The sequence below is a fragment of the Lycium barbarum genome, chromosome 2 (genome assembly GCF_019175385.1).
Source record: "Lycium barbarum isolate Lr01 chromosome 2, ASM1917538v2, whole genome shotgun sequence".
NCBI classification, from domain to species: domain Eukaryota; kingdom Viridiplantae; phylum Streptophyta; class Magnoliopsida; order Solanales; family Solanaceae; genus Lycium; species Lycium barbarum.
Window position 1 is genome coordinate 153,254,063 of NC_083338.1, and position 65,627 is coordinate 153,319,689.

The 65,627-nt window shown below is 37.1% G+C and overlaps 3 protein-coding genes and 1 long non-coding RNA gene across 8 annotated transcripts; 3 read left to right on the plus strand and 1 right to left on the minus strand.

Moving 5' to 3' along the window:
• The first annotated feature begins 9,686 nt into the window (after window positions 1-9,686).
• LOC132628276 (protein RGF1 INDUCIBLE TRANSCRIPTION FACTOR 1) lies at window positions 9,687-11,825 on the plus strand. 4 transcript variants are annotated; one of them, XM_060344063.1, is made up of 5 exons: window positions 9,687-9,850; window positions 9,921-10,008; window positions 10,227-10,427; window positions 10,505-10,720; window positions 11,175-11,825. In XM_060344063.1, exons 2-5 carry the CDS (start codon window positions 10,003-10,005, stop codon window positions 11,493-11,495), a joined length of 744 nt encoding a protein of 247 aa, XP_060200046.1. In that variant the 5' UTR covers window positions 9,687-9,850; window positions 9,921-10,002; the 3' UTR covers window positions 11,496-11,825. The 4 variants fall into 4 exon arrangements, with proteins under 4 accessions (XP_060200046.1, XP_060200047.1, XP_060200048.1 ...); XM_060344066.1 differs by having other exon boundaries at window positions 9,690-9,850; window positions 9,921-10,043; XM_060344064.1 differs by having other exon boundaries at window positions 9,687-10,043.
• An 8,137-nt stretch (window positions 11,826-19,962) lies between these two features.
• On the plus strand, window positions 19,963-24,745 carry LOC132628277 (uncharacterized). Of its 2 annotated transcripts, XR_009578101.1 has the most exons (3): window positions 19,963-20,288; window positions 20,954-21,472; window positions 23,834-24,745. It is a non-coding gene; the product is annotated as an uncharacterized LOC132628277 (long non-coding RNA). The 2 variants fall into 2 exon arrangements; XR_009578100.1 differs by lacking the exon at window positions 23,834-24,745 and having other exon boundaries at window positions 20,954-21,521.
• Window positions 24,746-46,182: 21,437 nt separating this feature from the next.
• LOC132624096 (uncharacterized) lies at window positions 46,183-47,159 on the plus strand. Its single transcript, XM_060338926.1, has one exon. The coding sequence runs from the start codon at window positions 46,320-46,322 to the stop codon at window positions 46,929-46,931; it is 612 nt and encodes a 203-aa protein (XP_060194909.1). The 5' UTR covers window positions 46,183-46,319; the 3' UTR covers window positions 46,932-47,159.
• A 3,583-nt stretch (window positions 47,160-50,742) lies between these two features.
• On the minus strand, window positions 50,743-51,566 carry LOC132629174 (uncharacterized). The gene is made up of 2 exons (XM_060344901.1): window positions 51,200-51,566; window positions 50,743-51,122 (listed from the first exon to the last, which is right to left on the minus strand). The coding sequence occupies exons 1-2, from the start codon at window positions 51,564-51,566 to the stop codon at window positions 50,743-50,745; spliced, it is 747 nt and encodes a 248-aa protein (XP_060200884.1).
• Window positions 51,567-65,627: the final 14,061 nt, after the last annotated feature.

Below are 65,627 nucleotides of genomic sequence, written 5' to 3' on the forward strand. Positions count from 1 at the left end.
GTGGATAAACTTCTGGTTTATCATGGCATATGATTTCATTACACAGCTATGAATTGATTCTAACATCACATTTGGTGAATTGGCCGTGGTAGAAATACAAGCCATACATTTTGTTGGCTTACTCAAATATATTAGTTAAGATAAATCACTGACACATATGGGTAAGATTGGGATCTTATCAATTGAAGGCAAACAAATAAGAATCAAGGACTCAAACGTCAAGATTTTTTTTGGGGCCCACACGTCAAGATTTTTTTTGGGACATATGACAAAGTATATGAATCACATATGTGAAGTTAAACACAACTCATGAAGGACCCTTGGGCCAAATCAAAGTGGAAGTCCTCCAAACGAATATTTGTAAGAAAACGTTTTCGGGTGACCTGGCTTTGGGGGAAAAAACGGTATTATAAGTTTGGAATTTGGAAATATACCAAGACATAGAAGTTGTAGATAATTGAATTATCTTTCCAACCATAGGTCGTGGGTCCCCAGGTGACGTCGGTACAAGGAGATATGAACGTTTTAAGGCCGACAGGTCAGTGGGCTAGGCCCAACTGGGTTGGCCCAAAAAAATGAAGAGAAAAAAATCAGGCCCAAGTGAGGAGGTGGCCGGCCATGGTCCTTAATAAAGGACCCAAGCCCATTTAAATTAATCCTGTGATTAATAATAAAAAGGGGCTAAGTCTTCATTTTCAACCAAGAACATTCTTGAAGCAAAGAACAAAAGAGAGCAAGAGCAAGAAAACAATGGGGGGTTCGGCCCCCTCCAAAAATAAAAAAATAAAAATTCCAAGTCCATGAAGCTTGATCCAAAATCATAATTTCTAGCAATATTACTAACTCAAGGATGCTCTTCAACATGGTATAATTTTTAAGGCAAGAAAGTACTTTTTTTATCAAGTGGAAGTTTGAAGAAAAAGGTAAGATTTCTATTCTTTTGTGATATGGAATAAGTATATATGTTGTAAGGATTGGAATTAGATGAGAATTATGGAGTTGTGGTGTGTATGTGCCTAGCCGTGTGTGTGTGTGAAGTAGTGTGTGGCCGTGTGCCATGTTGATGAAGAGAGGAGATGAATTAAATTCCATCTAGTTTGTTAGTTGTGTTGTTGTGGTGTTTGTGATGTAAATAAGAGTTTAATGAATCAAGTTGGTATTGAAAATGGTTGTGGGTTGTTATGGGAAATTATGTGAATTTAATGTAGATTTTATATAGTTATGAAAGTAAGATTCTAGAATGTGAATTAATGTTGTTGTTGTTGAATTTGGAAGAAGACAATGCGATTTAGTAGTTTTGTCGCGTTTGTAGGAGTTTAGGATGGAATATGGGATTGGCGGGAATACTTGAATTCATGAATATTGTTTGTAATGTTGTTGGAAATATGTTTGAATAATCTTGGATTAGTTAATGGATATGGAAAATGTTGACATTAGTTTGGTAATGTGAAGTTGGAATGGAAGTTGTTGAACTATGTAGGAAAGAGGACTATTCATGTTATTGTGCGTTTTGTAATAAGTGTTGATGTTGTTGGATTATGGATTGTTGAGACAAAACATGACTTGAAAATGAGGAAAATAAAAAGAGGGCTGCTCTCGGCCAAAGGGCTGTTTTCGGCCAATTGGGAGAAAAATTGTGAATTGTTTAGAATGTCCTAGAATATTGTTGGTAAAGATTCGGGTTGATAATTAAATGTGTAAGCGATATTGTGGCTTGAATGTAAGCCGTTGAATTGAATATTTGGAAAGTTGTCGAATGATGAAAAAGAGAGCTATTAATGTTATTTTGCCTTCCGAATTTATTTATTGATGTTGCTAGGTTGGTTATTGTGGTTGTTGTTGTTGATTTTTAAGCGAGATAAATTCTCGGGATGGCCTATTTACAGGGGAAGTGCTACCGAATTTTCTGTAGAATTTAGAGTTAGTTGGAATAAATAATTGCTTAAGTGCCTATGGTTAATATTGGATATTCATTGGCACATTTTGTAGACCTTGGGGAGCCCGAGGCGTAGATTTGGAGTAGCTTTAGATTGGCTAGATTGGACGTACGTTCGAGGTATGTAAAGCAACCTTCTTTTCTTGGCATGCCTTAGTTTACATAGGTTAGATTAGAGCCTTAAGGAAATTCCAAATCCGAAATCCGAGCATGATATGATCTATATATATTCCTTGGCACTCTTATGTATGATTTGATGAAATATGAACCATTATGTTTTTGAAAGAAGTGATTTCCAAACTTTGTACAAAAAGGTTTCACTTTAATGAATTTCGTAATTTTTGAATGTCATATCTTTCGCATAAAGGCTCGGATTGCTCTGATATCTTCGTAGGAGTTTGCATGGTGTATGATAAGTATGTTTTCCATAGGCGGGCCCGACTCGGGTCAATACCCGTCCGTGGGTCCCGCGACTTTCCTTTATGTAATTCAGACGACTTTTGAAAGAATTTGGTATGATTATCATTTCGAATTTCAGGCATGGTCATTTACTTATATTTGAGTCTATGATAATGATTTTATGCATATGGTTACTCATGACTCTGCTCGTGCGTTCTGTTATATCTTTCGCCGGTTCCCGAGCCGGTTCTGTTATCGTGCGCACTTTGATATACTCCGGTGTTATGCTGTGTTTATGATTCTCCGAGCTACTCGCTAATGAGGGTCGGGTTCCACTTATATTTGGTGTTATGATGTGTATGGCGTTATGCTGTGTTGTGATATGTGACGGAGATACGGAGATTTGAAACTTTCTGGTGTTATGCTGTGTTATGGCGCCATTGACGGGCGGGCGACCATATTCTTCTGTACCTTATGCATGACTTATATTTTGAAAGTAAACATTTTGATATGTTAGATTTTTACTTATGTTCTGTACTACTATTTCGTTTATGCCTTAGATTTGTTTCTGTACATTCTGCTTTGCATACTCAGTACATATTTCGTACTGACCCCCTTTCTTCGGGGGGCTGCGTTTCATGCCCGCAGGTACAGACGCACAGTTTGGTGATCTACCAATTTAGGACACCCTCTTCTACTATTTGGAGTGCTCCTCTCATTTCGGAGCCTACATTTTGGTATATATGTTCGTTCGTCACATATGTATATATTTGTTCAGGGGTACGGCGGGGCCCTGTCCCGCCATATGATTCGTTTGGTCTGTTTAGAGGTCTGTAGACGTATTTCTGGGTGTTTGTGCCTACTCCTGTACGGGTGTGTTTGGTATGATCCCATTCGTTATGGCAGCCTTGTCGGCGTGCATTCGTATATGTGTTTTGGGCCGTTGTGCCATTTGATAGCCTTGTCGGCTTTTGATACATTTGACAGCCTTGCCGGCTTTTTGATATATATATATATATATATATATATATATATATATATATATATGGTTGCGTTTGAAATATGTCTAAGTCAGTTTGATATAATTTGTGGCAGCGTGTGATATTTGTGCCCGTGTACGCTATCTGTATGTGATTCAATTTGGATAAGTGTGTTAGGGTGCCCAACTCCAGCACTAGTCATGGCCTACAGGGTTGGGTCGTGACAGAAGTGGTATCAGAGCGGTTTGTCCTCGGAATGTCTACAGGCCGTGTCTAGTAGAGTCTTGTTTATCGGTGTATTATGCACCACATTTATAAACAGGAGGCTACAGGACATTTAGGGTGTTACCTTTCTTTGGATCTTAGATCGTGCGATAGAGCCCAGCCATAAGAAATGAAATTCCTTTCTACTAACCTTTAATTTCAGCTGGAGAACGGTATCGACATAAGAGACTGGCTGATGATATTGGAAGCTACACAATACACAGGTAAGCAATGGTATGAAATATGTATGTTCGGTAAGGTATTTGAAGTACGATTGAAATGTAAAGTTGAAGATTGAAAGGGAAGGTAAACAGGAAAGTGTAACAGGTGCAGTTTGAGTTGGACATGTGAGGTAAGTCTCGACATCTTTATACTTTTACTTGAAATTGTTAGCCCTGTGTGGCTATGATACAATATGATATATACGTATATATGTTGGCCCTGTGAGGCATTGTTGGCATTTCCTGCGTGCAGGTTTTGGGATAGTAAGAAGTACAGAGGAAACTCTGCCCAAATTTTCCCAGAAATAGAAAAAAAAAGGGAAATATAAGTTCATGATATGTCTTGAAAGTCGATACCGATAGGGTGAATTTATTACGTAGGATTGAAGTTTTAAGAGATACCCTCCATGTCATCCGTAAGAGGCACCATTCTTACTTGGAAAATTTTATTTCAAGAAAGTATATATGACCAGCAAATTCGTGATTCATTTAAACGGACCAGAATACGTTCCAATCACACTTTGCTTTAGAAAAGCCTATGCTGAGGGCAAAAATGTCCAGCGGTTAAGTTTCACCTTATTGGAAAAATACAAGCGTATGACAAGTAGTTGGGAATCTAATGGTTCGCTCACAACTCATATATATATGGAGATAATTATGTGAATTAAGTACTAAGAAGTTCTGCGATGTTTGTCGGACTCCAGTTTCCTCTGCTAGTAGTTGGAGAAGGCCTTACAGTAATATTTTATCGGTTCTCATCGACTAATTGGAGATGACATTTGTGGAATAAAAATTTAAATTGGTGGGCTGTTTAGAATTAAATATATAGACGAAGGCAAATATTGAGGATTTAAAAAGAGTAGACGGGCAAAGCACGAAATTATTTGCAAAAAAGAATTGGAATGTAATGTGAAAGAAAAAGTTATGCGCCAAATACGTGGTTTCGGTTAGAAAGGTTGTGGCCAAACAATAACAGAGAGGAGATGACCTGGGAAGCTGAAGAGGAAATGAAGAAGAAGTACCCTCACATGTTTCCTATGCGTACGGGTAATTTAAATCCCGTAACTGGTTATATTGGTTAATGAATAAGTTATATGTGCTGTCCATATGAGGAACCTTCCCCAAAATGCTTACAAGACCCTATAAGAATAATTTAACATTCGAGGACGAATGTTCTAAAGGTGGGGAGAATGTTATATCCCGTATTTTTGAACGTCGGATTAATTGTAAGCTGAGGTGGGGCCCACACGTCAAGATTTGTTTTGGGACATATGACAAAGTATATGAATCACATATGTGAAGTTAAACACAACTCATGAAGGACCCTTGGGCCAAATCAAAGTGGAAGTCCTCCAAACGAATATTTTTAAGAAAACATTTTCGGGTGACCTGACTTTGGGGGAAAAAAACGGTATTATAAGTTTGGAATTTGGAAAAATACCAAGAAATAGAAGTTGTAGATAATTGAATTATCTTTCCAACCATAGGTCGTGGGTCCCCAGGTGACGTCGGTACAAGGAGATATGGACGTTTTAAGGTCGACAGGACAGTGGGCTAGGCCCAACTCGGGACCAACCGGGTTGGCCCAAAAAAATGAAGAGAAAAAAATCAGGCCCAAGTGAGGAGGTGGCCGGCCATGGTCCTTAATAAAGGACCCAAGCCCGTTTAAATTAGTCATGTGATTAATAATAAAAAGGGGCTAAGTCTTCATTTTCAACTAAGAACATTCTTGAAGCAAAGAACAAAAGAAAGCAAGAGCAAGAAAACAAGGGGGGGTTCGGCCCCCTCCAAAAATAAAAAAATAAAAATTCCAAGTCCATGAAGCTTGATCCAAAATCATAATTTCTAGCAATATTACTAACTCAAGGATGCTCTTCAACATGGTATAATTTTTAAGGCAAGAAAGTACTTTTTTTATCAAGTGGAAGTTTGAAGAAAAAGGTAAGATTTCTATTCTTTTGTGATATGGAATAAGTATATATGTTGTAAGGATTGGAATTAGATGAGAATTATGGAGTTGTGATGTGTATGTGCCTAGCCGTGTGTGTGTGTGAAGTAGTGTGTGGCCGGGTGCCATGTTGATGAAGAGAGGAGATGAAGTAAATTCCATCTAGTTTGTTAGTTGTGTTGTTGTGGTGTTTGTGATGTAAATAAGAGTTTAATGAATCAAGTTGGTATTGAAAATGGTTGTGGGTTGTTATGGGAAATTATGTGAATTTAATGTAGATTTTATATAGTTATGAAAGTAAGATTCTAGAATGTGAATTAATGTTGTTGTTGTTGAATTTGGAAGAAGACAATGCGATTTAGTAGTTTTGTCGCGTTTGTAGGAGTTTCGGATGGAATATGGGATTGGCGGGAATACTTGAATTCATGAATATTGTTTGTAATGTTATTGGAAATATGTTTGAATAATCTTGGATTAGTTAATGGATATGGAAAATGTTGACATTAGTTTGGTAATGTGAAGTTGGAATGGAAGTTGTTGAACTATGTAGGAAAGAGGACTATTCATGTTATTGTGCGTTTTGTAATAAGTGTTGATGTTGTTGGATTGTGGATTGTTGAGACAAAACATGACTTGAAAATGAGGAAAATAAAAAGAGGGCTGCTCTCGGCCAAAGGGTTGTTTTCGGCCAATTGGGAGAAAAATTGTGAATTGTTTAGAATGTCCTAGAATATTGTTGGTAAAGATTCGGGTTGATAATTAAATGTGTAAGCGATATTGTGGCTTGAATGTAAGCCGTTGAATTGAATATTTGGAAAGTTGTCGAATGATGAAAAAGAGAGCTATTAATGTTATTTTGCCTTCCGAATTTATTTATTGATGTTGCTAGGTTGGTTATTGTGGTTGTTGTTGTTGATTTTTAAGAGAGATAAATTCTCGGGATGGCCTATTTACAGGGGAAGTGCTGCTGAATTTTCTGTAGAATTTAGAGTTAGTTGGAATAAATAATTGCTTAAGTGCCTATGGTTAATATTGGATATTCATTGGCACATTTTGTAAACCTTGGGGAGCCCGAGGCGTAGATTTGGAGTAGCTTTAGATTGGCTAGCTTGGAAGTACGTTCGAGGTATGTAAAGCAACCTTCTTTTCTTGGCATGCCTTAGTTTACATAGGCTAGATTAGAGCCTTAAGGAAATTCCAAATCCGAAATCCGAGCATGATATGATCTATATATATTCCTTGGCACTCTTATGTATGATTTGATGAAATATGAACCATTATGTTTTTGAAAGAAGTGATTTCCAAACTTTGTACAAAAAGGTTTCACTTTAATGAATTTCGTAATTTTTGAATGCCATATCTTTCGCATAAAGGCTCGGATTGCTCTGATATCTTCGTAGGAGTTTGCATGGCGTATGATAAGTATGTTTTCCATAGGCGGGCCCGACTCGGGTCAATACCCGTCCGTGGGTCCCGCGACTTTCCTTTATGTAATTCAGACGACTTTTGAAAGAATTTGGTATGATTATCATTTCGAATTTCAGGCATGGTCATTTACTTATATTTGAGTCTATGATAATGATTTTATGCATATGGTTACTCATGACTCTGCTCGTGCGTTCTGTTATATCTTTTGCCGGTTCCCGGGCCGGTTCTGTTATCGTGCGCACTTTGATATACTCCGGTGTTATGCTGTGTTTATGATTCTCCGAGCTACTCGCTAATGAGGGTCGGGTTCCACTTATATTTGGTGTTATGATGTGTATGGCGTTATGCTGTGTTGTGATATGTGACGGGGATACGGAGATTTGAAACTTTCTGGTGTTATGCTGTGTTATGGCGCCATTGACGGGCGGGCGACCATATTCTTCTGTACCTTATGCATGACTTATATTTTGAAAGTAAACATTTTGATATGTTGGATTTTTACTTATGTTCTGTACTACTATTTCGTTTATGCCTTAGATTTGTTTCTGTACATTCTGCTTTGCATACTCAGTACATATTTCGTACTGACCCCCTTTCTTCGGGGGGCTGCGTTTCATGCCCGCAGGTATAGACGCACAGTTTGGTGATCTACCAGTTTAGGACACCCTCTTCTGCTATTTGGAGTGCTTCTCTCATTTCGGAGCCTACATTTTGGTATATATGTTCGTTCGTCACATATGTATATATTTGTTCAGGGGTACGGCGGGGCCCTGTCCCGCCATATGATTCGTTTGGTCTCTTTAGAGGTCTGTAGACGTATTTGTGGGTGTGTGTGCCTACTCCTGTACGGGTGTGTTTGGTATGATCCCATTCGTTATGGCAGCCTTGTCGGCGTGCATTCGTATATGTGTTTTGGGCCGTTGTGCCATTTGATAGCCTTGTCGGCTTTTGATACATTTGACAGCCTTGCCGGCTTTTTGATATATATATATATATATATATATATATATATATATATATATATATATATATGGTTGCGTTTGAAATATGTCTAAGTCAGTTTGATATGATTTGTGGCAGCGTGTGATATTTGTGCCCGTGTACGCTATCTGTATGTGATTCAATTTGGATAAGTGTGTTAGGATGCCCAACTCGAGCACTAGTCACGGCCTACGGGGTTGGGTCGTGACATAAAGTTCAAAACCTTATTATTTTGAGAGTAAAGTTCAAAATCTAATTACTTCAAGAATAATTTTTAACGTTTTACTACGACAGGAGTAAATTTTAAAGTTCTATTACTTCGGAAGTAAATTTAAGTATTTTTTTACTACTTCATGAGTAAATTTCAAATGTTTACTGCTTCAGGATTAAAAAATACAATATTCAGATATTTCTTCTCAATTATTCTACCTCTTCTGGAGGTGAGACATGATATTCTCACTACTTAGAGCACGTCTGTATTTATAGTCTTTACTAAATATTGTCACATTCTCTTCAGGGAATGTATTTGTATTTGTGATATCTATCAAGAGCATATCTGAACGTGTCTTAAGCATATCAAATAATGATAGCTTAGTACCCTTTTACGATATTGCTACTTCAGGAGCAAATCGAAACACATATATAACGTAGAGAATTTTTTTAACATATTCTCCATTATAGTCACAGTAAGCCTCCAAAATATTTATCACTGCTGATGGTCATATATATATATATATATTTATAAACTCTACCAAAATTTCAGTACTTCTTTTAATATTTCATGTCATGTATGGTGCACGTACATATGATTAAACGATACAGAGTAAACGGACTAATAAAGAATCCAATCAAGTCCAGAAGGGATTGGTTAGCCTATTAGTTTAAGGCATCACTTACCTCAGCACCTCATGAAAAATTGTAAGCATGCTTGACTGCGTTCACTATGAATCGTTCACTTTATTTCCAGTACCGTCAAGCTCTCAAACCCGGTAATTGTAATATGAATTAAACTCCAATAAAAAATTAGAGTCTCGTGCTGATAACGTGTTATAAAATGAAGCTAAAAGAGTCACAATATTAAAGGATGAAAACCATAGAAATAGAATGACAAAAGATGAGAGATTTTTACTATTCTTCCAAAATGTGTTACAAGTGTATTTCATATGAAAACTTATGCCTCTATTTATAGTGCTACATATGCATTCAATATATGAGAAAATGGAGGAACCATTAAGATGGTGGAGGAAAATAGAGGAACCATTAAGATGGTGGAGGAGAAGCATTATATTTGTGTATTGGACATCCATAATATATTTCATAACAGTTCATTTATTATGGGAGAAATATACACAGATGATGCTATGATATCACTATCCTTTTTTCTTTTTCTTTTTTTTGTATGACGCGATCATTATCCTTTTCATTTTTTAATTTCAGTTTAAAATAATAGTGCTGAATATTACTTGGTGATTAATAAAAGGGAATAGTGGCCGAAAAGAATAATAAGCAATTAGTAACCGCCTTAGAAATGTCTTTCAGTCGCTTTCGTTCTAGTCTTTCCCTCTTCCCTCACCGTCTCTACCTTTCATTTCGTTATTACACAAACTGACGCATCAAAACTACTTCTTCTTCTTCTCCTTGAGACGTTTTTGTTCATCCTTTTTCTTATGGTCTTATCCATCTGCTGCTCAAGGTTTTTCCCTACCCCTCTGTTTACCCTTTTTCTTTCTACTTCTTCTAATTTCACATTTTCTTGGAACTAGCTTTATTCTGATACATACATTCTTCCTTCGATTAATTGGAGCTTGGAGAATCACCACTATATAGGATTATTAGTATCGAATTATGATGGTAATCTTCATTTTCAACCGCCGCTGGTTTAAACGGTGTGTGCATATGCAGCGCTTATTGTGTGCTGTGCTCTGTAATCCTCTGTATTTATTTGATTTCTTAGTTGAGTACTACTGATAATGGGTGCATTTGGGTTCTCTAGTCTCAAATTGGTTCCCACTCTTTCTATTTTCAAGATTCACTACTTACTTGTAATTGTTTTGGTGTCCAATTAATAGGTGAGTCAAGTGGTTCGAATGAGGGGCGATGAATTTGGACCGGCATGGTTGGAGCCGATGCTCAAGGCTAACTACTTCAATACTTGCGAAGTTCATGGGGATTCAAACAAGAGCGAATGCAACATGTATTGCTTGGACTGCATGGGAAGTGCTCTCTGCTCTTACTGCTTGGCCAATCACAAAGACCATCGTCTTGTTCAAGTCAGTAGTTACTGTTAAGTTGTAAGTACAATCTTTAATGTGGCAGTAGTTGTAATTAACCCTCTATTCTTGTGTAGATACGAAGATCGTCCTACCATAATGTGGTGAGGGTGAATGAAATTCAGAGATACATCGACATATCTTGCATTCAGACATACATTATAAATAGCGCAAAGATTGTATTTCTGAATGAGCGGCCGCAGCCCAGACCTGGAAAGAGTGTTACCAATACTTGTGAAATCTGTGGCCGCAGCCTACTTGACTCTTTCAGATTCTGCTCCCTCGGCTGCAAGGTCTAATCTTTTCCTCAATCTACTGCTTTTTTATTTTTATTTTTATTTTGGTAAGGAGGATAAAGCATTCTCATAGATAGATGTTAACAAAAATATGGACAATATTACTTGCTCATTCAATCTGACATTTATCAGGAATCTGGAACGTTTAATGTGAAGCAATCGTGGTTTCTGTTTTCCCTGTTTCATATTACCTCATCCTAGACTTTTGGTGCTTCACTAACTTTGTTTTCCAAGTACAGTTTCTTTTTCACAGGTATGTCGAGATAATTCTATATTCAGTTTTTACCCTAATTTGGTCGAGCATTTTGGTTCAATTAAGAACGTTATTTTAGTCTCTTTCCTGTTATCGATCTGAGTGGGGGTAATTATTTTTGCTTGGTTAGACTTAGAATGTTTCAATTACAAATGGTGATGCCTAACTGATTAATGTGATATTGGATGGGGCATGCAGCTGAATGGTATAAAGCGAGGCGATGAAGAGTTGACATTTACAGTGAAGGTGAAGAGTAATCAAGGCTTAGAATATTCGGATGAATCATCTACCCCTAAGAAGAAGCAACGCAGAGACAGAGTAATGTTTGGGTTTCGTCATCTGAATATTGATCCAGGACATGCATGCTCCGATGAGAAATCGTGGGGCTCTAATAATTCTGCTGGAGATGAAGAAGGTCATTTGCAGATGATATACAGTATGTCTCCAGATACGCCTCCTATCTACAACCACAGGAATTCAAGCAGGAGGAAGGGCATTCCCCACCGTGCCCCTTTTTGATACGCACAGTAAAACAGAGCTCCGTCACATATACATAGTTCCTAATTATACATACAAGCATGTGCATTAATAGGTATACAGGACAAACTAGGAGTATGATGCCACTAGCTAGCTATTTATGTTATGCATGTATATATAGGATGTTTTACTGAATCCTTTTATATATGGTAGTAATTTACTTGCAGCTGTACGTAATTAAAGAATACAGGAACAAAGGAGGAAAAAAAATGATATACCTAGTTGGAAATTTAGTGATGTATATATTGTGGTTGAGAAGGATATTTGTACATTTCTAGTTTTACCTCTTAATTCTATATTTGCCCTTATGGATATTATGGGTCTTGGTACAATTCAGTAGCTAGAATTTGGGGCAATGTTATTGATGAATTATTGAACTAAGGTGTCCTCAATGGCATAAATAGTCTTTTTGAAGGTATTGAATGATGAGGTATTGAGCGAGTGAAGAAAGAGACACGTCCGTGTGGCGGCAAACGGCTTTGGCATGAAGCGAAAAAAAAAAAAAAAAAAAAAAAAGCAAGCCTGGATGCGCACGTGCTACTTAACCGTTTGACCGCCTCGACAGTGGATGCGCAGGCGCAACTTAGAAAAGGAAGTCTAGATTACAAGACATGGTAAGAGTTCGGTTAATTATTGCGCTCGTAATTAACAAGCAGCTCACCCGCTGGATTACTCGTTTAATATTGTATCATCAGAAATACAGACCAGTAATAGTGGTAGTTTTGAGATATAACCAAACCTCTCTGGCAGCATTTGTTCGGAAATCTTATGACTGATATAGTGAAGCGTTATTATGTATGTATATTGACATTTCATGGTGAGATTTTATTTAGCTGTTATAAACAAAAATATGCAAAAGTTATTTTTCTATACTCTTTATGTTATAAACAAAAACAAATACTACTTGTTAATTCTAAAATCTCAATTGATTTTCATATTTATTAATAAAAATTGAAAATACTAATAAATTATTCATAAATTCATAACTAGTTGTATTGTACCGATAAGAAATTAAAATCTAAGGAACATATGTATTTAAAATTAATTAATTAATATTTCAACTTTGACGGAAAATTATATAATTGTAGATTATTTAGAAACTTTTAGTCTCTTAGTGATAATGTAACGCTTGAATTGAAGAAGATTGTTTTTCAACCTTTCACTAAAAGAGAATTTAATAGCTTTCCCTTAAGGGTTAGCTGTCTAAAAGCTTTTTTTAAATCAAGCAATAATATTACTAACGTATCTCCAAATCTAATTCAATCAGCTCTTTAAAGAGCCAAAGTGAGATTTTTCTGAGGGCGGAAATAGAAATATACATATAGCATCAGTTTCTGTCTAAGAACTTAACATACGACTCTTCTATTTCATCCCAAGTAGCATTAGGTTGAGGATTTTCATCATCATTTTTGCTGTCACCTTCTGCATTCGATGTCTCTTGTTCTTTTACTCTAATGACTTGTGCAATAATCTCTCCATCAGTGTAAGTTTCAAGGATTGAACGTGTTGTATCAAACTCCATATAAGCGGTAGCATCCTATGCTTTTTTCTTTTTTTTTTTTTTTTTTTGGCAAAAGACAGATCCTATGCTTGATTGGTGTTATGAGATGGAATTTGTGCTATAATTTTTTTTTTTAATTTAGATATTTGTACTTAAAATTTATCATGTGTAAAATTTACCATGTGTGCATGACATTAATAATGATTAATATAAATATTTTAATACTTTACATAAGCGAATTCAGAATTTAAATTCTAGGAGTTCAACCTTAAGATTTTTATATTGAACCCATTATATCTTTAAAGTTATGAGTTCATATCTACTATTTATTAGAATTTTCATAATTTCTTATACATAAATTTATACTCCGCATCGAAAGTTAGGGGTTCAATTGAACCCCCATTTATTATGCTAGATACACCTCTGATATTTTGTATATATTATATATTTTCTATAAAATATGACTGTTATAGAAAGGTAATTTTACAAAAAGTGTATCGCTATAATGAGTGTCATTGTTGTTATAGGTAGAATGTTGTTATAGAAAAGTAAAATATAACATGAAAAATTAATGTCGAAAAAAATCAGACCGTTATAGTAAAATATTGTTATAATAATGACAATTACATAAAGGTTTGAGTGTATATATATTTGTCCAACCATTGTTATACAAGTGTCCATTATTAATTAGGAATTGATAGAAATACAAATGCGTAGGCAAAGACGTGTAAGGTATTAAGGTGGTAATGACACTGAATGTAAGGCAAGAAAGTAGTAGAAGCTAGTGGGGCCTAACTTTGCATTCATGTCAAATTGAGAGAAGCTTGGGGGACACGTAACAGCAGTGTTAAGGCACCGAGGTGGAGTGGTGGACTGTGGACAGGGACTTAATTGGCGCTTTGTCCTCAACTCCTCATCCGCATCCCTCCATCTAAGCTCTCTCTCCCGCCGTAGATAATTCATGCTATATTCTGGCTAATTCTATTACAAAAAACAAGCTACATGATCAGAATCTTTACATATATATAGTTTATTAAAGTGGACACAAGGACCGTGAGGAATCTGCTATCTCTTTTCTTTCTTTAGAATTGCAAGGACCGTGAGGAATCTGCTATCTCTGCAATTAAAGCAGCAATACGTATTTTTCAATTGCTAGTCGCTCTCCGGATGACGAAGCGTAGAAGTTTTGGATAAAATTAGGATGAGCCAAACATAGCTTATTCAATATTTGTAGCTCCGTCACGCCTTTGGTCACAGGCAGAGGAGGATCTAGGATTCGCTAATTAGTCGTGCGATTCTTAAAAAACTTATCATTATAATAGCAAAGTACAAACTTCAATATTATCAAATATAATTAATTTGATACAAATATAACAAAAGTATATCATCAACTCATATTTGAACTCGACGCGTTTACATTTGAAAAACAAACCTGACTTTTCAAGACCTTACAAAATCCCAAATTTAAAAATGTTATAAGATTATACTAAAATTTTAGAAATTCTTTTAAAATATATGATAATTTTTCAAAATATATAAATATATGTATATAAAAATTTTGTCGAAATTACATGAGCACGTGTCCCCTCACTCATGAAGGTGAGTCCGCGCCTGGTCACAGGGCTCTTGCTATAAACATCTCCCCATCACTGGAGCCCACGTTCGTTCATTCTTGGACTGTTCAATTTTCAGTTTCAATTAAGCCACGATAGTTGTTATCTCCTTTCTTTCTTTCTTTCAATTTTTAATGCACTAATCGTAATTTTTAACTTTATAAAATACTTTTGCATTAATTTTAAATTATTCAATTACTAGTTGTATTTATGAAAATTCACACCTCATGTCTGCATCGCTATCTCCAGGAGGTTTATGCTTTTATTCTTTCTAGAACTAGAATATTGAAAGATCTTAATTAAATTTTGACTTTATTTAATTAAAATTTTAAAAATACATATTAAATTTTTTAATTAATATAATACATATATGAATCAAAAAAATATATTAAACATTTCTATAATATCAACACGAAGATTTAAATATACTAAAAATCTACAACCAAAATAAAATATAAAATCATTCCACAAATTATAAAAGTCCATTACATACGTGAAAGCTAACTTTATACTTCGTAAAATAAATAATTAAAAATAGTGGATTAATGAGGGATATACTTGGTAATATGTATTTATGCTACTGCTTTTAAGTAGAAGCAGAAAATTTCTGCTTCTACTTAAAAGCAGTTTTACTAATTGGCCACATACCTCAAATATCCCAAAAAACTATTTTTTTCTCTAAAAAAAGTGTTTTATCCCATTATGTTCGTTGGATTTGTCGTAAGTTAATCGACATAAGTTCAAGGACAAGATTATTTTTGAGGTATAAATATTTATGCTATGTTTAACAGGAGATAAGTAAGTGTCGTGAAGGTTAGAGGTTAAGCGAATCGGAGAGCATAAGTTTCATCGTTGTAATATCCCGGGCTTTCGGGCTATGGTTTGAACTGCACGACGTATGAAAGTAGACCTAAGCCCCGGAGAATTTTGGTCATATGCAAGTATGCAAATAAAGAGCTCGTCGTATAAGCAGATGGAGTCCTGAAATGAGTTCGGACTTAAAAGTGTGATGACGGTGATTGAAAATAATATTATGTGGGTTCTAAAAAAGGCTACAGACCAGTATCATATCACATGACTATAATAATGAGTATATGAAGTGTGTCGAAAATAATAATTTTATAGTAATTCTCCGACACAAATTTATTTCTTCCGTACACTTTTACTTATTCACTTTTGACTTTTTACATTCTTTAATAATTAATAAATCCTTCGTGGATATATGTCATAGTACTGAATATTTATTTTCTTCTCATGTATACACGTATGCACTTCAATTTTAATTCGCCGACACATATTTATTTTCTCCGTGCACTTTTACTTGTTCACTTTTGACTTTTCACGTTCTTGCTGAATATTTATTCTCATCTCATGTATACATATATGCACTTCAATTTTAATTCTTCGACACATATTTATTTCCTCCGCGCACTTTTACTTGTTCACTTTTGACTTTTCACGTTATTTAAAAATTAATAAATGAAGTACTCCATCCGTCTCATATTACTTGGTCACATTACTTGACTTTTCACGTTCTTTAATAATTAATAAATGGAGTACTCCTTTCGTCTCATATTACTTAGCCACATTACTATACTTGACTTTTCACGTTCTTTAAGAATTAATAAAAATGAAGTACTCCCTTCATCCCATATTACTTGGCCACATTACTAAAAATATATGTCTATTTTTCTATTTTATATTTTTCTTCTTCTTATATATAAACGTCAAGGTGGACTAACACAACAACAATAAGTTGTACAAAAAGCAACTAAAATTGTGCTCTAAGCAGGGACTAACATGTGTACATTTCAGAAGTTGAACATTAATTCTACCTCTTGTGTGTTTACTTTTTAAGTTTCCACAGGTCCGCAGTGTCTTAATTGTCCTTTCATTTGGCATGTACTCCCTCTGTCTCAATTTAAGTGTCTACATTTGACTAGACATGGAGTTTAAAAAATAAAGTTAGACTTTTAAATCTTGTGGTTCTAAATTAAAAATGTGTGTAATATAATAAAATATCCTTTGAATCTTGTGATTATAAACTTGACATGTAGGATATATGAATTGTCAACTTACTAAATATAAAAAGAGGAGGACATAACCAAAATCAGACAATTTTTTTTTATTTTTTTTTTAAAACAAACGCCCAAGTGGACGAACATAGCAACAATAAGTTGTACAAAAAGCAACTGAAATTGTACTCTAAGTCAGGACTAACATGTGTATATTTCAGAAATTTAACATTAATATAATACTACCTCTTATGCGTTTACTTTTTAAGTCCCCACGTGTCCGCAGTGTCTCAATTGTCCTTTCATTTCCTTCATTTAGCATATACTCCCTCTGTCTCAATTTAAGTGTATACATTTGACTAGACACGGAGTCTAAGAAATAAAGATAGACTATCTTGTGGTTCTAAATTAAAAATGTGTATAATTTAATAAAATATCCTTTGAATCTTGTGATTATAAATTTAACATGTAGGATATTTGAATTGTCAACTTACTAATATAAAAAGATGCGGACATAACCAAAATAAGCCAAATTTTAACATCAATTGAGAAATTAAGGGGAAAAATAAGACGAAAAGAAAAGAAATATGGAGAATTGTGGTATCCTTTGCAAAATATATAAACCATAAAGACTAACTAAATTGAGTAACCAAATTAATCATGTTGGCCTCGTGCACGCACGGGCATGGTTTGCTAGTATATATAATAAGTGCCTTGGAGGGACGAACACAACAATCCCTCCTTGTACCCACTGCTTCACGAATTGTACCCGCATTAAATTCTTGTACCATGAGCTTTATAATTTGTACACTTTATCCAACTATTTTTATATTCCATGTAGACATGTGTCATAGTACTTAATATTTATTCCCTTCTCATGTATAGACGTATGTCCTTTAAATTTAATTCTCCGACATATTTATTTCTTCCGTGCACTCTTACTTGTTCACTTTTGACTTTTCGTGTTCTAGCTGAATATTTATTCTCTTCTCATGTATAGACATATGCAATTCAATTTTAATTCTCCTATACAAATTTATTTCCTCTATGCACTTTAATTTGTTCACTTTTGACTTTTCACATTCTTTGAGAATTAATAAATCCCACGTGGATATATGACATAGTACCGAAAAATAATAAGTGTCATGGAGGGATGAACACAGTAGTACCTCCTTGTACCCATTGCTTCACGAATTGTACTCGCATTAAATTCTTGTACCATGAGCTATATAATTTGTACACTTTATCCAACTATTTTTATATTCATAGTACTTAATATTTATTCCCTTCTCATGTATAGACGTATGCACTTTAAATTTAATCCTCCGTGCACTTTTACTTGTCCACTTTTGACTTTTCGTGTTCTAGCTGAATATTTATTCTCTTCTCATGTATAGACATATGCAGTTCAATTTTAATTCTCCTACACAAATTTATTTCCTTCATGCACTTTAATTTGTTCACTTTTAACTTTTCACATTCTTTGAGAATTAATAAATATCACGTGAATATATGTCATAGTACTGAATATTTATTCTCTTCTCATGTATACACGTGTGCACTTCTATTTTAATTTTCCGACACATATTTATTTCCTCCGAGCACTTTTACTTGTTCATTTTGACTTTTCACGATATTTAAAATTAATAAATGAAGCACTCCTTCCGTCCAATATTATTTGGCCACATTACTATACTTGACTATTCACGTTCTTTAAGAATTAATAAAAATGAAGTACTCCATTTGTCCATATTAACGTAGACATGTGTCATAGTACTTAATAATTAATTTCATTCTCATGTATAGACGTATGCACTTTAAATTTAATTCTCCGACACATTTATTTCCTCCGTGCACTTTTACTTGTTCACTTTTGATTTTCGTGTTCTAGCTAAATATTTATTCTCTTCTCATGTGTAGACATATGCAATTCAATTTTAATTCTCCTACACAAATTTATTTCCTCCATGCACTTTAATTTATTCATTTTTGAGTTTTCACATTCTTTGACAATTAATAAATCTCACGTGGATATATGTCATAGTACTGAATATTTATTATCTTCTCATGTATACACGTGTGCACTTCTATTTTAAATCTCCGACATATATTTATTTCCTCCATGCACTTTTACTTGTTCATTTTTTACTTTTCACATTATTTAAGAATTAATAAATGAAGTAATCCTTCCGTCCCATATTACTTGACCACATTACTATACTTGACTTTTTACGTTATTTAAGAATTAATAAAAATGAAGTACTCCCTTCGTCCATATTACTTGGTCACATTACTAAAAATATATGTCTATTTTTCTATTCTATATTTATCTTCTTTTCTATTTCTATTATCCCTTTTTCTTTCTTTGTCAATACTTTAAACGTGAAGAGAGGACGAATAATAGCAATGCAAATTTGCACCAAAAGTTATTTTAATGCTCATACACATAACTTGTTCACTTTTGACTTTTCACGTTCTTTGAAATTTAATAAATCAAGTATATATTTTACCATAATATCCATATTTATTGGTATATAGTCTCAATAGCATCAGAAAATGATTTGAAAATGAATAATTAATGTGAAGGGTAAAATAAGAAGAAGAATTTTTTTCCCTTGATATGTTAACATCGACAAGTAAAAGTAAAGGGAGGGAGTGACATTTATCCCCATTTTCCTTCATTGTCAATATTTTACTTATTTACTCTCCTTTGCAGTATCTGATTATTGATTCTTTACATTTATAAAATGTATTACTTTATATTTTCATTTCAGAATTAAAATTTGGTGATTAATGATATAACATATATCTTTCTAATTTTGATTTCTTTGTAACAATTAATATAAAAAATTATAATATATTTTTTAATTAATTTAATAAAAATATTTTAATCCAATATATACAACAAAATGGTTTTTATGTTTGAATCTGAATAGTTACTTAATCGAAATGGATATCAACCTGTCGGTATACATATAAAATATTAAAGAATTTAACAGAAAAAATTTAGAATCAAAATATTAATTTTCCCTCATATTTTTACTAATTTTCTTTTACATCAATGAACAACTTTAATTGTCATGATAATGATAAAAAAAGTCTGACTCTTTCCATCTCAAAGACTTTTAATTACAACTAAAGTGATGGTACACAAAATACGTTTTGTATATATAATAACAATTAAAATGTTTTTAAAAGTTATATTCAAAATACAAATCTTAAAGACTGACTAATTAAAGTGAATAGACATGTTCGGCCCGTGCATCGCACGGGCATGTATTGCTAGTGTATATATATCTAATTGTGGCCTATTTGAAGCCAACACTTCGTTACTTAGATAAAGGATATAATGCACTTGATAATACACTTCGTAAAATAACTCTTCTTGTCCAAAAAAACGTACCAGTAGCTTCAAAAGCTCCATTGTTGGATTATATAAGTTCTTACAACTTGTACAAGCTAACTCTATTTGACATTTCAATTGATGGAAGTTGGGCAGAACATATCTCTTGTAGCAGAACGTGAAATCTCGGTTTCTCGACAACAACATGTTTCGTTCCTTAGGGGGACGGGTGTAATTCTTTTCGCAGGGCAGCATAGCTGGTTTTGCCACTACTTTCGATCTCGTTGTTTCGTTTTTGTCTCGGTAAGATTCCCCTTCTTGTTTATATATATGAACTGGTCTACGCTCTAGATATCTCTGGGTATTAAGAACTTACGAATTGGGGGTCGAAAGTCGAATATGGATTGTTGTAGTTGCTGGGTTGGTATTGGGTGTATGGTGTTTCGTGACTGGTAGTTAATGTTAGGGATTTGGATATTATGTTGTTGTTGTTGGTAGTTAAATAGTTGGAACAATAGAAAGCATGACCATAGAACGTGTAGAGTTATAGTTGCTTTCAGGGCTACGATATTTGCCTTCAGGGCTATGATGTTTCCTTCGAGACTATGATGCTTGCCTATGGGGCTATTGGCCATACAGTCTAGACTGCCTTCGGGGCTATACAAATGCCCACTTGCTTTTGGGGCTATGATTATACATATAGCCTTCCTTCGGGGCTACATTGACTGCCCTAGGGGCTAATCATGCAAGTCTAGATGCCTTATACGAGACTAAGTGGTTCGACGTCGTCTTATTAGTCATTAGATGCTAAAGGCAGGTAAGTACGGTCAGTTTCTTTATTGATTCTTTAGTTATGTTCAGTTATTGTATTATTTTATTTCAATATTAGTTTTGATCGTCTTGCATACTCAGTACATTATTTTGTACTAACGTCCCTTTGCTTGGGGACGCTGTGTTCATGCTCACAGGTTCAGACAGGTTGCCGGGAGAATCGCACCAGTAGAATTTACTGAGTACCAACCAGTGTGGTAAGCTTCATATCATCCGAAGTTACCAGGTCCAAAGTTTTGTGTATATACAATATGGGTAGCCTAGGGTCATGTCCCGACCATATTACAGTTACACTCTTGTAGAGGCTTGTAGACTTTTTTTGTTAGTATAATACGTTAGTATAGAGCCCTTGTAGGCCCTTGTATATATGTCTTGTTGGGTTTTGCTGCTTGCAGAAACGTATATTGGCATGGTTGGCATAGTAGTTGTTTATGTAGGCATTTGATTATCCCATCTTGCCGAGTTAGTTTGGAGTACAGTTTAGGGCCTCGTCGGCCCCAGATACGATATTATGTTTACAGGTTGGCCTCCTTGGCCTAATTTGTGTTTCGAGACATAGATGATATGAGTCATAGCTTGGTTCGCTCAAGCCGAGTTCGGCATTGGGTGCCGGCCACGCCCCGCTAGACCAAACAGGCTCTGAACTTCACACGTATGTAAGTACGAAGCATTTTGCTTTTCTCATAATTTGTTCATTTATTTTCACTTCACTGATGATATTTTATCCACTACCTTAATTTAATGATATTTTATCCACTTCATTCAGGGTACCTTAATTTAAGTATACATTTTTGCCTCAAAATTAATGTGTTCATCTATTTGTTTTTTGACTCGTCGTGCCTCGTCATGGTACCTCATGTTATATATATATATATATATATATATATATATATATATATATATATATATATATATAAATATATAAGTATTATTTAACAATAATATGATATTAGTAATATTTTATTTATATAACATAGAAGAATATCAATTGAAGTATCACTTCCTAAAGGATGTGCCCTTTAAAATAGTAACTAACTTTTGGGATTGGTAGAGATTAAACCTGTCAACCGGTCTCAACCGGACCCGGAACCGGCACCGGTTTGCCCAACCAGCCGGTTACCGGTTAAAGAACCGGCAACAGAGGTAGTTACTGATTAACCGGGTTGAAAATTGAAAACCGTACCCTGCCGGGTACAACCCGTAAAATCGTTTTTTTTTTTTTTGTTTTTTTTTTGTTTTTCTTAAGTATATTGTAGGTATATTTATATATGTTATATAAGTTTATAACTAAAGTTTATATATTAATAACTAACAACATATATATATATATATGCTTAAGTTATATGTATCATAAATTAAGTTTATATATTTAATAACTAAAAACTTATGAATTTTATAAAATTCTAGATTGGTTTTTTTTCTAAGGTTATAACTTTCTAATTTATAACTCAAGGTCAAGTATATGTATATTATATAACATAAGTAGCTAAGCATATTGTAGGTATACTTAAGTATATTTATATATGTTATGTATATTATATAACATAAGCAATTAAGCATATTGTAGGTATACTTAAGTATATTTATATATGTTATGTATATTATTTATATATAAATATACTTATATATATACACTATGTTTAAGTTATTTCTAAGTTTATAAGTTAAGTTACTATATAACTTAATTTTTTTTCTAAGTTTATAAATTTCTATTTTATAACTCAAGTGTGTGTATATTATAAGTAGCTAAGCATATAAGTTAAGTTTTTTCTAAGTTTTTTTTTATAAGTTTATAACTTCTATTTATAACTTAAGTATATTTATGCTAGATATACCTAAAATATGCTAAGAATATACTTATAATATAAATATACTTAAGTTATAAAATAGAAATTTATAAACTTTGAAAAAAACTTATCTTATATTCTTAGCTACTTATAATATATATATATATATATATATATATATATATATATGTTTGAGTTATATGTATCATAACTTAAGTTATTTTTCCAAGTATATAACTTTCTATTTTTTAATTTAAGTAGATGTATATTATAAGTGTATTCTTAGTATATTTTAGGTATATTCCTAACTTAATATAAGTAAGAATATGAATACAAGTAAATAGAAAAAAGCTCAATGAGCCATATATTTTATTCATTAATGGATAACATTTATTTGCAAGTTGTATCTCTTTCTCTTTGCCTTCCACTTCTCCTAAGTATTGGTTGCGTCGCTCCGATCTAATCCAATCGTGAATGCAAACTATTGCTTGCAAGCTAAATCCGAATAATGAGTGTCTATGGTCTCCAATTTGTTGTCTTCCTTCGTTAAATGCACTTTCCGAAGCCACGGTTGATATTTGAACTGTAAGGATATCTCGAGCCATTCTTGAAAGTATCGGATAACTCGCCTTGTATTTCTTCCACCATGCTAAGACGTCCAAATCATCTAGTTGGGAGATATCCACATTTGGCTGCATCAATTAAAGGTGAAATTCATCAAAGTTTGCATTATGAGAAGGAGTTGGATGTGAATTTAAAACTTTTAAATTCGACAAACCCGACAAGTCCTTTTTGCTACTTTGAGAAGTACTAGGGCGTAGAGCAACGGGTGTAGCACTTTTTTCCAAAGTAGAATATTGAGTAAAAGCTTTTCTAAATTCGGCATCAACCGCGAGCTCAGCGTCAATTAAAGATGGTTTAACTCCCTCGAAAATTTCTAAATAAGACATTTTAAAACAAGAATTTAAAAGAGAACCCAATATAAACAAAGTTGGGATGGGAAAAAAATATTCTTAAATTTTGTTGTCATAGAAAAAATAGCCGCTTGATAACCGGATTTATCTTTATACTGTGTCTGATGAGGACCACGAAAAAATGAACCGCGCCTCGTGCAATGTCTTTTCAACGAGAGCATGCACTCTGCCAACCGGGTATGTTTAACATTCCTAATTTAAATATATCTTATAACTTGTGCTTATGTTTAATTTAAGCCTTTCCTCTTCTTCGCAGTCTGTTGTTTTGCAGCACAAGGGCTTCATTCGATGTATAAAAGAAAACGCGCGCGGCGGAGCCAGATCGAAGACGTTCGGGGCCAGCTAGATTCTCAAGATAGAGAGACCAAGAAATTCAAGATCCTTTTGCAGCAAAAAGAAAAAAAGTTGGTGACTCCTCGATTTTTAAGGTCGAGCTTGCTGTTGCTAAGGAGGGAAAACTCCAGGTTGAAAACGATCTGGCGAGTTTAGTTGAGAAATACACCGTCCTTTCGGTGGATAAGTAGAGGCTTGAACGGGAAGCCGAGGTTTTATTCGAGGAAGAGGCGGCTGCCAACACCAATCTAAGGCAAGAGCTCGATGCTGTCAAAGCTGAGATTGCCCACCTCATTGCCAAACTTGCTTTAGAGAAGGAAGTTTTGAGAGTGGCCTAAGAGAAGGCCGATACCCGGGCAAAGTATTTTGAGAATCTTACCGATCAGCTCGAGGCGGCCACCGGAGATCTGAGTGTGCTATCCCAGCAGAATACCGGGTTGACGACCCAACTGTAGCTAGCCTTATCCGAGCAGGATCAAATCCAGGATCAAATCCAGGCCCAAGCTGAGGTTGATGTCAAAGCTTCTAATGAACGTTCTACTTTGCGAGCCGAGCATATGAAATGGAAGACCCGTATGCTTACTCTTCAAGAGGTCCAGCGCGGCATCGAGGATATAGACGCGGAGGAAGCCGAGACCCGGACTGAGAAAGCTCTCCTGGGCGACTGTTTAGAAGATGAGCTTGCTGCTTCCGAGGAGTTAGATTCCTCGGAGGAGGAGTAGATAAGCCCTTAGGCCGAAAAATGCATATTTCTTTTGCGTTTGTAAAATTTTACCAAGGTCGGTATCTGGCCTTGTATATATATATATATATATATTATAAAAGTGTTTGTTTACTGATGTCTTCTCAAGCCAATCTTCTCGTTTTTCGACACTTAAATATTGTTTACTTAATGTTTACTTGAAAGAAATAGATTCAGACTGATATCTCGTTCGAATACAAGTTAGGCTCTACCTCGGCTAATCTTTACATGAGTTCGTTGTTTTAAGTGAACCATTTTTTAAAACAAGCTAGCTTTGTGCACTGAGACTTTTATCTGTTGGTGACTATATATTCGGACTTTACTTTATGCTTGTGAATTCGAACGTCTCTAAATCACTTCGGGCATTAGGGTTTATATTCCAACCTTTTAGACTTGGTACTTTCAAGTTTTGGGCTTAGTCTACTTGAGACTTTCAACGCTTTCGTGTATGAGTTAGGCTCAATTCGCCAAGAATTTTTTGAGGCCAAGCCCTTATTTTGTTTATCAATCGTTGACGATAGTCCCTAGTTTATAGCTGTTCTCGATCTTAGAGATGATAAAAGAGAATAAAGGACTTACGTGTGCGAAGTGAATACTCGCGCAATGTTAATATGTGAAAAGTTTAAACCGAAGTGCTCTTCTCATTGCTCAAACTTGTATGGTACAACTGCTGAGGGGGCATTCGATTTGTTTTTGCCGTAGCAAATAAGACTAACCGAGCACGACTCATTCGGTCGTTTGGCCCTTACAATAATTCCTAATGCAGAAATTTCAGAAGCTTTAAAGATACAATTGATTCGGCCTCAATGGGCTATGTAATAGTCCCCTAGTGTTTGTGTTTGAAGTGAGAGAAAAGAAACACTATCGTTGATACCGGGCAGTCCCCAGTTCCAGCACTTGTCTGGTCTTTGGAATCAAAGTAACACGCTTTACGTCATTGCCTCGTTAAAAACCTTGCTGGAGAACCCACTTTGGGACAAAATCGAGCTAAGGGAAAAAGAGTGCAATACCGGTTTTCAGGCCTAACTCTAATCTTCTTAACTTTGCTCTGGCTTTGCTTCTGCAAAAATCAAAACGGATAAGCTTAAGAAATTCATGAAGGGTGCGGGGATCATACCTTAACAATAATATCTCTTTAATTGTGCTATATTCCAATTATTTGGCAGTTGTTGGCCGTCCTCCAATTCGAGTTGGTACGAGCCTTTGCCAGTTATTCCAATCACCCTGTACGGTCCTTCCCAGTTTGGACCAAGCTTTCCCTCGCAAGGGTTCTTTGTGTGCAAACTGAGAAGGTCCGTACAGGGTGGCGATACAGTTTGGACCAAGCTTTCCCTCGTAAGGGTTCTTTGTGTGCAACGTGAACTTGGAAAGGACCAAGTCCTCGATTTGGAAGTGTCGAAGGTTCGATCTTTGATTGTAGTACTTACCCATTCGTTGTTTCTGAGCAGCCAGAGGGACCAGCGCGATTTCGCGTAGTTCCTCCGTTAAGTCGAGTTTTACTGCCATAGCCTCGCCGTTTGATTTCTCTATAGCGTATCTGAACCTCAAGCTCAGTTTTTTGACATCAATTGGGATCAAGGCCTCCACACCATACAACAAGAAAAATGGCGTCTCACCGGTGCTTGACTTCGAAGTTGTTCTGTAAGCCCAGCGCACTTCTGCAAAATTTCTTTCTAGTTGCCTTTGGATTCGTCTAACCGTTTCCTAAGTTCTGAATAATAATCTTGTTTGTTGATTTTGCTTGTCCATTTGCACTCGCATGATACGAAGTGGACATTATCTTCTTGATCTTTAAACATATTTGACTTTGTTGCCTATGAACTATCGGCCATTGTCGCATGTGATCTCAGTTGGGATGCCGAAATGGCAAATGATGTGGTCCCATATGAAGTTGATGACCTCCTTTTCTCATACTTTTTCAAAAGTCTGTGCTTCAACCCATGTAGAAAAATTGTCAGTCATAAACAAAATAAAACGAGCCTTACCGGGTGCCCAGGGTAAAGGGCCAACTATGTCCATTCCCTACTTCATGAATGGCCATGGGGACAATACCGGATGGAGCAATTCCCCTGGTTGATCATTGGGGCGTGCCTTTGACACCAATCGCATTTCCGAAAAAAATTCTGTGTCTTCTTCCATATGATCTCAATAGTAACCGGCTCGAATCAGCTTCCGAACCAATAACTCAGCTCCGGAGTGATTACCAGATGTCTCTTCGTGGACCTCGCGCATTACATAATCTGTCTCTCCAGCCCCCAGACATCTGGCTAAAGGACCGTAAAATGAACGTCGGTATAGTTTCTCTACGATTAAACTATATCTTGCTGCCTTGGTCCTAAGGGTTCATGACTCCTTAGGATCTGCTGGTAACTTTCCCTTTTTCAGGTAGTCGATATATTTGTTCTGCCAGTCCCTAGTTAAACTTGTCATGTTGACTTCGACGTGGCTGCTTTCAACAGCGGAGTTTGACTTCGGCGTGGCTGCTTTCAACAACGGAGTTAATCAATTGGACCACCGTGCCTGAGTTAAATTCCTCTGTTCCTACCGAACAGCCTAAGTTAGCTAATGCATCAGCTTCGGTATTTTGTTCCCTCGGTACATGTTGCATAGTCCATTCTTTGAATCGGTGTAGAACCACCTGAATTTCTCCAAGTATTCCTGCATCCTATCATCTTTTACATTGGAGACCCCATTTACTTAGTTCATGACCAAGAGTGAGTCACATTTTGCTTCGATGATCTCCGCCCCCAAGATCTTGTCCAGTTCCAAACCTGCAATCATAGCTTCATACTCAGCTTAATTATTGGTCAATTTCAAAGTTCTTTTGGATTGTCGGGTGATATCACCCGCAGGGGCCTTAAGTACAATCCAAAGCCCGGACCCTTTCACGTTGGATGCTCCGTCCGTGTACAGGGTCCAGATCCCCGAGGTTTTACCAGAGGGTTGTCACACCCCATTTTAACCGGGTCGATTTAAGGGTATGACGTATTGGTGATTCCTATTTATTTGTTTTAAGGAGTCGCCACCTAATTAATTTAACGGTGATTTAGGACACCTAAATGTTAACTAAGGCAAAGTTAAACTAAACCTCAATTAATAGTCTGCTTAACCAGTGTGATTCCAGGTAAGAGCTCTATATTATCCTAAAGGGAAGGGGTTAGGCATCCTTTAGAATCCGTTAACTTACGGTTATCCGACCAAACTTAGGTTAATTAATTAGGGCTAAAGATGCAAATATAATATTTAAAATTAAAGAAAATAGCTTATAAATATTGCTAAAGTTTTTTAAAGAAAATATAAATATTGCTTAAGATAAGATTTAGAGAAAATATAACGATTTGCATAAAGGAAGATTTTAAATGCCATTTCGAATAAAACTTATAAAAATTGCTAAAGCTTTAAATAATGGTGCTTTTTAAAATAAGATTTGCATAGAATATATAAATAGAAGAAAACGCGAGTTTGTGCAGTGTTTTAATAAATATTTGAAAACAACTCAAATAGTGAGATATTAATGATTCTTTTTTGCGATTTAAGAGTATAAAAAAAATACCAAATAGCTAATGTGAATTTTAAATAAAAACTTATATTGTATCAATATGGTGATGTAGAAATGCTTTATTTTCTTTAAATATGATGGAAAAGGGACATAAGTTTCCTTCCTTTTCATTAGCTTTATTAATTATGCTTAGCTAAAATGATGTGTGACCGATTCCAAATTTGAAGAATTATTTATAAGAATAATACTTGAATTTATATTTACATATTAATGACGTTTTGAAATTTCTAGGATAGTAAGAATAAAATATGATTCTTTTAACTCGAAATATAAAATCATGCCATTTTGCAAATCAAAGAAATGAAACCAGAAAAGAAGAGAATAATCTTATGGGATTAATTGTTAATCTTCCTTAAACTAACTACCCATTACTAGAACTAAATCCACTAATTTATTAAGATTCATCTAAGTTAATAAAATAAGATAAGGTTAGTTATACAAAGCAAATAAAAATATACAACAATAAATAAGATAGAGGGGAAGAGAATTGGATGGATCTAGCCCATTTTAGGGCCCAACTGCTGCGGACTGTTTTGCCATTGGGCTTTAGCCCAGAATTCTTTTCTTTTTGTGTATAGGCTGCGGATGGGGCTGGACACGAGAGGATTTCGTTGGGCTTTAGCCCAACACCGAATGCGGAAAGAGGCGAATCCTTCGGACTCGCAGCAGTGGTCATGCATAAAATGAGAAGGAAAATGATTAGTACCTGACCGGTGAATAAGTTAAACATGTAAATATGAATTCAAAAAAGAAATTAATAAGTCGTGTATATTCTGGGAGTATTTGGGTATATTTCGATTTTATACAGCATTCAAGCATTATATACTTATGGTATAAAAAACAGGGCCACCCTCCTACATAGGCAAGCACCACAATGTGATGTTTGCCATACATAAATATATGCAAGACTCGGACAGATATAGTAGCGCATAATACTCAGAATATACTTGGTATAGTGGAAAGGTATACACCGGTATACGACCTTTGTGTATGCTGGGCGTACACTAAGGTTTTGTATACCCTGTATACTTTGACGTATGCTATACTAGAAAGAAAAATCATAGAGGATGAACCCACAAGAGCAAATAAAAATGCAGAAAGAGAGAAGGAAATTTGCGAACGCCTCATGTAATCCAGACCAAAACAAACATTCCAAGGAAGCATAAGATACAGTTAGATATTCAACCAGAAAATTAACTAGAAACGCCCAGATCGCAACAGAACTGGGAGCAGACATGAAATGCCAAACAACTGCGTTCGAATAAGGCTGAACAGCGAGGAAATAGGGGAAAACTATGCAGGGATTGAAAATATGCTACAGTTAACCATATGTAAAACAACATGATTGAAGAACTGTTTGACTTATGCTATCATCTGAACACTTATACATGGTTGTTCATTTAAGACAAAATTCAGCAATAGAGCATTTATATGCTGGAAACCAACAACCTTTGAAGAAAACTATACTCATGCTCATACCATCATTAATCTATCGCTTACACTTTCAAAGCTATTGGCTTTAAACTCAATCAAATGCTAGAACTAAGATATACTAATGATCATCTCAACAGTAATCTAATCAAAATGATATCCTCTTTAGGACAGACCACATACTCATTTTGGGACAACAGTTTGGAATGGATGACACAAGGCAGATGAACCTTAGACAAATCCAGCATGAATCAAGACCATAGAAACCCTTTTTGCATTCAGAATTTAAACCAGATACCACTCCTTCGTTTGCAAAAATCAGTTTTAAGAGGAAAAATAAACAGTTGTGAGGCAAGACTAGTGAACAAAGAATGAACCAACTTAAATAAAATTGAAAGCCACACTGACCTTTTGTCAAAATGAGATGCATTCTCCACTACTTGTTAGTAAAAGAAGAATTTATCAAGCATAATCGTTTTTTTTAAAAGGAAGGCCAAACAGTTTTCAAATTATTCTTTGGACTTATCATGCAAAATGAAAAAACCAGGGTCCTTAAGCACACACAGAGGACCAAATTTGACTAAACTCCTGTTTTAAGGGGAATTAATACCCTTAAAGATTTTGAAATCAACAAATGTCCAATGAATTTTACAACTGCAGGGAAAGGAGAATTGGCAGCATTTGCTATTTGCAGCAAATTTTCAGAGGGGAAAAGGAGAGGGAAACATCAAGGATATTGTCAATCAACAGAGGAATCTGAACTTAAAATGAGTTTGAGACAGCATCATAAAGGATCTGCTGAGCCAACACAGCAATAGAATCCCATACTGTCTAAATAAAGCTAAACACAGCAGTAGCTAAAATGGCTAAACCCTAGCAGTTCAGGCAAACTAAAAATGAGCAGGTGCTAGTAGAGGAAGGTGGACTGAACAGGGAGAACATCTTTAAAGGAAATCTCATTCTACAAAACTCATGCTCAATGCATACATTGTCCAGAACTAATAGAGATTTAACTTACATACAAGGTGTGTGAAGGTTGTTACCACTTCCTAGTTCATTTTATTCGACTGATCATTAAAGAAAACTGCACAAATCTTCATTTGTGGACTCTTATTTCAATCTCAGGATTTCATGTTTTTAACTGATAAGCTAATGCATCTCTTAAGATGAGATATAGATAAACAGCAATAGCAGCTATAAGCGAGGTAAAAAAAAAGGAATATGCAGTTGCTAAGGACAAGCAAAGGGAAATCAGGTTGGCAACCAACTCAAAACATTAATGTAGAGTCAAGTGGAATATTTCCATACAATAAGGGCATAGAGGAAACATTTCAAAATGGAAGATACAACAACAGACTGGTCAAGGAGTTGGCACCATTATGGGTATTGCAGCCATGGTTGTAAGTTCTAGAGGAGCATGGAAGGTAATGAAAGAGTCAACTCCAAATATAAGATGGCATGGTCAAAAACAGGTAGCAGGCAGGATCTTCAAAGGATCAAATCCCATTATCCAACTAAGGCATACAAGTCGCAAGGTGAGTTGATTTAAGCATCACTAATGTGTGCCTATGGTCACTGGACATTTTAGCATAAACAGGAAGAGCTGAACTATCACACATTTAAAATGGAACTCAGAACCACCATGTACTGCACCTAGTCATTTCTACTACTTGAATTCATGTGAAACTAATCCAAATCATAAACAGAGCATGCTTTGAACAAATCGACCCAGTTTAATCCATGCAATCGTCAACAAACAACAACTTAACAACAATAACTAAAGCTAAAACAGACCCATTAATACTAATCGTAGACTAATCTAACGACTACCACCAGATATCAAACATGTGAACGTGAAACACCAAATTAAAGGCAATATACTAAAATGCTACTAATTGATAATGAAGATATATGGCCTGCTTACACAAGAAAATTGATTAAACCAAACCCAAGTTGATATAAAAAAAACTAACACTGAATATATATGAACTACTAAATCAAGCATAGACGTGCTAATAAATAACTAACACATAGCAAGATTAAAACTCAAAAATAAACAAAACCAATATGAACTCATAACACATAAGCAAAAACTAAACTAAATACACAGAAGATACTAAGAACGCTAAAAAAAATTGAAATAAATACAAGGAAAAAGCTTTACCTTTTGTGTGTGCAGTGAACTGGGGCGTCAAAGTCGTCAAGTCTACACCCGAACAGATTTAAACCCCAGATCGAAATAGACCCGAAAGTGTTCGTGTGAGAAATGTTTAAGAACAGATAAACAATTGTCAAATGGTACGAATCCTTAAGGTGAACTACTGATTTCCCAAAAAAGAAATCTGAAAACGTTGAGTAATCTCCGGCCAAAGTTCACCGGAAAGGAGAAATTAAGTTTTTTTTAAGATTGTTTGTGTTCTTCCTAAAAACACTGAATCCCTTTTCGAAATAATAACAGAGCAAACAGAAGCAAATTTTTTTCCCTCTTTTTTTTCTTTTCTTCAAACGATTCATCTCCCCCTATTTATAGGGTTTTGGCTCTTTTGAGTTGAAAAAAAAGGAGAGTGGAGCGAGGGGACAGGACGAAGGTGGGGAACAGAGGTAAGTGGGAGCGGGGTGTAGGCGGCGGTGGTGGGGACGAGAGATGATGAAAGAGAGGAGCGGATGGGGAAAAAGGGAGAAGAGAGAGGAAGGAGAGAAAGAGATGGGGGTGGCGGCTTGAAGGAGAAAAAATGAAGGAAACCCTATGGGTTTCCTTTGTTAAGTGAAAGGGGCGGGTCGGGTCGGTGATTTAATGGATTGGGTTGGCTGAAATATGGGCTGGTTGTGTAATTATTTGGGCTGGGGTGAATTAAAATGTGGGCTGGGAATAAAATGTGGACTGGTCAGAAAATTGTATGAGTTGATTGGGCTACTACATTTAAATAAAAGACTTATTTAAATAACTTGTGTTAAAATATTATTTAATATAAAATATGCAATTATTAGTGCTCAGATAAAAAATGGCGTTGTAATAGCCGTGCAATAATATTTCGAAAATCCACAGTAAATAAACACTATTATTTAATTATGCAAAGATAAATGCGATGCGTGTGCGTAAGCTGGCAAAATGACGAAATGATAAAAACTGTGAATAATAATAATAATGATAATAATAATAATAATAATAATAATAATAATAATAATAATAATAATAATAATAATGGCTAGTAACTGTAATGGAATAATGAAACGCCGGTATTGATAAGAGGCTAATAATTATGGTAAAAAATATAAATATATATTTTTTAATTTTTCCAAATTATTAGAAGCGTAAATAGGCATTTCGGAGGAGAGGCGGGACAAAATTGGGTGTCAACAACTTGTCCCTCTTTGCCCGGTAATGATGAAAAGAGTTGTCGGGCAAAGACGTTGACTCAGTAGCCTATTTTGTCCCGGCTAAAGGAAATTTGAGAGGATTATGGGTAAATAAAATTTGAGAGGATTACAGCCGAACTCCGATCTCCGAGTTGCCTACATATTTCGGGCTGCATGAGAATCAGGCCGTGTGTAGTTCTGGGATTACTACGACTCCTATAAATAATGTACCCCGATTGGCACGAATCTTTGCAAAATATTGTCCCAGTGTTGAATTATGATGACACTGGGTATTATGATAGAACTTGAGAATTCTGAAAATTGAATTGCTGGAATGCAGGTAGAATACTTGTGATTAGAGACGAGTGTTCGAGGTAGATCCTTGACCCGTGTCGGGAAGTCTGATTATCCTTCCCGACAAATTGCCCCAGTTCGCTGCCGAAGAAATAGTTCCACGAGTTGATGTGTGATGCCAACTTCAATATTGTCGAAAGCCAACAGCTAAAAACAATTGTTAACGATAAAGAAATATATGTGTAAATAAGACAGGGTTGGAGAAGTTTACACTTGTAACCTCTGTTTCGAAAGTTGAATCCACAACATGCTTTGGAGATGAATTAAAATTATGGCTTCCACTTGAAGAGGAATTAAGTCGACATTGATATCCACCTTAACGAGAGCTAAATCCACATCCACGTTTATTTTAACGAAATATAAATCCACATCCACTTCCACTGTACAAAAATATAAATCCACATCCACTTCCACGGTGTAAAATAAATAAATCCACATCCGTTTCAGGGTAAAATGTGGACTGGTCAGAAAATTGTATGAGTTGATTGGGCTACTACTTTTAAATAAAAGACTTATTTAAATAACTTGTGTTAAAATATTATTTAATATAAAATATGCAATTATTAGTGCTCAGATAAAAAATGGCGTTGTAATAGCCGTGCAATAATATTTCGAAAATCCACAGTAAATAAACACTATTATTTAATTATGCAAAGATAAATGCGATGCGTGTGCGTAAGCTGGCAAAATGCCGAAATGATAAAAACTGTGAATAATAATAATAATAATAATAATAATAATAATAATAATAATAATAATAATAATAATAATAATAATAATAATAATAATGGCTAGTAACTGTAATGGAATAATGAAACGCCGGTATTGATAAGAGGCTAATAATTATAGTAAAAAATATAAATATATATTTTTTAATTTTTCCAAAATATTAGAAGCGTAAATAGGTATTTCGGAGGAGAGGCGGGACAAAATTGGGTGTCAACAAGGGTAACAAAAGTTCTCTCTCTACCTCGTACACCATAGCGGGGGTGAAATCTGCTACGAAGTCTACCAAGATCTAAGACTTTATAGCCGTTCGAGGCTTGTATTCGATGTCATATCAGTTGATCTTGACTGCCCACTTTCCTAACCTATTGGATAACTCCGGTTTATGCATAATATTTTTCAACGGGTATGTTTTTACTACGCATATGGGGTGAAATTGAAAATAAGGCTTTAATTTTCTAGATGCACTCAATAAATCTAGGGGCCAATTCTCTAGGTGGGGATAACGCTTTTCCGCATCCCCCAAAGTTATGCTAACATAATAAATCGGAAATTGCGTACTTTCTTCTTCTCGAACCAGCACCCCACTTACCGTGACCTCTGATACTGCCAAGTACAGGTATAACTGCTCGTCTACCTTTTGAGTGTGCAATAGAGGCAGGCTCGACAAGTACCATTTCAATTCTTCTAGGGCTCGCTCACACTCCGGTGTCCATACGAAGTCATTTTTCTTTTTGAGCAACGAGAAAAATCGGTGGCTTTTATTGGAGGACCGTAAGATGAATCTGCTCAAAGCAGCAATCCTTCCGGTCAACCTCTGCACACCTTTCACATCTTCGACTATCCAGATATCGTCAACGGCCTTGATCTTATCCGGGTTAATTTCGATTCCTCGATTCGACACCATGAAGCCCAGGATTTTACCTGAAGCTACTCCGAAGGCGCATTTCTCCGGGTTCAGCTTCATATTATATTTGCGCAGTATATCAAAAGTTTCCTGCAAATGGTCCTCTGTTTTTAGGGACTTAACTAGCATATCATCAATACGAACTTCTATTTTTTTACCTATTCATTTTTCGAACATCTTGTTAACTAACTGTTGATAGGTAGCACCGGCATTTTTTAATCCGAATGGCATTACATTATGACAGTAAGTTCCGTACTTAGTTATGAAAGAAGTCTTTTCTTGATCGTCCGGGTTCATCAGAATTTGGTTGTACCCGGAGTAAGCGTCAAGAAAGCTTAGTATTGCATGAGCAGCCGTCGCATCAATCATGCGATCGATGTTAGGCAAAGGAAAGGGATGTTAGGAATCCTTCTGGCATGCTTTGTTCAAATCTTTGTATTCCACGCACATTCTAAATTTATTACCCTTTTTTCAGTACAACCAGTGCGTTAGCTAGCCAATACGGGTATTTAACCTCCCGAATGGATCCTATTTTTGACAACTTCGTTACCTCCTCCTTGACGAACTTGTGTTTAACCTCGGCCATTGGTCTCTACTTCTGTTTTACCAGGGTGAATTTCCGATCAAGGCTGAGCCGATGAGTGGTCACCTCCGATGGAATGCCTATAATATCTAGGTGGGACCATGCAAAACAATCGGCATTAGCTTGAAAAAATTTGATTAATTTATTCCTGAGTTCCGAGGTTAACCCCGTGCCCAGGTATACCTTCTTGTCTGGTAGATGGACGAACAAAATAACTTGTTCAAGTTCTCCACCATTGATTTTATTGCATCCGAATCATCCGGTAGCTCAAATGACCTAGGATCGCCAAAATTATCTTCTTCTGAGTCTACCTTTTTCTTCTCCTTAGAGTCTGTCGGACCCGCATCCTATGATTGCTATTTGGTGTCTTCACTTTTGTTCGCATCCTGTGCCTCCTCGTATACAGTTTCCTTCGGCATTTGAGCAGTTTCTTCAACCGCGAACATTTTTTTTGCCGCAGGTTGTTCTCCATGAATGGTTTTTATTAACTCCGGGGTTGGGAATTTCAACATCTGGTGTAAGGTTGAAGGTACTGCCCTCATGATATGTAAGCATGGTCTTCCGAGTAAGGCATTATACCTCATCTATCCATCAATGACATGGAACTTTGTGTGTTGCACGACGTCGGCCATTTACTAGTAGAGTGATCTCGCCCTTGGTAGTTTCATAAGCCATATTAAACTCGTTGAAGACCCGGGCTGCTGGTACAATCTAATCTAACAGTCCCAGCTGCTCCACTACTTTCCATCAAATAATGTTGGCCAAGCTACCTGGATAAATCAAAATGCGTTTTACATGAGTTTTATATATAAGGACAGAAATTACCAAAGCCTCATTGTGTGGTTGAATGATGCCCTTCACGACTTCGTCGCGGAAGGAGATAAATCCATCCGGTACATAGTCCCTGGACCTCTTCTCTCTAGTGATTGATAATTTTGTCTTCTTCATCATTGGGCCTCGGGGTATTTTTACTCCACCGATGATCATGTTGATCAAATGTTGGGGTTCCTCTGGTTCGGTCTTCTTGTTGGTTTCCCTGTTCTTAAAATGATTGTTTGCTCGTTCGCTCAGAAAATCCCGCAGATGACTATTCTTTAATAACCGTGCCACTTCGTCCCTTAATCCTTTACAGTTGTCTGTCCGGTGTCCATGAGTACCATGGTACTCGCATATCAGATTTGGATCCCGTTGTAAAGGGTCTGTTCGCAGCGGCCTTAGCCATCTCGTATCTTTGATGTGACCGATAGCAGCTACAATAGTTGTCGAGTCAAAGTTGAAGATATATTCAGAAAACCTCGAGCTTTCACCGGTGTCAGACATCCTAACGGTGTTGTTTCTGAACTGTAGACCCCTGTTCCCCAAGCCGTGATCACTTCGTCTGTCACTTCTCGTTGTATTTGGGACAGGACCCTTTTTTCCCTTATCTGACCTGAAGCTGGACCTATCAGGGTGAGGGTATGGTTGATATTTGTCTCTCGATGGTTGGAATTTTGTTTATATTACCTTTTTTGGTCTGTCAAAATTTTTTATCCTGTTTACCGGACCTGGTGGGAGCCCAGTTGATCATCCTCCATTCGTATCTTGGATTCGTACCTGTTTTGGACATCCGCCCATGTAACGGCTCTGAACTCCAATAGATTTTCTTTCAGTTTGAGGGAAGCGTTAGAACTTCGGGGTTTAAGTCCTTTTGTGAAAGCTTGAGATACCCACTCGCGGGAACCAGAGGCAGCAACATCCTCTCCTTCTGGAACCTTGTCACGAACTCTTTGAGCCTTTCGTCGTCCTTTTGAAAGATCTTAAATATGTTGGCCTTTCTTGCTTGCACCTTCCGAGCACCGGCATGAGCCTCACGAAAGCATCTGCGAGCAGCTCGAATGAAGGAATAGAGTGTTGGGGCAGCGTACAATACCATTGCATGGCTCCCTTAGTCAATTCATGTCTTACTAAATTTCTTCAACATTACCGATTCAATTTCATCATCCTCCAGATCGTTGCCCGTTATGGCACAGGTATAGATGGTTATGTATTCTTGTGGATCCGTTGTCCCGTCATATTTTAGGATATCCCGCATCTTAAATCTCTTTGGGATAAACTTCGGAGCTGCAATTGGTGGGAAAGGTCTTCGAATAATATATTTGGTTTTCGGCCCAGTCAGAATTGGAGGTGCCCCTGGAATCTGATCCACTCAGGAATGATAATCCTCCACTTTCTTTTCGTTGGAGTCGATCCGTTTAGACAGCGCCTCCAACATCTTTATCACCTCAGACGATTCATTGGGCACCGGCCGTTCTTAATCACTGCTTATCTCAATCTCCCTACGGGCTGACACTGGTACTCGGTTTGGTTCCACTACCCCGACACTGTTGTTGTTCTTTTGGAGTTGAGATATAGCCACCTGGTGTTGGAGCATTGTTACTTGATGTGCCTGCAATTAATTAGAAATCACACGTAAGTTAATCTCCTCTCCCGTCTTTTCGGTCGGCTTACAAGCAGATGCCCTATCAATAGTGTTACACCTCGTAAAAATTTTCGTTGATGCACACTGGATAGACTAACGAGGGACACGAAGTATAGGATGTTTCAATAAGTAAGAAATAGCATTGGATGAGCCTAATTGAGATTTCTAAGGCATTCGAGGTAATAGAAGAAAGGTTGCCAAGAAAGGCAAGGCATACGTTATGTATCAGAAAGGATTTACGAGTATTGAATTAATGATGGCTTAATGATGTTTGGGAGAAAATTTATAACGTCCCTTAGATTGTTAATGAGGTGCTAAACAAGTGTCAAGAAGGTTGTATAAGGATTGGAGATCAAACGAAACGACGAGGACAATTTCGGAAAAGCTGTGAGTTACACGACCACCTTACACGGACCGTGGAACTTTATACGGACCCTTATACGGTCCGTATAACCCAACAGGAAGAATGTTTTCCATGGTGGTGGACCACGGACACTTATACGGACCGTACATGGTTATACGAACCGTATAAGTGGTCTGTATAAGTCCCGACGGGCTGAGTATCTCCATGTATTTAAATGTGTTCCCACCTCATTATATTCATTCTCCTCACTTCTCCACTTCTCTCCAAGTCTCTAGAACCTTCAATATATTTCATTTTCAAGAATACAAGGGAAATCAAAGGTTCATATCATAAATTCAAGTGAATCAAGTGCAAGGAAGCTCTTTGGGGTTGCTAGAGTCAAGGAATCCCTTAGAAGTTGAAGCTAGGGTTTTCTTCAAGTGAAGTATTTCTATTCAAAACCCATTCCTACTCAATCAAAGGTAAGTTTTATGATCATTCCATGTTGTTTAAAGTATTGAGGGGTTGGAAGACTTGGATTATGGAAGAAGATGGAAAATGGATTACAAAATATGAGATTAGTGGCAATTGTGAGTAGTAGAGTAATATGAATCATGATTCTTGATATGTTGAGATTGTAATTACGTTATGAATGATGTTAAGAGCATGAGAGAAACATAGATGAGAATGAATGTAATGTTATATTATGATCATGATTATGGATGACCTTGAGAGGAAATTGTGGGGATTGGATAACGATGAATTTGACAAAAGTTATTGATGATGATATTATGAATGTTATTATTGACGTTTAGGAGTTGATATATGATATGGAGAAAGTAGTAGAAACAAAGGAAATGCAGCCCGATTTTCTCTAGCTTTAGTAAGCACGTTCTTATAATCGATTAGCTAATGTTAATACGAACTTTGTTGAAGGTAGAAACGCGAGCATCGAAAGAAAACAATCAAGTGATGGAATTGTTAAACGAAAGAGGTATGTAAGGCTAGTCCCTTCTTTCTAAGGCATGACTCCATGGCATGAATTCTCCTATATTTCCATGACATTCTTACACATCGAAAATTATGAGTCTACGACTATAAAGAGCTTCATACAGGATAAAGAAAAGAGATATGTTACGAGCATGACAATACTGATGATGAATCTAAGTCTAGAAGTCCTCAAGCTCATGATATAACATTCCTATGAATCTAATGATACTTATATGATTCTTATGATATTATTTTCCCTACTTCTCCATGACTTTCTTACATTCCGGGAACTATGAGTTAAGGTTGATAATGAGCTTCTTATGAGATAAAGATGAGAAATATATCATGAATACGATAATAACGAGGATAAGTTTAAGCCTAGAGATTCTAAAGCAAGATATGATGTCTATGAAGTTAATGATCCTATTTACGATCCCTTGATGTTGTTCATGGTGTACACTCACCTTAAAATGTTAGTTCCTGCAAGGTGAGATATAACGAATATGATCACTCCATAATGTAATCGGGGGTTCTCGACCTTATGTCACCCCGATATTGTCTTAGATTGTCTATAAGCTCTAATGCATGCCCTATGACAAATGCCCCGGAAGAAGTACGAGTCTATGTCCATAGAGGATTTTATATGAGATAAAGGTAAGAGATATGCCATAAATACGATAATGGTAACGATGAACCTAAGTTTAGAGATGCTACGAATATGATATGATTTTCTTAGATTGCCTTTAAATTCTAATGTATGCTCTATGAAAAGTTCATGATAAGTTATGAGATATATGTGATGATGAGATTCCACCGTGCCTAAATGGCCGGACATGTCACCGCAAATGGTCGGACATATGGGGATGTATGTGCTATGATGATATATGTAATACGATTATATATTAGATATGTATGAAATGCATCCACTCTTAAAGGTTACGCAGGTTATGTCCTCATCTTATGTCTTGCGATTTCTCTATTATATTCATTTCATTCATGCCTTACATACTCAGTATAATGTTCGTACTGACGTCTGTTTTCTTTGGACGCTGTGTTCATGCCCACAGGTAAACAGGGACGAGATCCAGTCTCGTAGGAGCTGTTAGCAGGCCTTGAGAGCACTCCATTATTCCGGAGGTGCCATTGCTTAATGTTTTGTGTCTATGTATTTTGGGCATGGTGGGGTCCTGTCCCGTCCATATGTCTAGTACTATAGTAGAGGCTCGTAGATACGTATGTGTGGGTAGCATGGTCTCACGACCACACGTGTATATATATGTATTCTTTTGATAGTCAAAGGGCTTATGTATATAAAGGTAAATATGTTTCAAATGAAAAATGGTTTTCCTACGATTATGAGCATAAGAAATACGACTGTACGCAGAATGAGTAATAGAACGAGTGGTGCTCGGTGGTTAGCCCCGGGTACCCGTCGTGGCCCTAGCCGAGTCGTGATAAAAAGGCGGATCTCCGCTATCGTTAACGGCTATATTAGAGTTGCTAGCACTCGCATCAACAGGAGGATCGCCGACTGGGTCGCCCGGAGGCATGATGTTTAATGGTACCCCATTGTTAGGGTTCTCGTCATGGTTGTTGTTATCCGCATTGTTTAAGTGAACAGAGTGGCTGAGGTTTGACATGTCGAAATTAACCCTGAAATGACAAAAGGCAAGAGAGCAAGTGAAAGTTGAGTTGCAAACAAATCATTGTTATTATCCTTAGCCCCACGGTGGGCGCCAAACTCTTTACCCCTTAAAAAGGTAACAATTCAATTTGTATGTGGTTTAAAGGATATGCGGTTTGATTCGTTTATAAAGTAAAGGAATAACAACAATGGACAAAGATTAATGACAAGAAAGTAAAGAGATAGCCTCAGTGATTTGAAGAATAGCACAACGTCTGGTCCGAATAACTGCTGAAGCACTTCGAGCCTGAACCAATTTGTATAACTTTCTATTGCCTTTGATGTTTACAGAGCCAAAGGAGTAGGGTTTTTTGTATAAGTGAACAGAAGAGAGTAAAAAAAATTAGATGCCTTCCTATGAGGGTTTAACTCCCAATTTATAGTAAAAGTATTTGTGTTTTACATGGTAACTAAATCAATCATGGGGATAACGATTCCCTGAATCTCGGGCTCAGCAGCTATATGGCGCATTGTGCGGAGAGAAATCCGCAACGAGCCGGATTTCTCGGACTCTTATCAACTTGAAACATAACCCTTCGGATCCCGCTGCGTCCAAATGACTGAGTCCGAAACGTTCCTATCCGACTAGTCGAGCTCATCCTGACCTATTGCCTCCCGTTTTTGCTACGAACCTTCGGCCGTTGGGTCGAGAACTTAGACCCTGATTTTAACCATATACGAAGGATATTAAATTTACGTCGTCTTCATTTTTCTCTGCCAACATATATTTCACATAATATATATAGCATTAGTTATTGTTTTTTATTTAGTACTTCATTGTTTATGTTAGGTAACGGATAAGTATACGCAATCTTTCTATTAAACCACCAAATCAAGTGGGAACCAATAAAATATACTCACAATAGAAATCCCGATAAAAATACACACATTGACCAGTAGAACGGCCCATCGTGCGGCTTTCATAAAAAGTTACTCACATTAATACTCTCTGCTTGGAGAGGCATATATGATTCAACAACAACCAGCCTTTAATTTTGAGTCTTTCTGTTGAACGAGGAGAATTCATATTAGTTTCCTGAGACTAATATTTTAGTATCCAAAATATACAATATACACGATAACAATGTGAGAATACTCTGAGTTGACTGGAATAAAACGAATCCGATCCGACAAGAACAAATCATTACTAGTACATTATTATACATTGTAGGATTGGAGATTCGAAATGTCATTTTGTCTTTTTCCGAATTACTATATTCATTAAACTTGTGTCCTAGCCATGATAAATATTTGTAGCAACCACTTACAAAAATAATTATTTGATGAGGACCTGCCCAATATATATTTGTAAGCGGTTCTTGAAACCTAACATGTGAAGAGGTGTCTGAACAGCAGAACATTTAATTTGACCGGGGTGGGTGCATGTGTGTGTTGGGGAACAAGAACAAGCAGCGCATCGTGGGTAGATCTCTCGTGGGATTTGCAACACCAGTTCTGTCGAATGGAAGCATATCTATATGTATATGTTACATTTTTATAAATCTGACCGGCCGAACCGGCCAACCGACGCCCTCTGCTCCCGCGAAGCCGCAACTACCCTTCCCGTCCCGCCCGCCGATTATTTATATTTGTCGGACTTGCACGTAAAATGTTACAGTATTATTATAATTGAGATCTTTGTTTGTTATGCGAAATATTATAACTATGCTAAAAGAATGGATGACTACTCCATTTCATTTCCAAAACATTCTAATGATTAAAAGAAAAACATATTAGCCACAGTCGTAGAAGGGAAAAAATAATACTGTAACTTGTTTCAAATCTACATGGAAACAAAACAGTGAGCGAAATTATATATTTTTCACAATCTGCCTTTGTACACTGAGTAATTACACTGTTTCAAGTCAGATCTCGATATATTCAAGTTAGATGTATTCAACTAAGTTGTATTCAACTCAATTGTATTCATTTGTAGCTACTTTTACACTGTATTCACTTTATTATATTTAAAATCAGTCGTATACAAACAAAAAAAATCCTTCAAAATACAAGAAATAAAAATACACCCCAAACACAATTTTGCACTAAAAATTAACGAATACACTTAAATATTGAATACAAGAAATAAAATACACCCCAAACACTGGATTGTATGCTCAAAAATTAATGAATACACTCATAAAGAAACACTATTTTCCAGATTCGGCACCAAAAAACGACCAGATCTGAAATTACCGGCTGAAGGAGACACGATGCTACGGGCGGCGGAGTTGTAAGCCACTGTCGCCATTGTCGTCAGTGAGGGAGGAGAGAGAGATAGAGAGACAGTGATGGCTCATATCTGAGAGAGAGAGAGAGAGAGAGAGAGAGAGAGAGAGAGAGAGACGACGACGACGGCTGTATTTGTGCACTTCGGTCGTCGGATGACGCTCCCCGGAGAAGATGACCGGTTGGTTGGTGGCCGGAGCTCCGACGGCTGAGAGCAGAAGCAGTAAGATAGATTTTTTTATAAATAATAATTATAAAGTATTCTACTTTAATATATATATATATATATATATAGTTATTAATTGTATTAAACATATTACTGTTAGCCATAAGATGTAATTAATCTAAACTATAGTTACTAAATATAAATATGTACTAGAGCTACTTATGCCATGTAGATTTTCCAAAGAAAAAACAACACTGGAGTTGGATCTGACTTAAATTACGTATAGGACCCAACATAATTCGTTAGCCATGTAACTGAAATTGATAACTGGGAATTAATAGGCCACAAAATTCAACTTATTATTTATTCATGGAATGAACAACTATTATAAAATATCGAAAATTAAGGACACTACAAAGTGGGGGTAGATTTTAACGATGCAACCACTAAGAATAGTCATTGTTCTACTGAGGTAGATCTTAACGATAATACCTCTAAACGACATTGTCTAAAAATGGCAATACGAAAAGTAGAAGAATATCTAGGGGTTCAAAAATATGAAGAAGTAAATACATGAAGAAGCCAAGGGAATTCAACATCTACTATATATATATATAATTAATTTTTGTATATACACTGTAATTTTTAGCCGAGAGGGTTCGGATGAACCCCTTGGAGCGTACCTAACTCCGCCTCTGCCTACGATATAGAGCTTCCATAAGCAACCATATGCGCCGGCACCTTGTTCCCTTTCCGATAGAGGTACTGAATTAGAGGGTTTTCCAGAGTTTACAGCAGGAATCTGCAGTCATTGATAAGTGACACTGATAATGATGGAGTTGCATACTAGTAATTAGGGGTGTTCAAATGAGACCGAAAAACCGATCCGAACCGGTAAACCGAGTCAAACCGACTTAATGAACCAAAAATCGGCTTGGTTTGGTTTGATTTGGTTTTAAATTTTAAAAAATCGATTAACATTTGGTTTGGTTTGGTGTTACACCTAAAAAAACCGAATCAAACCGATATATATATATATATATATATATATATATGTGTGTGTGTGTGTGTGTGTGTGTGTATGTATGTATGTATCTTGCATATTAATCAAAAAAATTATGTATCTTCTTATAATTTTGGTTCATTTCAAGTCCAATACTAATTCAAATAATTAGAAAGAAAAGTCTAGCCCATTTTCTTGGGTGGTGTTCTTATTCTATTTCCCCCACATTCTTAGGGGAATGAAGCTAAGAGTTTTTTTTTTCCTTTTTCTTTTTACAAAGAGATGATGAGACAAATTTGTGTAGTATTTGCTTACATTTTCGATTATGTCTCTGCTGCTACGAGAGAGAATAAAAACAAAATCTTTGTGCCTAACTTGAAGTTCTTAACAAACGAAGAAGTCCTTAACAAACGAAGAAGTCCTTAAACAAAAATGATAGGGAATGAATGTTTTAGCACTGATGTGAATGTGATACTGCTTTCACCATAGTTGTTGTATCTTATTTTCATTTTTTTCACCTTACTTGTATCAATTTCTTTGCATTATAAAATACTTCATTAAAAACCGTAAAATCCGAACCAACCCGATAAAACCAACAAAACCGAAACTGATTGAATTTATACTATAATGGTTTGGATTGGTTTGAATATCAAAAAAACCCCGATTTAATTGGTTTGGTTTGGTCTTAATAAAAAATCGAGTCAAACCGGACCATGAACCCCCTTACTAGTAATAGTTTCTAATTAAGTAACATGTATAGTCGGTATTAACAATTTTTATATCAAAAACTCATCTTTATCGGTGGTAACAAGTAAAATATCTTATTTTTAAAATTTTAAATCTCATATTTTAAGGAGGCTTGTATGTGAATATCCTTTGAATGACTTAATGCTGTAAAATAAAATTGTATAAAATTGAATGATTTCTTCCTTTAATTTTGAACTGCTTTGAGTAAAATGACTTTATTCCTCATTAAATTTAATATATTTTTTAAAAAAATTAAGTGCAATTCCAAAACTGTTGTTGAAATGGAAACGAGACAGCATAAACAAATATGACCCTCGGTCCACCCCTATTTTGTGTCAATACAAAACTATAGGAATGCGGAGTATTTGATAGATGCACTATATGGAGCATTCTAAATAATTTTGAAATAAATTTAGATAACAATATAATGTATTTACCATCGCATTCAAACTTAGTAGTTATTGGATTTAAATTAGTAAAATGTAATGATTACGATTCAATCATACACTAGTTACGTGAATGTTCTAATTATGTCACAATTCATACCTTTTTCACTTTAGTATCGGCAGCCGCGTCAGGTGCACTAGTATAGCAAAAGAAGACAAGTTAACAGTCTTGGTTACATACTACAAAAAACTGGGAAAATTCATGAAGTCCACTGTTATTGCTTGGGTTTCAAGCCTTAATTGTTCGAGGTGTTTCGGCGTAGGAGCTGACACAAGCATGCAGGCACTCACACGCGTCACATATATAGATATCTAAAATGAGCACGTGTTCAACTTGTATGTTCAACCCACACTACAGTATCCCACCTTGACCCTTGGGCCTATAAAATTAGTAGGGTCTTGCATTCCGCGATGACGGCGTCACTTCCGTCACCACCCTCTCATTTTCACATCTTTAAAAGCATTTAGACAAAAACAAAGAAAGAAAGAGAGAGAGAAGAGCTATCAGGGGACAAAGTCGTTGTGGACCCCACCCTCCCGGTTTAAGAAAAATACAGGAAAACGCGAAGTACGTCTTGATCATGTCTATAAAAGGGCGGTCACCGCCTCATTCGGCACCCACAACATCATTTGATTATTCTCAAAACCCGAAACTTATCTTCCTCCAACCGAATACATACAGAGATGGGTGCTTGCTTGTCTTCCTCTTCCACCATCATTGATCAGAAGCAGGCCTCTGCAGCCTACGTGATCTCAACCAATGGAGAGCTCCGTCAATATACAGTTCCCATTAATGTCTCTCAAGTTCTTCAATCTGAGATGCCTTCTGATGCTTCCTTCATTTGCAATTCCGACCGTCTCTACTTCGACGATTTCATACCTTGTTTAGATTCAGAAAACCAACTTCTGGCCGGTCAGATCTACTTCGTGCTCCCTGCTTCCAAGCTTCAGTATCGCCTGAGTGCCTCCGATATGGCAGCTCTCGCAGTCAAGGCTAGCGCTGCTCTCGAGGAACTCAACAAAAACAACCGCCGCCAATCTAACAAGTTCAGGAAGAGTAAAAAGAGCAATTCCAGAATTTCACCGATGCTTCTCCAAGTAGAAGATGAATCTCGAGATTATAGTCAAGGTCAAAGCAATAGGACGACGGGGCCGTCAATGGGGCTTGGGGTATCCATGAGATCTGCGTCTGTCAGAAAATTGCAGCGATTATCTTCGCGGCGGGCAAAGATGGCTGTGCGCTCCTTCAGGAAGCTTATGACTATTCAAGAAGGATCCGTTCTGTTGTTTAATTAATTACTTCATTCTTTTCGGTCTTCTTTCTTTCTTCCTTTTTTGGCCAGAGTTAACGTAACATGCTATAGGTTATAATTAACGTGCTCTGATCTATATAGTGTTGTCACTATTCTCTCGCTCCACATGTAAATACAAATATGCGAGAGTTGCAGAGCACATAAGATCAAATTTCGCTGTATGTAAACTCTACTTGTTGAAGAACAACTATGTATTAGCCTTTTTGTGCAATTCCCGATTTTCTGGTGAAATAGCTGATCAAAATTAAACTCAGTCGTGTCGGAAAAAACACGGCCACGTAGATTTTTACCTTATTAACGAATTAAATTAAATTGTTATCTATGTCAAGTAAGAGTAGGCAAAAGCTAATTGGAGCATCTACCTTTACTATCCATATTAGGAAAATTCTGTTCTATAAAAAATAAATAATTTGAATCACATGGTTATATGCGATATATGTCAAAAGTCAATGGGTGGATGATGACCTTAAGGGGGGAATGGAGTAGAAAGAAATTAACGTGTGGAGAAGTCGTCGCTTACTATAATCAAATGGAAATGAGGAATCAGAGTGGGGAGGACTTTCATTAGGGCCAGGCAAAAACAGCGGCCATTTCCATTCTTACATGAAAACAACAGAAAGTTCAAGCGTGGGGTTGGCTAATTAAAAAATTCGACTGAAATTCTAGGATAACGGTTTCTGAATTTGGTTTCATGTGGACCTTTTGTTTTTTGAAATTCTGTGATTTGACTGTAAATTTGGATATAGAATTTCAAAAAACATTTAAAAAATAATTCACATATTTTAAAATTAAAAAAAATTAATAATACAAAATATTTAAGCAACATATTTAAACGAAAAGTGTTAATATAAAACGGACAGTATTTTAGTTGTTCACAGCACCCGAGTTTACTTTACTTTTTCTGGTGCATCACGATGGAAATTGCCGAGTCAGACTCATTTTTTAATTCTTGCACTAGTTTCAAACTTGCAGATCCCGTGGTCCTTTTCGAAAACTGTGATTATGCACACTTCACTTCTTCTTCCGGATGTTACTTAGTTGGCAGTTGGATAATATTTGAGCTGGAACTTACAAAAAATAGTTTTTTTCTATTGGATGTCCCCGAAGGGACTAGTACTACTTGAAATTGAAGCTAAAAAAAGGGCAAGAAGTTGTGATTAGACACGAAATTCACATGAAAGATTTAAATTCTTTTGAGGGAAAACTAATCACTTTCTGCCTAAATTATACTTCCTCTCGTTAATAATATTGTTCACTTAGCCATTTATACACTTTTTAAGAAAATATTAATTTCTAAACAAAAATAAATAAGGTGACTAAACTATCCTTAATTAAATAGAAATTGAGATTTGGTCACTTATAACACTTAATAAGGGAAATAAAAAAAAAATAAGGTAAATTTTTTCTTGATTTGGTAAGTAAATACTCTTTTTGAATCAAAACACAAAAGGCTAAGTGGACACTTTTTTTGAAGCGGAGGGAGTACTGTCAAACCAATATTTCAATAATTCGCTTGAAATTTGCAAATAGTACATTTTGATGGAATTGAAAGAATAAGAGATGGTGAATTGAGAAATTTTTTGTGTATTGATTGTGTGATAATTACATGTCTTTATACAACTACAATTTCCTACTGTGCAACTATCTAGGGACTGAAAATAAATATAGAAATTTATGTAACAAACTTCTAAACTAATTCTACAACTCATCTCTTTCTAGAAGTTATACTAAAAATATCTACACATATTCTATTTCTCTAGTTGGGTTGGCTGACCATCTAACCAAAAGCCCAGAAACTTCAAAGGCTCAATGTGTCATCTGTTAAGCCTAAATAATTTTTAGTCCACATATCTTGTTCAGACCAAACTAAACTTGTAACCGACAACTTTATTTGTTCTTCAGCTTCATCTTGTTTCTTTTCTTTGCTAAGAACTCATCATGTAAATAGGGGCTCTTTCTGGGAGATGATCAGAAATATCAAGTGTAGGAGAGGGGAATAAATAATCAGAGCTATGGGATTGTGAATGAAAATGTTGTTCGTGGAAAATGATGTCCCTTGAAACAAAAACTTTCTCTCTTTCCATACCCATTACTTTATATCCTTTTTGAGTTTGTGAATATCCAAGGAACATACAAGTTTTGGCTCTTGGTTAGAACTTATCCCTAGGATGTGATAGGGTAGAAACATAGCACAAACAACCAAATGATCTAAGGGTATCATAACAAGGCGTGGTACCCAAAAGAACTTCATAGGGTGTCTTGCCTGTGAGTACTCTAGAGGGCAGTTTGTTAATTAGATGAGTAGCAGTTAAAATGCACTCACCCCTAATATGCAATAGGTAATTTGGATTGAAAAAGCAGACTCCTGGCTTCCTCTCAAAAGATGTTTATGCTTCCTCTCAACAACACCATTTTGTTGAGGGGTAGCAATACAAGATCTCTCATGAATGATTCCTATAAAACTTAGAAATGCTGCTTCCTGAGAGCCTCTCCCAAGTTCTAGAGCATTGTCAGATCTGATCCTTCTCGCTTTTGTGTCAATCTGCCTCTCAACCATGGATAAAAAAATCCTTTAAAACTGGAAAAGCATTACTTTTAGTCTTTAAAAGAAAAGTCCAAGTTCCTCTGCTAAAATCATCCATAATGGTTAAGAAATAAGAGTATCCATTATATGTTGCCAATTTGAAAGGGCCCTAAGTGTCAATGTGAATTAAGTCAAAAATCTTGTCAGTTTTGATAGTGCTGATGGGAAAAGGCTTTTTACCTTGCCTAGCTTGTGGAAAGACATCACAAGTGGAATCAAAATTAGAAGGAAAATGAATGAAACTAAAGTTTTTAATTACTGAAAACTTTTTCATTACTGAGAAAGGAAAATGTCCTAGTCTTACATGCCCTAGGTTTACATTAGGAACTGCATTTACTGGAATAGGAATTGGACTACATTTAGAACTAGAAGTAAAAATTGAACTAGAAACATCATTTGAGTGACTTTCTTTTGGAATTGAAACTACTTGACCAGAAATAACTTTGGAATTTCTTCCTTGTGGAATTGAAAATGTATCCTTAATTTGTCTTGGCTCTAATTTAGTAGGCTTGAGCAGATTAAGACCATCCCCCACTTCACAAAAAACTTGTGCCCTCCTCATTGAAGGGTCTTATAAGACACATCCATTAATAGTAAATAAGACATGACGCTGAAGTTGGACACACAACCTATGAACAGATAACAAATTATACTTAAAATTTGGAATATGAAGAACAATATGTAGAGTGGAAGTCGGTAAAACAGCAATACTACATGCATAAGTGACAATAATCTTTGAAGAATTAGGTAAGCTAACACTAAGAGGCATACGAAGAAGATTTAGAGACAAGAAAGATGCAGAGTTAAAACGCACATGCTCTGAAGCACATGAATCAATGATTCAGGTAAGTATCTTAGAATTGTACCAGCAAGAGCATGTGCATTAAGGTCTAAACCCGAAGTTCCAACTTGTGTCATTTGAATTTTTTTTATCACATGTTGCACAATATCAGAACATTGGTTCTTACTTAGCTGTTGTTTGAAATTGTATTGAGGTGGTTCCTCATGAGTGTTATACATGCCTGCCTTCATTTTCCTCCCTTGATATCACTGTATTCCCTTTGGCTGAGTTTGGATAGTCCTTTGTTTTTATGAATTCAAAATCTTTATCAATCTCTAAGTGACCTGTCTTGCCATAATTAGCACAACTCACATTAGGATTATACTTTATTTTTCTTGGTTTGAATTTCTATACTAGCTTTGCAAACCTTTAAACAGGATTGCCAAATTTCTGTTGGCTGTTTCTTCCTTTGTTAATTTGATTTCCAGATATGTAGTTTGTTTTTGCTGCCATGAATACAGCAGAGTCAGGTGGTATGAATGCATTTGCATAAGCCTCCTTCTGATGTTCATCTTGCAAAATCAATGAATAAATCTGATCCATGAATGGCAAAGGGTTCATCATCAAAATGGTTCCCCTTGCCTGTTCATATAGATTATTGAGACCCATTAGAAATTGAATTAGTCTTTGATCTTCCAAAAACTTTATCAGTTTAGCCTTTCGTTCACAAACACAAGCACAAGAACAACATGTGGATAAGTTGAGTGAATCCAACTCATCCCATAGCCTCTTTAGTCTAGTGAAATAACCTGCAATATTATTGTTACCCTGCACTAATCCTGATAACTCTTTTTGCAGGTGATACAACTTGGCACTATCTACTTGCCAAACCTCTGCTCTAAGCTATCTAAGAGCTCCTTTGTTGTTTTAGAGTGGATCACACTATCTTTGATGTCTTGTGACAGTGCATTCAGCAACCAGGCGGTGACCATATCATTCACACAACTCCATTGATCATAAGTTTTATCAGCCAGATCTGGAGCTTTAAAATTTCCGTTGATGAAGCCAAGCTTCTTTTTAGCAGAGAGTGCTACTAAAATTGATCTCCTCCAGCCTGGGAATCCTCTTCCATCAAAAGTGGAGTTTATCAGATTCATCCCAGGTGAATCTGAGGAATTGAGATGGTAGGGGTGATTGATGTCAAAAGTAGTGATAGCATTTTCAGTGCTTGTTGTGGGGGTAGAATTAGACATTTTTGTTTCTGTGGTTTGATGATGATAAAGATGTAAAGGAAAATATTTTGATCTGAAATTTTTTGTAGAAAATCTGGATCGAGCTATTGCTCTGATACTATGATGGAATTGAAAGAATAAGAGATAGTGAATTGAGAAATTTTCTGTGTATTGATTGTGTGATAATTACATGTCTTTATACAACTACAATGTCCTACTGTGCAATTATCTAGGACTAAAAATAAATACAGAAATCTATGTAACGAACTTCTAAACTAATTGTACAACTCATCTCTTTCTAAAAGTTGTACTAAAAATATCTACACATATCCTATTTCTCTAGTTGGGTCGACTGACCATCTAACCAAAAGCCAAGAAACTTCATAGGCCCAATGTGTCATTTGTTAAGCCCAAATAGTTTTTAGTCCACATATCTTGTTCAGACCAAACTAAACTTGTAGGTAACAACTTCATTTTGTTCTTCAACTTCATCTTGCTTCTTTTCTTTGCTAACAACTCATCGTGTAAATCACTTCCCTCCATCATTCGCTTCTTCTTCTGTTCCTGAACATCAATGGAGAGCTTTTCTTCTTTAACACATTTGGCGAAACAAATATATTCCCAAACGCAGAAATACAGTACTACTCTCTCCGGTTCAAAAAGAGTGTCCATTTAGCTATTTACACACCTTTTAAGAAAATACTAACTCCTAGGTAAAAATAAGTAATTTGACTAAAATGTCCATAATTAAATAGGTATTGGGATTTGGTCACTTAACACTTAATAAAGACAAATCTAGAAAAGTAAGGTTAATTTTTTTTTGATTGGTAAGTGAACACTCTTTTTAAACAAAAAATAAGGCTAAGTGGACATTTTTTTGAACCGAGTAATATTTATGCCCAAATAGGTACTTAACCGTTAAAAACGTTCTAATCTACATAATACAAATTGTTAAATTTGTCATGCATGTGTCAACTTTATTCTATTGGATCAGTAACTTATCCATCTTCTGCTCAAGATTTTCAAATTATAATTTCTCTGAACATATACGAACTTAAAGAAAAATAATAAATGCTAATATGAACAGTAAGAAGATTGGAAAGTAAACGAGGAAAGATAAATTTTAGGAGAGAAAAAAGAAACTGAAGTTGTCTGTTTTTTATTTTTTTTTGGTTGTCTGTTACTAGATACAATTGGTTTTCTTATCATTATTCTATAAAGATATTATCTCAAGAAGTGGGATAAAATGAAATATTAAACGTATGAAGGGTGAGTGGATGGACAATTAAGAGGTCTTAGGTTCAAATTAAATTTCAGCAAAGGTAAAAAAGTATCAGGCAATTTCTTCCTAGCTAGGTCGCAATACCTAACGAAATTGATCTGCCTTCTTTCCAGCTAGTACTGTTCGAGAGCTAGTTATCTGATGTCATATATATGTTGTAGATTGGATGCATGATGCATAAGCGACTAATAGAAGCTCTTCTTTTCGTCACTACACCTTGATGCTTGAAAATCTAAGAATAAATACGTACTTGAGTTTTTTTATTATTTTGCAGTCTATTTATTTTTTTGGTAAGATATTACTTTGTAGTCTATTCCAAGTACTTAAGTTGCTTAATCGTCATTCAATGGAATGCATATTCATACATCTATAGAAAGATAATAAAGTGGTCCTTTGTTGATTTTTCAGACAAGATAAAGATGAAATTATAACGTACTATATATGGACGCTATTTATTCAAACTAAATTACACAGTAGGTCAAGCTTTTAAAGTTATGCATACAAATAGCACAACTTTTGAAGTTCTTCAAAAATAATACCATAAGTGAAGAAATTAATTTTGTCCTTAAATATATATAGTCCATTATACTTTCTCTCTCGTCACTATAACTGTAAAATTTAGCCGTGTCTATGACTTTCTCTTTCACCCTCAAAGTCACTTTCTCTCTCTTCTTTCTCTCCCCTCAAACCCACTACCTCCATATGCTTTAGGATAACAATTGCATATTCATGGTAGATTTCTAGAATAAATAATGATGCATGTTATATTTTTATTATAAATTTGTTTTAAATCTTGTATATATGCTTTATAAATATGAATTTATTATATATCTGTAGTATATTTTTATATAAAATATTATACTAAAAATAATGCATATTCAAGATAGATTTCTAGAATAAATAATTATTCATTTTATATTTTTAGTATAAATTTGTTTTATCTCTTGTATATATCGTATATAAATATGAATTTATTATATATATGTAGTATATTTTCGTATAAAATATTATACTCACTGTGTATAAATTTTACACATACATATTCATGGTACATTCATGTTATGAAATTTATCAGAATTGGTATAAATGTTATATATATTCAATATAATATTTTACCTTCTTTTGTCTTGGATTTATTGAACTTCTTCAGGTGACTACCTCTAAGGAGATGTAAATTGTACATTTAGCTTTTTTAGAATACAATTATCCCTTCTTTTTAGATGTATATTATGTTTGATAAATTGAATCAGAAGATAAAAATTTTGAGCTAAAAAATAGGATAGAAAAGCTTGGGGAGTTATACGTGATTCTCTCTCGGTGGGTTCCTTGAATTTAGGAATCAGTTATAGTGCTGACAATATTAGTTGTGATGGAATGATATTTAATTAATGTTGCTATGATTCTGTAAATATTTTTTAAATAATGTATAGTTATGTTTTTTTCCCTTGATTATATATCTATCTCTATAAATCAAAAGTTTCCTTGCTAGCACGGCGTTGTTTTGGAGTGGTCCTATGTTATATGTTGACCCTTTGGATTAATGCTTCTTGTGCTTCAAGGCATGCCTCTTTTTTTTTTTTTTTTTTTTGTTTGACTTGATCAACACATATCAACGTTTTTCGCATGCAAATTAAATTAATACTATTTCCAACATTATCAGAAGCTACAAAATGATATATCATGATTTCTTCGTGCACCTGTTAGTATATAATTCATGACGAAACTTTCAATCACTATGTTTAACCTTAAAACGGAGAACAATTAAATTTATGCGTGATGCCAAAGATATGTGGCTAAATTCAATTCAAGATTAAATTGCGAGATGGCCAATAAATGAACAGAGAAGCAGATCTGACCAACTATTAAGTACGTCTGGCCTCGGGTATAAAAATCGAGGTCGATACCTTCTGTTAAGTACTTACACGAAGTATAATAAAAATGAACTTAAGAACAAATGGGAATGGTTTTTAAAAAGATTCTTATGGTTGTTGATGTGAACTCTTTCTGTCCTTGTTATTGCCAACCCCTTTCATGAATGAGAACCTCCTCTTTATATAGTGGAGGAGTTTCAACCCTAGTACAATTCTAAATAAAGAAAATAAATCTAGTGACAGCTGTTTTGCCGAGATCGACGCCGAATTATCCGGTTGAGGACGGATATTTCGATCTTCTGCTTATGGCAGTCAATCGCCCTTCCTTTATCGCCTCATCCCGGCCCAAACTCGAAGCCTCGTTCCCGGTGAGACGGTCGTATCGTGACCGAGCATAACCATGACAACGGAAAACCCGAGCGTGCCTGTATCCTCGGTTTTACCTGTATACAGATAGTCCCCCCATTTCCCGAGGTACAATTACTGACGGCGGGGAATGGACCCAAATAAGCTGAACAGCTGCCTCCAATTACCTAGGACGGGACCTTTCAGTCAAATCTCACTTTGCTCCACCTCAAAAACCCACTGGTATTCCTATACTCAGCCCATAATACTCCTCGGATCTTCAATCTTCTTGTTCCAAGGTGTGACTACTTATCGTTAAGGAAGACCTTCCACGATCATGGCTTACGTACCGTTATTGACTCAGGGTGAAGATCAGCATTCGTTCATGCCATCAACTGGAGCTGCTGGCTCTGATAGGGGGCTAAAATCTAGCGCTGCTGGCATTGTTCCGTCGGGTTTTATTTATACGAACGACTGCAAAGTTCTTCGTCATCTTGACCCGGTGGAGAATTTCGAATCTTGTATCGGTGATAGCGCCATTACTACGGTCAGGATATATTGCCATTTAAGCGCAGACGTCGACATCCTCCCCATTGGGGATGGTGTGAAAATAAATCATCATGTTGCCGGTTACTCGTTATCATACACTTATCCCTTTGTCATAGGGTTCACCCTCCCTGTTCATAGAATAATCGAGGACTTCTGTCGTCGATATCGAATATGTATCGGCAGATCGCCCCGCAAATTTGGAGGCTCGTGTTCTGCATTGATAAGTTGGCCAATGCGGCCGGAGTCGCTTTTACCCTCCATCATTTGCTTCATTTATATGTACCTCGGGTGATCCGAAGGGGAATTGTTCAGATGTTTCCCAGAAGAAGCCGAAGCCTAATTGACCCCGAAGAGGATTATGATCGAGAATGGCTTCACTGGTTAGTGATTATACGCACGGTTCAACTTCACTGTCCATCGTCTGTCAATTTTCCCGAAGTGTGGAACCCTTCACCAGATCCGGTTAAACCCACGCTTGAAACTACTATTTTTGAATGGGTGATTGCCCTTCTCCGGGCTTCTCGTAGCGTAGGTCGTTCTTGGAGAAGAATGGCACCTAGCTTCTTAATCTGATCGTTTCGACCCTTATTTCCCTGTATTATATCCTAACTCAATACCTTTGGTTTCCAGGACTTCGGACGACGAAGGCTTCCAAGGGAAAGTCGGTAGCTGAGGACGTAGTTCAGAGAAGAAGAACACTTGCTCCATCGAGGCCACCTAGACGCAGGGAGGCTGGACGTTTTCCCGTTGTGCATTTGGGGGTTGTATCTCGAGTTCAAACTCGTCATATTATGGGGACACGTCGGGAAATGCCTTCTGGAGAAGCTCCACCAATGATTGTGCTCGATGAGGAAGATTTACCGAGATTGGATATCCCCGGGTCATCCGCCTCTGGTGCAAGTCACGGGGATATCTAATCGGTATCATCCATCATTGCCGCATCCTATGGATAGGCTCGGAGATCTCATCCTCCAACTTGATAGGTTGAGTAAGGGTGTGGTTGCCTTACTTTTGTTTGACCGATTACTGGTCATAGAGTAGGGTTTCTTCTGCTTAATCTGATGTACTGATGTATTCGACATAGTCGGAATTTTGTGAAATGGAAAAAATCTTTATTGGGATTTCGCAAATTGGTTGTGATTAGACTTCATTGAGCATTCCATGTGTATTTTTTGTACCCAAACCTTTGTATATGCCCTTGTTATATTTGATCAGCAATCACTTACTCCATAATCCGTAAAAACCCGACTACCGGCCACCGTAGTCGAGCATCTTGTTATTAAACTCGGCCACGACTGGTTCGAAACCATATCCCTTGCGACCCATTCGGAAGCTTTACTCGATCATAGAGGTGTTCACACGAGGTCACGATTTAGGTCTCTTCGGAAGGTCGACCCGTTTTAGCACGATCTGTTGGTTGAGTGGATGTCCCGGTTCCTTCTCGCGTACGCTTCCCATGATTAGATAGGATCAAGGTCACATCCGTCTGACATCGACACATGTCGAAGCCCTGTTGGTTCGGAAGACGGTTGCGGAAGGTAGAGCGTCTCGGTCCCACTCTATAAAAGCAAGTTTTCTCCTTCATTTTTCAGTTTCCGACTTTTACAAAGGGAATTTTACCTTCGTGTGCCTTGGATACGTTGATCTTCATATCTTCAAACCTTCATACCTTCATATCTTCTTATTAGTTTTCTGTTCAATCTTCAAACCTTCATTCAAAACCTTCTTATGTTCATAATTCTGAAATGACGAGCAAATCTTCAAAGGCTAAAGCTGGTGAGACCTCTTCAGCTCCTAAACCAGAGCCACTGCTGACTGACTTTGTTCCTCAAGACTGTTCGACCATTCGGGACTTCAAAGTCGAGAAACCTTCTCAACAGGGGGATCGAGGTGTCTAAATATCAGCCTATTTGTGCACGATACCCCCAAATAAACTCGAGCAAGTCAAAGAAGATTGTCGGTGGAAAGGTGAGGAGGTCGTTATCCCTGATCAGGATGAAGCCATAACGACCTACGTGGAAAGGTATTTAAGTGTTTATACCTACCTTTTCACATTCAGCACACTCGATCCTTTGGTGGTCGATTTCTGCAAACGGTACGAGATTACCCTCGGCCAAATTCACTCGTCATTTTGGAGGATCGTTGTGCTCCTCTGTTATTTTACCACAAACGTGAACATTCCGTTCACGGTGCACCACCTACTCCGGCTGTATAGCCCCCGTGTCTTCAGAGGGGGAATGATAAAACTCTCAAAATGAGCTGGAAAAGCGCCCTTCTCTGGTCTAGACGAAGATAGAGGCCGAGGCTGGCAGGGCAGGTTTGTCCGAATCAGGACAGCGGATCTGATTCCAGCTGAGAAATTACCGTTTCCCGAGAGGTGGAATCCAAACCGTAAGTAACTTTATGTTGATACGATTCGGCTACGTGCCTGCACCTATACTGAACCTTTTATTTGTTCGTGTGTATACAAGGCTTACCCGAACCTTCGGTGAGGTTCCTAACCTCGACCAGTGGATTGAAAAAATATGTTTCCAACTTACTTATGCCGAACGTACCTGGAGACGTTTTTCCCGGTCCCGTTGGGAGATCGGAACCCAGGGTAAGTCCTTCCCTTAGAGCATCGTCCTTTCTTCTCTACGCAATACGCCACGTTAGTTAGGTAAGACTGTTCTTCTTTTTGCTTCACAGGTTTGTCAAAGGCTACCAGAATTCGGGGCTAGGAAACTGCCGAGGCCTCAGCTAACGAGCAGGATATCGAAGCTCCCGATCAGGGAGACCTAGTTGAAAGGAGGAAAAGAAGATCCTCTGAATCATCTCGAGCTCCTTCCCAAGCCAGGAAAAGATCGAGGGTCGTTATTCGAGAGACCTCATCGGAAGATATCTCGGCCCGTACTTTGGACGCTGAGGTTGTTGGTCAATTATTGGACCATTTTGACGACGATGATCAGGCGTTGGGTGGGCATCGTCTTATTGACGAACTCCTTGAGCATGATCTGACTGGTTCTGTTGCAATCACTCCACCGTTAGTGGAAAGCTCAAGTCGAATTCCAGATGGGTCGAGCGGCATCTCGAGGCCGACGGACGCTGGGATCATCGAGTCAAAAGTCGGGGCCTCCGATCACACTTCTAATCGAAGTATTGAAAAACTTCCAGCCGCAGCCGCTGGATCGAAGGCAACTTTATCGGTATCAGGCTTTAAGGTACCTAATATTCTGCCTTTGTACGGTATTGGTTCCGTCCTTCCGATACAAGCTGTGGCCTCATCTGAAACGATAATTTGCATACAGGATTCTCCGCCGCCATTGGTGGATATTCCCGCCGATGACGAAAAGGCCAAAGGCAAGATGACCGAGCAAAGGGCAGCCGGTCATGAGGGTTATGAAATACCCGCTACGGGTATGTCAGGTTTTGAGCATTTATCCATCCCCATGGCCGATCGTTTCGGGGTAAATTCCGGTCCTAGGTTGGAGAAGTTGTTTCCTGCCCCTAGTACCGACCCGAATCGGAAGAGGCTAATAACTTTAAAGGTGTCGGCCGACATGAACATGTTGTCGGGGTGGACAGCTATTTATACCCTCTGGTGTCCCAGGAAGACTGTCGAGAAATGGATGAAGTCAGCGAATCATGCCTCTTTAACGAGGCCCAGCAGGCATTGAACTGGGTAAGTTTTGTTCTTGTGCTCCTTTTATTTAGTTTTAACTTCATGCCTCATTTTACAATCGTCCCTCTTTCACTTATAGGCCTCTGTGCTTCATCATGCCTGCTTTCACCGGCTCAGGTATGAAGTGGGCTAGCTCAAGGAGGAGCTTAAGAGCAAAAGTCAGGAGTTGGACGAGCTCATGAATCTGTACGAGCAGCAATTGCAATATATCTCGTCTCTCCCTGACCTTTCTATCCTGAAGTCGGACTTAACAGTGGCTCAAAACGAAGCTGCCGAGGCTAAGCGGGAGCGCAATCAGCTGGCAGAAAAGGTAAGGGCTTTCGAAGTTTTCAATAAATCTTTAACGGCCAATGCTAACTCCCTTCCTTCTCAGGCCCGGACTTATGTTAGCCAGATCGATCAACTTCGGGCAGAGCTGGATGGGATCAGGCCCGAGTTTAATGTCCTCCACGAAATGACCATTGGTGCTGTGGCCGAACGTGATGTTCTCAGGGAGCAGCTTCGGGCGTCGATGGAACAAATGAATGGCCTTAGCTCATCACTTGCTGCAGCCGAAGCTAAACGGGATCGATTGAACCGGTCATCATCGATCTGCAAGCTGTGTATTGAAAGGCTCTTGACCAGATCTCGGGTTATGATGATATGTTAGAGCAGTACAAGGCCGATGTGACTGCTGCCGAAAAGGCTTGTAATCTTCGAGCTGAGTACGAGCGGTGCTTATTCCGAAAGAAAACCCTCGAAGAAGTTCAAGCCACTAGTGTGGAATTATCAGATGTGATCGAGAAAGTCAAGAAGCTTGAAGCGGAAGCAAAGGCTGCGTTCGACCCTGAGAATTCGGATATCGACCTCGAGTCAGCCGATGAAGAGGCCGAGGGGTCAGGTGAAGATTAGGTTCGGGGCCTTGTGTCCCTTATTTTGTTTTTACACCTTTGTGTTGAGGCCACTAGTCTGAGCCTTTGTAAATGTACTTTATGTATGTATGAATGAAAATCAAAATTTGTATTTGATATTTGCAAAGTACTTCTCGGTTCAATGTTTGTTCGGTTTATGCCATCATTATAATTTGCCATATTGTTTCAGCCAGGATACAATTCAAATGGTAACGGCTCGTGATTGGGTTTTAGTCCATGTTGACTTTAGTCGTTGCTTTATTTATAATTTGCAAGACAGACCCGATCACGATATTTTTGCGTTTTTAGACCGTGGTCTTTAACCGTTTTAGGTCGCAGCTTTCGAGCTTGCATATGTTTTTTAAACCGTAGTCTTTAACTGTTTACGCCATAGTTTAGACCGTAGTCTTTAACTGTTTACGCCATAGTTTTTTGGTATTTGGAAACATTGGATCCTTTTGATCGACATAAGGTTTTTATTGAAAAACCGGCCAGAGATGCATTCGCAATTGTTGCTGCGGCAAGAACAAACTAAGTGGACACGATTCAATCAATCGTTTGGTCCTTTCATCTGATCCTATCGTTCAGGCCTTGACTTTTACATAGTTATAACTTAACTCATGGTATAATAGTCCCCTAGTATTCGAGTCCGAAGTATGAGGGCTCGGGTACTATTAGCCCATTATGTGCAGTTCTCGGTCTCCGATCTTTGATCGGTATGCTCTATATGTGTAGCACGTTGTTCAGCGCTGCCTCATTAAAAACCTTGTCGAAAACCCACTTCGGGACAAAATGGTCAAAGGGAAAAAGAGTGTAGCACGTGTTTTCAGTCCTAAGTCTATGACTTCCGAGCATCCGCTGTGCTGTTTCGTTGTCCCTCGGGCTGTATCCCTGCGTGGTTAGATCGAGAGAGAAGAAAGCAAAAGAAAAGTTATTCGTACCTTTAACAGTAATATCGTTTTAGGTGTGATACGTTCCAGTTGTTTTTCAGTTGTTGTCCATCTTCGTTCTCGAGCTGATAAGAACCTTTGTCGGTTATTCCAGTGACTCGGTACGGTCCTTTCCAATTCGAGGCTAATTTCCTTTCGTGAAGGTTCTTCGTATGAAGTGTGACCTTCCTCAGTACCAAGTCCCTAATCTAAAAATGCCTGAGGTTGGTCCTCCGGTTATAATACCTTTGCATCCTCTGTTTGTGTGCGGCTATCCGGATAAGAGCAACTTCCCTCCATTCGTCCACGAGATTCAGATTGACAGACATTGCTTCATGGTTCGAGTCCTCACTGGCATAACGGAATCTTAAGCTTGGCTCGCCAACCTCGACGGGTATCAGGGCCTGGGCTCCGTCTACAAAGGAAAATGGAGTCTCCCCGATGCTTGATCTTACCGTTGTGCGGTAGGCCCATAAAACCTCGGGCAGAACCTCCTTCCATCGGTGCTTAGAGCTAGCCAGTCTTTTCTTTAAATTCTGCAGTATGGTTTTATTGATAGACTCAGTCTGGCCATTCGCGCTCGGATGATATGGGGTTGATAAGATTTTCTTGATTTTGTATTCTTCGAAAAACTTGCTGACCTTGCTACCTATGAACTGCTTCCCGTTATCACACGCGATCTCCGCTGGTATCCCGAATCGACAAATTATATGGTCATAAATGAAATCAATGACCTCTTTTTCCCTGACTTTCTCGAGTGCCGGTGCTTCGACCCATTTAGAGAAATAATCAGTCATAAGTAAAATAAATTGCGTCTTACCTAGGCCCATGGCAAAGGTCCCACTATATCCATGCCTCATTTCATGAATGGCCATGGGGAGAGTGTCACGACCTGACTAGGGGCCATGACAGGTACCCGGGGCTAACCACCGAGCACCGCTCATACCATTACCCATCATACTCATCAAGCGTTCATTCATTAATCTTATACTCAAATCATAGGAAAACAATTTTTCGCTTGAAACATATTTACCTTATATACATAAGCCCTCCGGCTATCAAAATAATACATATACATACGAGGAGAAACCGTGAGACCATACTATCCACACATATGTATCTCCGAGCCTCTACTAGAGTACTAGACATATGGACGGGATAGGACCCCGTTAAGCCCAAAACATATATATACACAAAAGAATAAATCAATGGCACCTCCGGAACAATGGAGTGCTCTCAAAGTCTGCTAGTAGCTCCTACGAGTCTGGATCACCTCCCTGTCTACCTGTGGGTATGAACACAGCGTCTCAAGAAAAAGGACGTCAGTACGAACATTTTACTGAGTATGTAAGGCATGAATGAAATGAACATAATAGAGAAATCGTAAGACATAAGATGAAAATATAACCCGCGTAACTTTTAAGGGTGGATACATTTCAAACATATATCATATATAGTCGTAGTACATGTATCATCATAGCACATACATCATCGTATCATATATATCATCATCGTTAACCCGCGTCCGGGTAACCATCATATGCCGCCCACTAGTGGTGTCATGCCCGGCCCTCTAGGCTCGGTGTAAGCATAGCAGCCCGCCTTAGCGGTGACATGCCCGACCATTTAGGCACGATGGAATCGTATGCAGCCCGCTTTCGCGGTGACATGCCAGGCCATTTAGGCAAGGAGGAATCGCATTGTCATATACCCATCGTAAACTTAACATTTTCATACATTGCATAGGCATATCATAAGCTTAGCGTCATCATACATTTATCATCAAACATACATTAGAACTTGAAGGCAACTATGGCTATGTCGGGGTGACATAAGGTCGTTAACCCCCGATTACATTATGGAGTGATCATAATCATTATGTCTCACCTTAAAGGGACTAACATTTTAAGGTGAGTGCACACAAGAAAAGCATCAATGGAACCATATTTAGGATCATTAACCTCATGGACATCGTATGTTACTCTAGGATTCTTTATACTTAAATTCATCATCATCATCATCATGCTCGCATCGTATCTCTTTTCTATATCTTATACATATATAGCTCGTTACAGTCATGGACTCATAGTTCCTTTGTTTAGGAAGATTATGGGAGGATAGGCAGATTCATTCCATAAGAGTCATGCCATAGAAGGAGAGGATTAGTCTTACATACCTCTTTCATTTAACAGTTCTATCGCTTGATCGTTCTCCTTCGATACTCGCGTTTCTTCCTTCAAGAAAGTTCGTATTAACATTAGCTAATCGATTATAAGAACGTGCTTGCTAAAGCTAGGGAAAATTGGGCAGCATTTCCTTTGTTTATACTACTTTACTCATTTAACATATCAACTCCCAAACAACCATAACAACTTTCACAATATTATAAACAACAATCATCATTCATCTACATTATCCACATTTCACAATTTCACTTCAATTCCTCCATAATCGTGGTCAGTATTGCGTTTTATCACATATAATACTTATCCCATGTTCTAAATGTCACTTATATCATACTTATAATCACAACATATCAATATTCATGACTCATTCCAAACTACTACTCAAAATGTCATTATTCTTACATTCATTACCCATTTTCTATTTCCTTCTACAGTCTAAGTCTTTCAACCTCTCATTACCTTAAACAACATGGAATGATCATAAAACTCACCTTAGATAATGGAAGAATAAACCTTGAGTAGAAATACTCTTCTTGCACCAAAACCCTAGTTCACTTCCATTGAAATTTCTTGGCTTAGATGAACTTCAATGAGTTTCTTACACTTGATTTTGTTGGTTTGATGAAGTTGATCATAGATTTATCTTGGGTTCTTGTGGATGAAGAGTGGAGAGGGATCTAGAGAATTCTTGAAGTGTGAAGTGAGGAAATGAAATAAATGAAATGAGGTTGGTCCCTTATATTTAATTTAGAACTGTCCCGACCAGATTCTACGGACCAACATACAGTCCGTATAAATTATACTAGCCGTATGTCTGGCCGTAGATTTGGTCCAGTGAAGGCTCCATTCTGGGCACAACATACGGCCTAACATACGACAGTATGTTTTATACGGCCAGTATGTTGGACCGTATAATGCCCATCTTTCCGAAGTTCGTTCTCGTCGACTCGCTTGACCTCCAATCCTTATGGAACGTTCTTGACACTTGTTTAACACCTCATTACCAACCTAAGGGATGTCATAACTCTTATCCAAAACATCATTAAGCTCTCATTAATCCGATACTCGTAAATCTTGCCCGACACACAACATATACCTTGCTTTCCTTAACAACTCATGTCTCCTACCTCAAATGTCTTTGAAATCTCAATTAGGATCATCAAATGCTATTTCTTACTTATCAATACATCGTATACTTCGTTTCCTTCATTATTCTATCCACTGTACATTAACGGGAAAAATTTTGAGGTGTAACAGAGAGGACCGGATGGAGCTCTTCCCCGGGTTGATGTATTGACAGGGCGTGCCTTTGGCATTCATTACATTTTCAAATGAAGGTTTTGGCATCTTCCTCCATCTCGTTCCAGTAGTATCCTGCTCTGATCAGCTTGCGGACCAATGAATCGGCTCCCGAATGGTTTCCACAAGTCCCCTCGTGAACTTCCCTCAGAACATAGTCGATTTCCCCTGGTCCTAGGCATCTCGCCAAGGGGCCGTGGAATGACCTTCGGTACAACTGGCCATCGACCAAACAAAATCTAGCTGCTTTAGTTCGGAGGGCCCTTGATTCCTTGGCATCGGATGGTAGCTTTCTTGTTTGGAGATAGTCTATGTATTTGTTCCTCCAATCCCAAGTGACGTTGGTCGAGTTTATCTCTCCGTGGCCAGTCTCTATGACTGATTTTGTCAACTGCACCATAGCTCCGGAGGCGAACCCTTTTGATTCGACCGAGGATTCCAAATTTTCCAGGGCATCCGCCTCATTATTTTGATCTCGGGGTACGTGTTTTAACGTCCACTCCTTGAACCGGCAAAGGACAACCTGTAATTTTTCCTGATATCTCCGCATTCTATCATCCTTGATTTCGAAGGTTCCGTTAGTTTGGTTGACCACCAGGAGAGAATCGCACTTGGTATCTATGATCTCGGCTCCCATGTTTTTTGCCAGTTCTAAACCTGCAATCATAGTCTCATACTCGGCTTCGTTGTTAGTTAGATCAGTCGATTTAATAGATTGTCTTATTATGTCACCTGAGGGAGGTTTGAGAACGATCCCTAACCCGTACCCTTTTACATTAGACACTCCATCCGTGTAAAGGGTCCAGACTCTCGTGCTAGTCCCCGAGGCAAGAAGCATCTCCTTGTCGACCTCAGGGATCATGGCCGGCGCAAAATCGACCACGAAATCCGCCAGTATTTGGGATTTGATTAGAGTTCGGGGTTTGTATTTAATATCATACCCGCTAATCTACACAGCCCACTTTTCTAGTCGGCCTGAGAGTTCGGGTTTATGCATGACGTTCCTTAAGGGGTACGATATTACGACGCATATGGGATGACAAAGTAAGGTTTTAATTTTCTAGATGCAC

Excerpts from the sequence above, each read along its gene's own strand:
- LOC132624096 (XM_060338926.1), top strand. The coding sequence starts at position 46,320 with ATGGGTGCTTGCTTGTCTTCCTCTTCCACCATCATTGATCAGAAGCAG.
- LOC132628276 (XM_060344063.1), top strand. Across the intron at positions 10,428-10,504 it reads AAGACCATCGTCTTGTTCAA|ATACGAAGATCGTCCTACCA; the intron begins GTCAGTAGTTAC and ends ATTCTTGTGTAG. Across the intron at positions 10,721-11,174 it reads TCTGCTCCCTCGGCTGCAAG|CTGAATGGTATAAAGCGAGG; the intron begins GTCTAATCTTTT and ends TGGGGCATGCAG.
- LOC132629174 (XM_060344901.1), bottom strand. The coding sequence starts at position 51,566 with ATGTCTAATTCTACCCCCACAACAAGCACTGAAAATGCTATCACTACT. Across the intron at positions 51,123-51,199 it reads TAGCTTAGAGCAGAGGTTTG|GTTATTTCACTAGACTAAAG; the intron begins GCAAGTAGATAG and ends ATAATATTGCAG.